This window comes from Symsagittifera roscoffensis, chromosome 10 (assembly GCF_963678635.1).
Source record: "Symsagittifera roscoffensis chromosome 10, txSymRosc1.1, whole genome shotgun sequence".
NCBI classification, from domain to species: domain Eukaryota; kingdom Metazoa; phylum Xenacoelomorpha; order Acoela; family Convolutidae; genus Symsagittifera; species Symsagittifera roscoffensis.
Window position 1 is genome coordinate 11553509 of NC_087071.1, and position 72089 is coordinate 11625597.

Genomic DNA, 72089 nt, shown 5'->3' on the forward strand with positions numbered 1-72089 from the left:
CTCAACCTACAGAACGGCTAAACACAACCGACATGCCGCTCACAATCACAACTCAAAGGATTTAGAGTACGACTTGACTTCGCAGAAAAGGACTTCATTGAACCAGACCAAAGACCACTTCGATGTTCAAGTATTCGGACAGATCCGAGTTACAAGGCATTCCCTCCAAACTCGATCTTCACGCCATTCCCAGACGAGAGTGAAACACAGTCAAATATCCGTCGAAGCCAAACAAACCATATTGAAATCAGATTGATTTCATTGGCGGTCACAGTCATCGCCGAACGATAACTAACAACTTCATGTCGACGATTATAGCTTCATGGAGCTTCCTTCTCAAAGAATGGAATAAGAAATGATGCTCGCCAAATACCAACAATCTTCATCGACCCTTCAATTACAGAAAGAAGATATACGATTTAAAAACTCTGTAAAGCCCGGATGGGTGGAACCAAATCTAAACTATATTTTATTATTGAATATTTTATCACTATAAAATATTTAATTCTAACCAATCATGATCCATCTAACTAACAACCCACTTATTTGTAAGTGCTGAAAATACTTGTAATTTCAGCACCAGAGAGATTTGAATTTAACTTAGAACTTAGTTGCCTCTCCAAGAGACCTACTAACAATAAACCAGTATACTCTAGATCTATTGAGACTAATTGAGAGTAGCAGATATAAGAGTAAGATTAAGATCGGTATTAGACTAAGAAGTTGCACGAATCTATTCGGCCGAAAATAAGATAGCGTGACGAACAGACGGTGTACCCTATCTGAAATTACTCTATGAGTTAAACCCTCGAACATAACTCAAATTGTTCATTTTCAAACGATGCAATGTGGTTTTTTTTGCAGTATTTCAGAAAAATCAATACCTCGGTGAAGTTTGTACTACGCAAAATAATTTAAATTTAACGAGTTAAGGCAAACAGTTTTTTTCTGAAAAAAGTTTGCACTCTCTTAGAGTTACAATAAATCACATTGAACTGTCAATTTAGAAAATCAATAATTAACCTTCCGCTAAACAAAAAATGTGATCGATACTAGACTTTACCCGTAATTAGTTTTATTCTCAGGAATCATCCCCTGACTCATTCATATACTGGCCTTTCTGTTGCAACAGAAATATTTTGAACTTATTAGCATATAAAATATCCGGCCTACGATTTCATAATACTTCTTTTTTTTTCAGTTTTTTTCGTCTTTTTGTGGCTTAATAGGTATCAGCTTATTTTAAATTGACTTAGTGCGTCTTACTGCGTCGTTTAATTACCAAAAAAAATTGCGCGTGTGTTTGTTCTGAGGGAAAGGAAGGATTAAAATGTTTAGCAAGCATTATTAAATTGGAATATAGAAGTTTTTTCGGGTTAAAAACTTGTTGGACAGAACCACTAAATTCACAAGTATCTTGCTTCAGAAAGATTTCAAACTTCTATGCGTTCCAAGTCACTATAGCCTAGAGCTAACGAATATGCTGTGTAGGACAATAGTCCCGCGTTCGAATCTGACCAGGGACTGTTTTGTTTTCCAAACGGGAAATATTCTGTTTCAAATAATATTGTCGGTCAGTTGTTTGTCTGCTTATCTGTTGTCGGCTTAATTGTCTAATCTTGGAATACTTTTTTTGCTGTGCGCATTTTGCCCTTTAGTTGATTTTACTGTTTGAATTACTTCTACAAAATGTAGTTTGAAATAAGTTTTTTGACTCCGTAATTGCTTTGAGTGTGCTAAAAGACGGGTCTACTAATAAAAACTATAACTAGGAGCATTTTTTGGATGTTTTATGAATCCGTCCTGAAAAGTCACTTTCAAATTGTTAGTTTGCTGAAATTTATTCCTTAAAATATTTTCAGTGTTTAGCAAGAATTATTTACCATTGAAATGTAAGCAAACAAGGATTAAACACCTCTTTATAAAAGCATTATTTGATAGATATAAATTTATTTCATTCAAAAGAAAGCTGAAATGACACGCTCTGCGAAAATTGAGCTGTGTTTGGTTAGAGTATAAAAAAGAATTATCAACAAAAATGCACGCTGTGAGAAAAGAGAAGCCAGAGGTGTGTTTTGACAGAATACCTTTCACAATACACACTATTTAATTTATTTGAGCATCAATTGAATGATTTAAATGTAATCTATTTGAGCAAGATTGGATCGGTTTAGCACAAAGTTAAATTTCAGGTGGAATCAAATTAAACTCAATCTTAGAGAAATTCGATGCTTCATCACAATTTTGTAGTCAACTCCTCCAAGAAAAAGTGCCGAAGCCTCGAACTCCCAGAAGATGAGGCAAAGACAGAATTGAAAAAATAAGTATCATATTTTGTCATTTATAAAGTATCAATTTTTCATCAAGTATGGGGAAAAAACTTTTTAAAAATAGTTTGAGTTATGACCAAACATTTTGAGAGGCTTCGAATTGCGGTGATAATGAGACACCTTTTATGAACGGAGAAAATTAATTGCTTTTAATTTTCAACATTTCATAGATTAGTCATCACAAAGTGAGGTGATATTTGATATCAAAAATAGTAGCGCCATAGTCTTAAATTATTTATTTGATGTGTTAAACGAAATAAAGTATTCAACAATTCATTCCGTCCTCAATTCATTTTGAACAGGTAACTAATTGCCAGTTTTCGATATTTAATGGATGAATAAGAGAGGTCGAGTACGAAGTTTATCTTAGATATGTTGATAGGATTCTCTGCGTGGAAAATTTTTTTTTAGATTAACAAAATCCTCCTGTGTTGGCTCGTTGGGAGATTTTTGTGCAAGGTGAGGACTTCTTAGTGCATACTCTATAACTTGCTGGTGTGGAAGTGTCGTGATCACCTGCACCTTTTCGTATTTCTTCTGAACTTGAAATTTATGTCTACGAATCCTCGGGCCTCTTAATCTGTCTCGCAGTTCCAAATTATCTTGGCCCTCTGAGACATGACTCCAAACATTTCGGTCAAACTCAAGCAAAATTGTCTGCAAAATGTTCCAAGAAAAGTATGATGAACTTGTCGAGTTCGAATCTGGTTGCTCAGATTCAACTAAATCATCGCGTTCGTCCAACAAATCTGGGCATATAATAAAAACTCTGCAATAAACTGTAGCTCTGGACACAGCAGTGTACAATTCACGCAGGACCTCAATGAACATTTCATCAGGTAATTTTTGTCGCTCCCAAGGAATAGGCCCTTTATCACGTAACCCAAAAACAATCCGCGCTTTATCACGTAACCCAAAAACAATCGCGACCGAAGAGAACTCAGTTGATGCAATATCCCATGTTGGCGAAAAATTATAACGCTTCAACAAATCGCGAAAGAAAGTATCAGTCAAATTGGCAGATATCCAACGCGTTCTGATACCTTTTATTTTGTTCTTTTCTTCTTCTTGTTCTACTAATTTTTCCAGCCAAGTTGAAAAGGTTATTGGTTTACCTATTGCCTCCAAAATTTGATAGTCAAACTCTTTCTTTTTGTGGAAAGTGATAACATCTATGGTTACACGTGGACCATGAATGAAATGTCCTCTCTCCTGAGGGTCATATTCGTCTTCTGAATATTCTTTCAGAATACCAAGAATTGATTGAAGAGTGTCTGAGACATCTGCTGTGTTGCGAAAATTCCTTTGTAAAGCTCTGCAATTGTCGGAAAATAACCAGCGCTGATTATCATCATCATCAGAATCTATTTGTGTGGCATTAAACACGGCATGCTTTCTGGGCCAGCGCGATTCGGCATAGCCAAATTCTTTGCTTAAAAATTTATAATCCGTGTCCCGTAAATCGTCAAAAAAATATTCGACATTACTTGATGAATAGCTATCAAGAATCTATTTGATTGGATACAGTGAGACAGAGAAGAATTTTTCCTGAACTCTGATTGAAATCTATTCAATTTTTCTTCAAAAATAAATCTTCAAAAATAATCTTAAGGTTAATCTTCGATTTAAAAAAATTGCACATCAACGCACACAAAAAAGCAGGCTCAAAACAAGAAAAACAACAAGCAATTAGAAAAATATTAAATTTAAAAACGTTAAAATAGAAGAATCCAGCAAAAGCAGGTACTTTCTTTTAGACAAAAAAGTATTGAGAAAGTTTTATTGACAAGCACGACTTGTTAACTTATCAGCTTTTAACAGAAAAACCGCTGTTAGAAATAAATTAACCGAAAATTCGGAGAATATCTCAAAATGAAAGTATGGTGTAGCTAGATCATCAGTATCAATGATTCTAGTTCGATTACAGATTTGTTGACGCTAGTTGATCTAATTTTCCTCGGATGCACTATCATATATCGATCATCTCGGATCTAGCATTATAGCGTAGCGCATGGAATTTTCCTGAGACAGTGTCAATGCAAAAATCTATCTGATTAGCAGCTGAAATATTCCACATGCTGCTAATCTATCGGCCATTGTCAGCAGCTGTATTTAGAAAACAAGTTCTCGATGAGGTTTTACAATAAGCGATTTGCTCAACGAAGCAAAGCTGATTTTTTTCAAATTTTAGGGAACTACAAGCTTTAAGGACTCAATTGCTCAGCCCATTGTAATGTGAGTTCTATGACAGTCGAATCTTTAGTCAAGGTAAATTTGAACACGACAGATCTTCAATCAGCTTTTCTCACTATCAAAACCTGATATTTATTTAGACAGAATGGAAAAAATCTAGCTTTTTTAGATATACTAAACAGAAACGTGACTATAACATATCATGGTAAACACAAATAAGATATTTGAAAAATCGCGAAAGATCATTTTTTACGTGGGGGTGGTAACGAAGAAAAATACTTCAGTGCGCATGATATTGATATAAGACGATGCGGCAAATTTTTCCATCATCAAAAAAAACTGTGTCAGGAACAACCTAAATTTATATAAATCAAAGTAAAGAAAAAACAACCAAAGTGTAAATTGGGAATGAAGAAGATCTAAATTGTTTTCTGACCAATAAATGCGATTGTTTTTTTTTGCAAGGATCATCCGATCATCAAAAAACTAAATTGAGATGATATATAAAAAAACGCCTCCGACTAGCGTTAGTGAGAAAAAAGCAGACCAATATCATTCGAAGTTAACGTTTGACTTAGACAACAAGCCAACCCAATTAAAAGAGTACCACTAATCACACTATATTTTAGATAAAAACAAAGCGTAGTCTCTTTTAGAAACCAGAAAGACGAAGATGATGTCGGAATTTTTCGGTAACTGACGAAATAGCAACACGCAAACAACAACACGAACAAGTTTCAAAAGAAAAGTTTGCTAAGCCCCTGCCATCCAAACCTATAGATGTTCTAAAAAAAATAAATTTTCTCAAGTTTGGAACAAACTCAACGGGGAAGCAAAACCAATGGATCTGAGCTCAGAAGTAATCCAGAAGAAACTAAAAACTGAACCAATTTTTTAAAAATTAAAACATATTCTCCAAGAAAAATTGAAACATATTCTCAAAGAAAACAATGAAGATGCGTGCGAGAAAAATTTCACCATAGACAATCTAAAGCCGCATCATCATTTATGGCTGGTTTCAAAACTTTGCAGTGATAGGACAAGATTTATAACTCGGAAAAAAAAGAGAATTAGAAACATTTGTGACAATGTCACCAAGTTTGGTCAAAAAAGATAAATGAAAAACACTACTCATAGCAGGATGTCTTGACTGTCAAAAAGTTTTCAAAAAACGTCACGATCCAGCGAAGCATCAGGACAAAATTCGGCAAACCTTAATCTTTCCCATTCCAATAATACACATTAACCATATTGGACCCATGAATCCATCATCAAACGGAAAGAAACACTACTAAGTAAATGTATAATACTTTACATTGAAATTACAAGTACTTCCAGTAACTTGATACAATAACAACCAACAACACGGCCTTTATTTTTTTGATGTCCTAAACTTTGAAGTTCAAGAAAGTCCGATACTAGCGTTCAATTAACCCACAGAAACTACTTAGTCGAAAACTTCCGTATTGATGACAACGCAATCAAGTAAGATAATGATTATATTTAAGCAATAACCATTAAAAAATTATGAGAAACTTATGCGAACAAAAAAGCGAACATAAGCGGACCGTTAAAACTGACTCGTTCTACAAACATACATTGTTTCCCGAAAAAAAATCTTGATATACATTTTCCAAATAATCTCGTAAATCAAATAATTTCGAAAATATATTGGTAAAAATGGAAGTTCTCACAACGAAAAAACGAAAAATTGTTACTGCTAACTTTTAGCCACCCACAACGACACATCAGGAACGCATTTGTTCTTGTCTGTACTTTATTGTGTCTCCGTATGAATCTCGCTAAAGTTCACCCATTACGACTGTTAAGCAATACAAAAGAACAGAAAACATGCGGTCAATCAAGTAGTACCTTGAAAAGATAGCACAGAAAGCATTTACACATCAGATAGTACCATAGTCGTTTTCCAACAGTCCTAAGGAGCCTATGTGAATGCCTATATGAACATTTTGCTTAATTATTTCCGATTTGTTGCAACTGGGGAATATGCAAACATTCTTTCATCAATCACAATATGGATATGGTTACCAATGAACTTTTTATACCCCCGAGTTTTGGGAAAAAGCTGCAAAACAACAAATTAACGAAGATAGCTACACTCCCGAAATAATTATAGAATTGGATGGACGAACTCTTCATCACAGAATTGAAGGAAGGTCACTATAGCGACAATCCGATTTCATATAAGAATCGGTGACAAATAAACACTACTCCTATGAACCATGTGAGGTGAAATTTTCGTTATTAATTGATCCCGAACACAAGCAAGGAAAAACTTCTATGCTATCTCATACCCATGCATAACACTCTAAGTTGGAGGCGGAACGAACTTATAAAGCACCTATGCTTAGACATCGAGCGTGCCTAAAAAATTGTATCGACTTAATAAACTTTTGAAAAAAATGGAAAATGATCAGTATTGCTAATAAACTGGGCCACCCTCAAAATCATATCGAGTGAGTGCGGTCGGATTGAAGCATACTCGGGTGTCGAATGATTGCTATTGGATGTATTTAGGTGTCGAGTGAGTGCGATTAAGTAGGAATTTATCTGATAAAAAATAAGCTTCAATCACACTGGGACTGGATTGGCGGCCTATATACAAAATCAGAGGCCTTAATACAAGATTGGAGGCTGACATACGGGATCGGAAGCGTGCAAAAAAGTATCCCAGTTTGCAGATAAAAGAGTTTGACACCTAATAATGTATCAAAAGGATGCAAACGGACTGAGGTCTATTCAGATGTCGAGTCAATACGATCGGTCTTAGGCCTAATCAGGTATCGAGTGAATGCGATTCAGTAAGAACTTGTGTGATAAGTTCCAGGTTTCAACTACACTGCATCGGATCGACGGCCTGCTTACAGGATTGAAGGCCTTGATACAGAATCGGGAACGTATATTTGGGATCAGAAGCCTACATACAGGCATCCCGAGTTACATTTCAGAGAACCTGCGAGTAATCCAGGTGTCAAGTGAGTGCAATTTGACTTGCGATTTGACTTATCAGATGCCAAGCCAGTGCAATTGGACTGATGCCTAGTCAAGTTATGAGTAAATGAGATTTAGGTGAGGTCTGTTTAGGTGTCGAGTGAATGTGGTTGGACCGAGGCCGCTTGAATTATTGGGTCAGTGCGACTTTAGAGTGAGTGCGCGTGGAGTGATGCCTATTCAAGTGTCATGTGAACTCGATTTGGCTGAAGTCTCTTCAAGTGCAGCTATTCAGACTGTCAAGCACCAGCCCAACAGCATATGTGCTGTTAGAGTGAGAGAATTAACCGCCGCGAATTTATTCCTATGCGACTCGACTGGCCAATGGACTGACAAACCGAAACCGTCAAATGTTGGTGCAATAAATTCGATGTTGATGTTTTACATTGCCTGACTGCGTTGATCAACATAATTTAGTAAACCTTTGTTTCTTGTGTCTTTTGCTTGAAATTAGAAAATTGTGGTCGTTTTGATCAAATCAAAAAACTCGTCATTAGACAATTTATACTAGATTTGCTCTCAATATTAAAAATGTTGAAGCAAATTTTCAGGGATTAAAAATTTTTCTATTTGAGATCAAGACAACACAGGTTTCAGATAAAAATTCTAAAACAGTGTATGAATCGAACCCACTGGTAGAAAAACTCAAAAACTCTCTGCAAAATTTGCTGTGTTTTTACATCAAGCGCAAGATCAATAGTCTGGTAATTTAACGTCGGTCAAACAAATTGATTTTCCAGAACTTAGTTTTTAACGTAGTTATATCAACACTTAACCTGCTTTTGTCTTTTTAAAAGTAATGCGATCAACTTTGCTCGTAAACTCATCGTGTTAGTTTTCGCCTGTATGTTTAGGGGTCAGGTGCGGTGATATTGCGTAGGATAAGTTGCAGTTTTTGTCGCAGATTTCCTGCCAGTGCTTGTTTTTGAGATTCAACCGATCAACTTGAAATTCAACCCATGTTGCTAAAAGATCACAAAATAAAATCATTAGGCGTTCTGTGTTGATCATAAGGGTCGATTCACTTTAAAACGCGCTTCGCATACGTCCTGCAACATTTCAAAAGCGCGTTAGGTAAATTTGCTTCACAAAAACCGCTTTAACTTAGATTTTCAACGTCAGAGTCTCACAGAAGACCATTCAATAATTTATGTATCAGTTTGACATACAGTTTGGCATGACATCGTAAGAAGTTCAACGAAAAAATTTAACACCAAGAAGAACCGTACGAAAAACTGACCAACTTACTAACTTGTAAATAGGATATTAGAAGAAAATTTGAACAATCGTTTTCACCGGAACGAAATTGAGAACATAGAGGAGCATTTATGTATATTGTATTTTCTTGTGCTTCACATGAATCAAGATTTTAACTCTAAGCGTACGGCGAAGGACCAGGTTCTTACCGAGAACTACATGAAGCATGAACTACATGAGGAGTTCCAGCTCTAAGCTTGGCGCCTCCCCACCTGTAAGAAGGAACTTTTTATCATAGTTGACCATACAAACTATGCTCAGGCCAGTGTTCTTGGGTTAACAGGTTGTTTTCTTTGTTAGTTTGATAGTTGTTGAAATTGAAAAGAAGAGTAGTGAGGATTGAACTACTTCTTCTTAGGTTCTGGTCTGGCTTCTCTTGAGACTTCTTTTAAAAAAAAAAATTTGACCAGCCGAAAAATTAAGTTAATGTTAAACAATGTTTTTGCACAATGAGTTTCGCTTCAATTCCTGAGTTTATGGAAGCCTCAGTCATGTCTTTTCTGGTAGACAAGGAACTTTTAGTGATCCTGGTTTGGATAAAGGTTGTCATTCAGTCTCTCCACATCTTGAACAGCGATCAAAATTGTCCCTGCAGGCTGCTGATCCATATGTTTCTGTACTATCTTGTCTGGATCCTCATGCAAGTGCCAGCTATCAACCACCATTCACTGGTCTTCGCGCTGGTTTCTTTGGCACCAAATGTGATTAACGCAAATGTGCAGGGCCAAATTTTTCGTTCTTCATTGTTTCGCAAGTTTACGGTAATTGTCGCACATCCTTAGCACAGGTCTTCTGGAGTTATCCGGCAATCTATCATTTGGTAACCTTGTAATTTCCTAACTACCGGGTGCTGAATCAATATCTTCCTAACTACCGGCTGCTATAAATGTGCCTATAGGAAAATAATTTACTGATTCAGCATTCGATATGACTTTGCAATCAGACCTACAGAATGCCAATAGACATGCTTTTTTTCACCAACCCTCTTAAACCTGCACTGAGCGAAATTGTGCCGCAAGCCAGTGTCAGTTCCGTATGTTAAGCTCACCAAGCAGATCATCAGCTTTAAAATGCCGCTAACCACTAGTTTTCTAACCCCGGTGTTGGTTCGTCGTATAAGATAGGGTAGAGACACCAATTTCCGATGGAGCTCAGAAAAATATGTTTCTGAGAATATTGTATTCAACAGCAATGCAATTGCTACCCTGCAATAGGAATATGACCAGACTCATACTATCCTTCAGGCTCAATTGACTATGTTAGATATTTTTCCTCATACTCAGCTGCGTAGCTCAGAGAATGTCATCGGTTTCCTGACTAGTTGCAGTCTTTGACTCTTTTAAGCCCAAGCTGTCGGAAAGCGTCCAAGCAATTTACAAGAAGTAGTGTGGTAGAGTGGAGAACAGTAGGTTCCTGATTCGAGTACCCAGCCCCATGAAACACGTAGTGACAAGGATATGTGGTACCATTCGACCGTTTTTCCGTTTTTTTTTCGCGCTAATTTGAATCAGACGTGCTTAAGTCTAACTGCTCTTTGAAGCTTGCTTTGAGTTGGTTTTTCTAAATTTTGAGTGATTGTGAGTTCCAGTGAGAATAAACCACAAAAATGAACAAATTTAGCTTGTTGAAGAAATTTAGCTTGTTCACTGCGAGATTGGAGTGGCCATAGCAAAACAAGCCAGCGCACCCGAGACCGAACAATCAATTTTTGAAGAAAACTACTCAATGAAAAAAAATGGGCCTAAGTCCATTATCTAAGCTATCAATCAATTACGTTGTGTTACGATGTGTATGTTTTTTCTCTACCCTGTAGTCATATATCATCATAACTATTCGAGTGTTCGACCCACTTATGAACTCGTGCATTGAAACGCAGAAGTTAATGCCAGTTAAGTTTGAATTTCGAGCATAGCACTTTCGACTGGTGTATCTTAGTCATCCGAAATCGCTCTTTTCAAATTCTTAAGGACAAAGAAAGAAGTTCAAAAAGATTCCGATACTAGCGTTCATTTAGCCCACAGAAACTACTTAGTCGAAAACTTCTGTATAGATGACAACGCAATCAAGTAAGATAATGATTATATTCAAACAAAAACCATTAAAAAAATTTATGAAAAACTTATGCGAACAAGAAAAACGAACATCAGCGGACAGTTAAAACTGAATCGTTCTAAAATCATTCATTGTTTCCAAAAAAGTGGATAGACATTTCAGAATTATTCTCGTAAATCATATAATTTCGAAATATATTGGTATTATTTGAAAATCTCAAAAAAAATAGTAACTTTTAGCAACCCACAACGACACATCAGGAAAGCATTTGTTTTTGTCTGTAGGTTATTTTCTTTTAGTATGAGTCTCCCTAAAGTTTACCTATTACCACTGTTAAGCAATACAAAAGAACAAAAAACAAACGTCAATCAAGTAGTATCTTGAAAAAGTAGCAGAGAAAGCTTTTACACATCAGATAGTACCAAAGTCGTTTTCCAACAGTCTTTAGGAGCCTATGTGAATGCCTATATGAACATATTGCTTAATTATTTCCGATTTGCTGCAACTGGGGAATATGCAAACATTCTTTCATCAATCACAATATGGATATGGTTACCAATGAACTTTTTATACCCACGAGTTTTGGGAAAAAACTGCAAAAACAACAAATGAATGAAGACAGCTACACTCGCGAATTCATTATAGAAATTGATGGAAGAACTCTACATCACAAAGTTGAAGGAAGTTCACTATAGGAACAATCTGAATTCATATTAGACTCGGTGACAAAATCAACACTACCCCTAACCATAAGAGGAAAAAGTTAATTGAACGCGAAAAAAAAACAAATAAAATTTTCTATGCTATCTCACAGCACTCGACGGTAAAAGCGAAACGAACTTATAAAGCTATGCTTATACATCGAGCGTGCCCGAAAAATGTATTGTCGTAATAAACTTTTGAAAAATGGAAAATGATTAGTATTTCTAATAAACTAACTGGGTCACCCTCAAAATCATATCGAGTGAGTGCGGTCGGATTGAGGCCTACTTGGGTGCCGAATGATTACAATTGGGTGGCGTTGTATTTAAGTGTCGAGTGAGAGCGATTCAGTAGGAATGTATCTGACAAAAGTAAGCTTCAATCACAGTGGGATTTGATTGGCCGCCTAAATACATAATCAGAGGCCTTAATACAAGATTGGAGGCTTACATACGGGATTGGAAGCGTGCAAAAATGTATCCCAGTTTGCAGATAAGAGAGTTTGAGACCTAATCAGGTCTCAAGTGGATGCAAACAGACTGAGGTCTATTCAGATGTCGAGTCAGTACGATCGGTTTTAGGCCTAAATCAGGTTTTGAGTCAGTGCCATCGGACTGAGGTCTAAGCAAGAAGCAAGTGAGTGCGAAACAGTGGGAATTTTTGTGATAATTTCCAGGTTTCCATTACACTGTTATCGGATTGACGGTTTATTTACAGGATCGAAGGCCTTCATACAGAATTGGGCGCGTATAAACTGTATCAGAAGCCTACATACAGGCATCACGAGTTACAGTCAGAGAATCTGTGAGTAATCCAGTTGTCAAATATGTTTCTTTACTACCTTGTCTAGATCCTCAAGCATCCTCTATCTTGTCTAGCAAGCACTAGCTATCAACCACCATCCACTGGTCTTCGCGCTGGTTTCCTTGGCACCAAATGTCATTAACGCAAATGTGCATGGCCAGTTTTTTTTAATTCTTCATTGCTACGCAAGCTTACGTTAATTTTCGCACATCCTTAGCGCAGGTCTTCTTTGACTATGTTAGTTTTTTTCCTCAAATTTAGCTGCATAGTTAAGAGAAGGTCATCGGTTTCTCTCCGGCTGTTTTTTATTTAGTTGCAGTCAATGACTCTTCTAAGTCCAAGCTGTCAGAAAGCATCCAAGCAACTTGCAAAAAGTAGTGTGGTAGAGTGGCTTACAGTAGGTTCCTGATTCGAGTACCGAACACCATTTTACACGTAGTCACAAGGGTATGTGGTACCATTCGACCGTTTTTCCGGTTTTTTTTTCGCGCTAATTTGAATCAGACTTGCTTAACAAAAACTGCTCTCTGAAGCTTGCTTTGAGTTGGTTTTTCTAAATTTTGAGTGGTTGTGAGTTCCAGTGAAAATATACCACAAAAAGAACCAAACTTAAATTGTTGAAGAAATAGTTTTCTGCTCATATTTTTACCGCGAGATTGGAGTGGCCATAGCAAAAAAAAGCCCGCGTACCCAAGACCGAACAATCGATTTTTGAAGAAAAATACTCGATGAAAAAAATATGGGCATAAGTCCATTATTTAAGCTATCAATCTAATACATTGTGTTAGGATGTGTATGTTTTTTCTCTGCCTTGTAGTTCTCGGAGTGATTAAACATCATAAATATTCGAGCCCCTTCTGAGGCCCTTTTGAAATCGTGCAAATTTAGAAATCGAGATTTCGAGCCCCTTTTGAAATGGGGCATAGAAACGTAGACGTTAATGCCAGTTAATTTTTGAAATTTGATCATAGCTATTTCGACTGGTGTAGCGTAGATATCCGAACGATCTCTTCTCAAAGTCTTATGGACATAAAAAGCTTCATTTTTTTTGTCTTTGTCTTCTAGAATGAATCTAAACAGTTTCGCCAAAAGAACAATCGTTTTTCCCGTTCCAGCAGCCCCCTTCAGTGGAAAAAATGTTTGGTTGATGCCGTTATCTTGAAAGGCTTCCAATTGATCGCGGTGCAAGTAATCCAAATGCCATATATCATAAAATATGTTGATTTTGAACTCAGGATCATCTGGTTTCGGAAACTCAAAAATGAAAGCAGGTTCGTTTTTCGTCTCTATTATGTCCTTATTGCTCATGTCTTCTTTCTGTTTTGGGTTGGTTCTCTCAAATGTGATTCGACCCTCTTTCAGTTGCTTGTCAATTTTAGCTATCCAACTGCCCAGTTCAAATTTAGCTCCTCCTGGAAGTTTTCGCTCTAATGGTCCCATGTCCCAAATGGCTATCAAAATTTCGTGGAGCATCTCTATTTCTGTTGTGGTGGGCATTAACATTGCTTTTTTAATTTTTTGTTGTAACCTTCTTGGTAAATATTGTTGAATATTGAACAATAAAGATCGCCTTTTGAATTGTTGCAGTATCCAGCTTGTCTCAGTTAATTCGGGACATGCAGTTTTTGTTTGCCACCATTTTGTGAAATCCAAGTTATCTCCGCATATTAGCGTAACGTGATCGGATTTCAAATGTGCTTGCTTTGCTTCTTGGACTTCATCCAACTTTTCATCCTCATCTGACACGTTTATCAAAGCAAAATGGTTCGATCCTTGTTCAATGAAGTATTCTTTCGTAATTTCAGTTTTCATACTATAAGCGACTGTTCCAACTTTTCGAATAAAAGCGTCAGTTTTGTGGTTTGGGAATGCAACGAAGCGAAAAACGTTAGGAGTGAAATTTGGGTTAATTGTAGTAGCCACATTTTCAATTAGTTTTTTTGCGACTTGAGATTGTTTTACGGCTTTCTTCAAATTATCACCTAAGTTGTCTTCATTTGTAGGAGTTTTAACTTCAATCACTGCTATGAAGGTCTCTCCGAGGATAATGAAGTCGTGTTCTTTCTCGTTTTCTCTTTCATCGTTTAAACTGTATTTAGTATGGAGGTGCTTTTTAAACTCAAATTAATATAACTATCGCTGCTGTGCTTTCTGTTCGAGACAAAAATTATTTTTAATTCATTGGATCCAAGTAAAGGGTGGTTATTTTGTACCAAAATATAGACAACATGCTTAAAGTCTATTATTAGTCAAATTTTTGGGTCTATAGGATTGCTTCGATAATTAGATATTTTGTTCAAACTAATTTTGAAATAAACCAATTTCTGTTCTACAACATAGTTGGTCTTTTTCTTTTAAAACCTATGAATTTCAAAATTGTTCAATGACGATAAATTTTATGAAGTTTTTTTTACCTTAACCCGAATTGACACAAGGTTAACTGGCTCTTTTTCCTTTTCCCCCCCACCTCACTCAAACATGAATTTTATGGTCTAACGAGTGGTTTTACAAGGTTATTTATGAAGACCAAATATGTTTGCCATGGCCTAATTAGTCTGCATGTCAATTTTCATGACAATCGAACAAAGTTGACACTAACTTCAAATATAAAAATTTGCAGGTGGGGGGGAAAAGGAAAAAGAGCCGGTTAACTGAATGCAATGCGAGTTGCCTTCAGTTTTCAACCACAGTTTTCTTTATAAAAATCTGGAAATTAGTTTTTTGACACTAGGGTGTTTTGTTCAGTGTTGAGGATCAAGCACTGAGGGCGAGAGAAGGTTACACATCAGCTTTGCCGAAATTTCTGCAGTTTTTTTTATCTAATTTGAATAAGAAAAATAAAAAGAGACACATTTCTGTTTTTCAAATTTTTTGCACTATTTTATCTTTCTTGCAAGCCCTTTTTTGAAAATGCATTTTAGTAAACAAGTTTTAAACAATTTTGGCAAAACAAATTTTTTCTACTCAAAAAAAGAATTTTGGAAAACAATTAAGAAAATAAAAATCTGGCTCCACTTCGCTGAGACTAAAGAAAAGGTATAAAGTATGTGGAGTATTAAAATATTGAAAAGAATTAAGATAGTCAAGAAATTTCATGTTTTTGGCGAAAAAGAGTTGCTCGTTCTCTAATTGGTAAATGCTTGTTGTATATTACGTGAAGGTTGTAAAAAAAGTAGTATGTTTGTTGGTTTCATGCTAAGACAATGATAAATGTTGTTTTGACATTTGAAGAGCGAAATTTTTTTTCAGGTTTCCCTAAAAGTTTTAATACTGGCGTATTTTTTTACAAACATTATAAAATTCAGTGATTTGAGAATAAGATTTAGTATATGTCAGGTTTAGTATCTGTCATTATTTGTCAGAAAATTTTCTGCATTACTTTTTTAATCTAATTTGAGGTTTTTCTTTCAAAAAATGTCAAATTATTCGGCAACATTGATTGAATTTTTGTTTTTAACCGGAGTTTTGGAAAATTTCCACAAGGATTTAATTGGTAAAGTTTACTCTGGAACTCCCTAGAAGTTTCTTCAGTTAACACAAAAGAAGCAAACCGGGAAGTGTTTTTTTTCTGAAGTTTCAATTCTTTGGCTAAATTTCTGATTCGCTCAATTTTTTCATCATGACCATCATTTTTGTTTTAAAATGGCGCGCGCAACATTGGAAGAATTTCAAGGCAATTTATAAAATTTTAAGTGAAGTTTAATTGAAAACTTGTGAAAATGCACTCTTACTTAACTTTGACCTCCTCCTTTATTTTTGTCTACGAGAGCTGCTGCTTGAGCGTGCGTGAGCAAAAAGTTTACAATATCGGAAATCATTTGAAAAAAATTTTTTATCAATATTTGAGTCAAAGTTACAAATTTCGAATAAATGATGTTGACTGTCTACAGCTAGTCTTAACAAAAACTTTTCAGCCAATGGCAAGGGTTGCTTGAATAAAACAGTTTTTGAACAAGCTAACATTTTCAGAATCCAAAAAACATAAGTTCAAAGCAACAATTTAAACTGAAACTTGATTGACATGAAACTTAGCAGCTTGCTATGAAACAATTTTTGGAGCGATATGCTTATAAATTACATGTTTTTGGATTTGACAGTGGTAGATATTAGTTGAAATCAAGTAACTTCTAATTTCTCAACTGATTCATGATGAAGAGGAGGAAACATTGGTTAACAACTTGCAAAAATTTCTTTCTTTCAAGTTTGGAGACGTGCAAGATCTCGATAACCTATAATTTCTAGAAAGAGCTACAACATTGGATTCTTTTTTCAAGGTCTGAAAAAATTACAAAAAAAGAAGACTCTTTCCCTCTAAATAATTTAAGAGCAAGGCGGCCTTTGTTATCCGCAAAGGGCACGGTATAATTTTTTTCTTGTTGAGAAATTACAACCCCCTAGATAAAACGTATAAGAATATCAGAAACTGCGAACGAACAACATTGATTATCACGAAAGATTGAAAAGGCTTCAAATCAAAATTGTGCCTTCAATTGGTTGGGATGACTACAAGAAGACTTGTAAGCTTGTAAAACAGACAGCTATCATGTTTTATCGCAAAAAAATTGCTACATGTAAAATTTGATATAAGTTTCCGATTCCGGCCTTTATATGTCAGCACAAATCCTTAAATAAGAATTTTTTTTCGCAGACGAAAACGATTTTTGGAAACTTTATGCAAGTTGTATCTGTAGTACTTTCCATTCTATTCAAAAACACTGTGCTTTATGAGAACTTCCTTGAAAACTCCAGAATTATCTACAAAAAAATTGTTGGAAATGATGCTAACCAACTTTACTAGTTCTCAAAGTCGAGATGAGCCAATATGACTGTAATCGATTTGGAGTTTGATACAAATATACTTACGGTCAAAGCAGGACATAATCGACCTCAGAGCTTTGAGATTATGATCTTGTTGATTTAGCAGGAAAAAACAAGAAGTAAATATTGACAGTTTGAGTCAATCTGGAAATCACGCAAAAATTAACTTAGTAATGTGGACAGTTACCTGAAGCTTTGGAATACTGTCACTATTTTTGTCCTTTCAGAGCAGCCCATTTTATGAGAAAAAGAAGATAAGAAAGACGAATGATAACAGACGTGAAATCTTTTGAAAAATAGCTTATAAGCCAAAATCAGAGAGACAACAAGTCAAATAAATTCAACTGTAGCTGCATAGGACTGAATGAAAAGGTCTTATCGATTCTGAAGGAGAACCTTCTATGGCAAAGCATCAAAAATTTTTTGATAAAAAAACCTACCTAACATTAACCAACAGAGGCTTTACCACCGTAATTCATATGCTTGCTTTAAATGAGCAGACTTACAGGCGAGCTCACAAAAAAATGTATTTAGCCCAAAGCGTCAAATTCAAGTTGATACAAGTCCGTAAAAAGTATGTTGAGATTGCAAGAAATTGTCCTAACCAGAAAACAAAGTGATGCATTAATATTTTTTATTATTGTAAAAAATTGCAGTGAATTTTTGCGATGATGTGGCTTAATTTTTTTCTTAAATAAAGCATATCAATTTAATTTCAGCAAAAACCTAAAATTTGAACAGGACGACAAAAAATAATTTTATTGCCATTTTTCTCACCATGGTACACACACCAAACCCTAACTAACTCTACAAATTTCGGACTCTGTACACTATCATATTACAAAGCAAGGTAGAAACGGAAAACTATATTTAATTTAATTACATACGGTCACTAAGCCTCCCCACACCCACATCTACTTCTCCCAATAATGCAAAACCCACAAAAAAATTTTAACATTGATTTGTCAAGTCACCAAAGTGAATCGAACTGTCTAATCATTCTACAAGCCACACGTTTCGTACCATAGAGCCTTGCCATTTAGATAATGCACATCCAATAATTTTAGTAGAAGCGTGAAATTTGGACAGGACGAAAAAAAAACATTATTTCCAATTTTCTCACCATGGTACATACACCAAAACCTAAATAATTCTAAAAATGTCAGACTCTATGTCCTGTCCTATTATAAAAGCAAGGCGGAACCGGAAAACTAAAATTTTTTAACACAAAGGGTCGCCAAGACTCCCCATCCCAATATCTACTTCTCTTAATAGTGCATAAGGCACAAAAAATTTTAAACATTGTTTTGTCAAAAACCAAAAAGCATCAGCTTACCTAATAATTCTACAAGCCACACATTCTACCATAGAAACTTGCCATTTAGACAACGCACATTCAATAATTTTAGCAAAAGCGTGAAACTCGGGCAGGACGAAAAAAAAAGAATTTTGTTGCCAATTTTCCCACCACGATACATACACAAAACGCTAACCAATTCTATAAATGTCAGATTGTATACCCTCTTCCATTACAAGGAAAGGCCAACCCAGAAAACTTTCATTTATTTTAACACACAGGGCGCTGAGCCTCCCCACCCCAACATCTACTGCTCCTAATAATGAATAACCGACAAAAAACTTTAAACATTGTTTTATCAAGTAACCAAAAAGAATCAACTTATCTAATCATTCTACACGACACGCATTATATCATAGAACCTTGCCATTTAGATGAGGCACATCCAATAATTTTAGTAAAATTGTGAAATTTGGACACGACGACAAAAAGAATTTTATTGCAATTTTCTCACCATGGTACACATACCAAACCCTAAACAATTCTATAAAGGTCAGACTCTATGCCCTATCCTATTATAAAGCAAGGCGGACACGGATAACTTTGATTTATTTTAACACACAGGGCGCTAAGCCTCCCCTGCGCAACATTTACTTCTCTTAATAGTGCACAACGCAAAAAAAAAATTAAACATTGTTTTATCAACTAAACAAAAAGCAGCAAACTATCTGATAACTCAACAAATCACATGTTTCGTACCCAAAAAGCTTGCTATTGAGATAACGCAATAATTCCGAAATCCTATAATTTTTGCTCAAATCCAATACTTTTAGCAAAAACGTGAAATTTGGACACGACGACAAAAAAGAGTTATATTGCTATTTTTCTCACCATGGTACATACATCAAACACTAAACAATTCTATGAAGTTCAGACTCTAAGCTCTTTCTTATTACCAAGCAAGGCGGACCCTGAAAATTTTGACTTGTTTTACCACACAGGGCGCTAAGCCTCCCCACCCCAACATCTACTGCTTCTGATAGTGCATAACCCACAAAAAAAAATTTAAACATTGTTTTATCAAGTAACCAAAAAGAATCAACTTATCTAGTTTTCCTACAAGCCATACGTTGTACCATAGAACCTTGCCATTTAGATAAGGCACATTCAATAATTTTAGCAAAAGCGTGAAATTTGGACACGACGACAAAAAAAATTTTATTGCAATTTTCTAACCATGGTACATACACCAAACGCTAAACAATTCTATAAAGTTCAGACTCTATGCTCTTTTTTATTACCAAGCAAGGCGGACCCTGAAAATTTTGATTTGTTTTACCACACAGGGCGCTAAGCCTCCCCACCCCAACATCTACTGCTTCTGATAGTGCATAACCCACAAAAAAAAATTTAAACATTGTTTTATCAAGTAACCAAAAAGAATCAACTTATCTAGTTTTCCTACAAGCCATACGTTGTACCATAGAACCTTGCCATTTAGATAAGGCACATTCAATAATTTTAGCAAAAGCGTGAAATTTGGACACGACGACAAAAAAAATTTTATTGCAATTTTCTAACCATGGTACAGATACCAAACCCTAAGCAAATCTATAAAGGTCAGGCTCTATGCCCTATCCTATTACAAAGCAAGGCGGACCCGGAAAACTTTGATATATTTTAACACACAGGGCGCTAAGCCTCCCCACCTCAACATCTTGTTCTCCTAATAGTGCCCAACGCACAAAAAAAATTAAACATTGTTTTATCAACTAAACAAAAAGCAGCAAACTATCTGATAACTCAACAAATCACATGTTTCGTACCCAAAAAGCTTGCTATTGAGATAACGCAATAATTCCGAAATCCTATAATTTTTGCTCAAATCCAATACTTTTAGCAAAAACGTGAAATTTGGACACGACGACAAAAAAGAGTTTTATTGCTATTTTTCTCACCATGGTACATACACCAAACACTAAACAATTCTATAAAGTTCAGACTCTATGCTCTTTTTTATTACAAAGCAAGGCGGACCCGGAAAACTTTGATATATTTTAACACACAGGGCGCTAAGCCTCCCCACCTCAACATCTTGTTCTCTTAATAGTGCACAACGCACAAAAAAACTAAACATTGTTTTATCAACTGAACAAAAAGCAGCAAACTATCTGATAATTCAACAAGCCACATGTTTTGCACCCAAAAGGCTTGCTATTTAGATAACGCAATAATTCCAATTTCCTATAATTTTTGCTCAAATCCAATACTTTTAGCAAAAATGTGAAATTTGGACACGACGACAAAAAAGAATTTTTTTGCTGTTTTTCTCACCAAGGTACATACACCAAACACTCTTTTACACACTCTTTTACACTTTTAACACACAATTCTATAAAGTTCAGACTCTATGCTCTTTTTTATTACCAAGCAAGGCGGACCCGGAAATTTTTGATCTATTTTACCACACAGGGCGCTAAGCCTCCCCACCCCAACATCTACTCCTTCTGATAGTGCATAACCCACAAAAAAAAATTAAACATTGTTTTATAAAGTAACCAAAAATAATGAACTTATCTAGTCTTCCTACGAGCCACACGTTGTACTATATAACCTTGCCATTTAGATAAGGCACATTCAATAATTTTAGCAAAAGCGTGAAATTTGGACACGACGACAAAAAATTTTTTCCAATTTCCTCACCATGGTACATACACAAAACCTTAACCAATTCTATAAATGTCAGACTCTATGTCCTGTCCTATTACTAATCTCTCATTTGATACATAATGAAGAGGAGGAAAAATTGGTTAACAATTTGCAAAAATTTCTTTCTTTCAAGTTTGGAGACGTGCAAGATCTCGATAACCTAAAACTTCTAGAAAGAGCTACAACATTGGATTTTTTTTTCAAGGTCTGAAAAAGTAACAAAAAAAGAAGACTCTTTCCCTCTAAATAATTTTAGAGCAAGGCGGCCTTTATTATCCACAAACGGCACGGTATAAATTTTTTTCTTGGTTGAGAAATTACAACCCCCTAGATAAAACGTATAAGAATATCAGAAACTGCGAACGAACAACATTGATTATCACGAAAGGTTGAAAAAGCTTCAAATCAAAATTATGCCTTCAATTGGTTGGGATGACTGCAAGAAGACTTGTAAGCTTACAAAACAGACAGCTATCATGTTTTATCGCAAAAGAATTGCTGCACGTAAAATTTGATATAAGCTTCCGATTCTAGCATTTATATGTCTACACAAATCCTTACATAGAAATTTTTTTGCGCAGACGAAAACGATTTTAAAAAATTTTACGCAAGTTATATCTGTAGTACTTTCTATTGTATTCAAAAACACTGTGCTTTATGAGAATTTTTTTGCAAAAAAATGGTTGGAAATGATGCTAACCATTTTTACTAGTTCTCAAAGTTGAGTTGAGCCAAAATGACTGTGGTCGATTTGGAGTTTGATACAAATATACATACGGTCAAAAGAGGACATAATCGACCTCAGAGCTTTGAGATTATGATCTCGTTGATTTAGCAGGAAAAAAACAAGAAGTAAGTATTGACAGCTTGAGCCAATCTGGAAAACATGCAAAATTTAGTTTAGGTAATGTGGAGAGTTACCTGAAGCTTTGGAATACTGTCACCATTTCTGTCCGTACGCAGCAGCCCATTTTATGAGAAAACAGGACGAGAAAGGTGAAAGATAACAGACGTGAAATCTTTTCAAAAATAGCTTATAAACCAAAAACTGGGGGGACAACGAGTCAGATAAATTCAACTGTAGCTGCATAGGACTGAATGAAAAGGTCTTATCGATTCGGAAAAAGAACCTTCTATGGCAAAGCATCAAATATTTTTTGATAAAAAAAACCAACCTAACATCAACCAACAGAGGCTTTATCACCGTAATTCATATGCTTGCTTTAATTGAGCAGACTTACAAACGAGCTCACAAAAAATGTATTTAGCCCAAAGCGTCAAATTCAAGTTGATACAAGTCCGTAACAAAGATGTTGTGATTGCAGGAAATTGTCCTAACCAGAAAACAAAGTGATGCATTAATATTTTTTTAAATGTAAAAACAGCAGTAATTTTTTGCGATGATGTGGCATACTTTTTTTTCTTCTGAAACTGACTTTTTTCAACAAAATTTCAGAACCGTTTGAATAACTACAGCAAAACTTTGAATAGTAGGAACACTGGGAAAACTTCATTTCTCAAAAATTATGCATATATTGCCGTTATTGAGACTTTTGAGAAAAACTGAAGAAAAAGCAGGACTCCTTTGCAAAACCCACAAAAATTTTCAAACCTTGTTTCATCAAATAACCAAAAAACATCGATTGATCTAATCATTCTACAAGCCACACGTTTTGCACCATAGAACCTTGCCATTTAAATAAAGCACATCAAATAATGTTAGCAAAAACGCTTTTTGGACACGACGGCAGAAAATAATTTCATTGCCAATTTTCTCACCATGGTACAAACACCAACATCTACTTCTCCTAATAATGCAAAACCCGCAAACATTTTTTAACATTGTTTTATCAAGTCACCGAAAAGAGAATCGAACTGTCTAATCATTCTACAAGCCACACGTTTTGTACCAGAGAACCTTGCCATTTAGATAAGGCACATTCAATAATTTTAGTAAAAGCGTGAATAGTGGACACAACAACAAAAACATTTTTATTGCAATTTTCTCACCATGGTACACATACCAAACCCTAAACAATTCTATAAAGGTCAGACTCTATGCTTTATCCTATTACAAAGCAAGGCGGACCCGGAAAACCTTGATTTATTTTGACACACAGGGCTCTAATCCTCCCCACCCCAACTTCTTGTTCTCCTAATAGTGCATAACCCATAAAAAAAAACTTGAACATTGTTTTATCAAGTAACCAAAAAGCATCAACTTATTGAATCATTCTACAAGCCTTCCATTGTACCATAGAAACTTGCCGTTTAGATAACGCACATCCAATAATTTTAGCAAAAGCGTGAAATTTGGACAGGACGACAAAAAAGAATTTTATTGCTATTTTTCTCATCATGGTACACACACCAAACCCTAAACAATTCTAAAAATGTCAGACTCTATGTCCTGTCCTATTACAAAGCAAGGCGGACCCGGAAAATCATAACTTTTTAACACAAAAGGTCGCTAAGCCTCCCCATCCCAATATCTACTTCTCTTAATAGTGCATAACGCGCAAAAAAAATTTAAAAATTGTTTTTGTCAAGTAACCAAAAAGCATCAACTTATCTAATCATTCTACAGGCCACACATTGTATTAGAGAAACTTGCCATTTAGGTAACGCACATCCAATAATTTTAGCAAAGGCGTAAAATTTGACACGACGACAAAAAAAAATTATTTCCAATTTTCTCACCATGGTACACACACCAAACCCTAAACAATTCTAAAAACGTCAGACTCTATGTCCTGTCCTATTACAAAGCAAGGCGGACCCGGAAAACTATAATTTTTTTAACACAAAGGGTCGCTAAGCCTCCCCATCCCAATATCAACTTCTCCTAATAGTGCATAACGCACAAAAAAAATTAAACATTTCTTTATCAAGTAACCAAAAGGCATCAAATCATCTAATCATTCTACCAGCCACACGTTGTACCACAGAACCTTGCCATTTAGATAAGGCCTACTCAATAATTTTAGCAAAAGCGTGAATATTGGACACAGTGACAAAAAGAATTTTATTGCATTTTTCTCACCATGGTACACATACCAAACCCTAAACAATTCTATAAAGGTCAGACTCTATGCACTATCCTATTACAAAGCGAGGCGGTCCCGGAAAACCTTGGTTTATTTTGACACACAGGGCGCTAATCCTCCCCACCCCAACATCTTATTCTCCTAATAGTGCATAACCCAGAAAAAAAACTTGAACATTGTTTTATCAACTAACCAAAAAGCATCAACTTATCTAATTATTCTACAAACCTTACATTGTACCATAGAAACTTGCCATTTAGGTAACGCACATCCAATAATTTTAGCAAAAGCGTGAAATTTGGACGGGACGACAAAACAAAATTTATTTCCAATTTTCTCACCATGGTACATACACAAAACCCTAACCAAATCTATAAAAGTCAGAGTCTATGTCCTGTCCTCTTACAAAGCAAGGCGGACCCGGAAAACTTTGATATATTTTAACACACAGGGCGCTAAGCCTCCCCACCTCAACAACTTGTTCTCCTAATAGTGCATAACCGACAAAAACTTAAGCATTGTTTTATCAGGTAACTAAAAAGCATCAACTCATCTAATCATTCTACGAGCCACACATTGTACAAAAGAAACTTGCCATTTAGATAACGCGTATCCAATAATTTTAGCAAAAGCGTGAAATTTGGACACGACAAAAAGAAAAGAATTTTATTGCCAATCTTCTCACCATGATACATACACAAAACCCTAACCAATTCTTTAAATGTCAGACTCTTTGTCCTGTCCTATTACAAGGCAGACCCGGAAAACTAAAGTTTTTTACACAAATGGTCGCTAAGCCTCCCGTCCACAAGCTCTGTTTCTCTTAATAGTCCATAACCCACAAAAAAAACTTAAACATTGTTTTATGAAGTAACCAAAAAGCATCAACTTATCTAATCATTCTACAAGCCACACAATATAAAATAGAGACTTGCCATTTAGATAACGCACATCCAATAATTTTAGTAGAAGCGTGAAGTTTGGACACGACGACAAAAAAGAATTTTATTGCCAATTTTCTCATCATGGTACATACACAAAACCCTAACCAATTCTATAAATGTCACACTCTGTGCACTATCCTATTACAAAGAAAGGCGGACTCGGAAAAATAAGATACATTTTAACACATAGGGTCCCTAAGCCTCATACACACCAAATCCTAACCGATTCTACAACTATCAGACTCTATGCCCTATCATATTACAAAAGAAGGCGGATCCAGAAATCTTTGATTTATTCTAACACACAGGGCGCTAAGCCTCCCCACCACAACATCTACTGCTCCTAATAGTGCAAAACCCACAAAAAAAAACATTGTTTTTTCAAGTAACAAAAAGCATCAACTTATCTAATCATTCTACAAGCCACACGTTGTAGCATAGTACCTTGCCATTTAGATAACTCACATCCAATAATTTTAGCAAAGGCGTGAAATTTGGACACGACGACAAAAAAAGAATTTTATTGCCAATTCTCTCACCATGGTACACACACCAAACCCTAACCAAATCTATAAATTTCAGACTCTATGCCCTTGCCTTTTATAAAGCAAGGCGGACCCAGAAAACTTCGATTTATTCTAACACACAGGGCGCTAAGCCTCCCCACTCCAATATATTCTTCTCCTAATAGTGCATAACCCAGAAGAAAACTTGAACATTGTTTTATCAAGTAACCAAAAAGCATCAAATTATCTAATCATTCTACAAGCCATACGTTGTACCATAGATCCTTGTCATTTAGATAAGGCATATCCAATAAATATAGCAAAAGCGTGAAATTTGGACACGACGACAAAAAGAATTTTATTGCAATTTTCTCACCATGGTACACATACCAAACCCTAAACAGTTCTATAAAGGTCAGACTCTATGCCTTATCCTTTTACAAAGCAAGGCGGACCCGGAAGACTTTGTTTTATTTTGACACACAGGGTGCTAAGCCTCCCACCCCAACATTTTCTTCTACTAATAGTGCATAACCCACAAAAAAAACCTAAACATTGTTTTTTCAAGTAAACAAAAAGCATCAACTTATCTAATCTTTCTACAAGCCACAGATTGTAACATAGAAACATGCCAATTAGATAACGCACATCCCTTGATTTTAGCAAAAGCGTGAAATTTGGACACGACGACAAAAAATAATTTAATTGCCGATTTTCTCACCATGGTACATACACAAAACCCTAACCAATTCCATAAATGTCAGACTCTATGCCCTATTCTAATACAAAAAAAGGCAGAAACGGAAAACTATGATATATTTTAACACATAGGGTACCTAAGCCTCCCACACCAAGCCCTAACTGATTCTATAACTTTCAGACTCTATGCCCTATCATATTACAAAGCAAGGAGGTCACGGAAAATTTTTTAACACAAAGGGTCGCTTAGCCTCACCATCACAACATCTACCTCTCCTAATAAGGTGGAGCCCACAAAAAAAATTTGAACATTATTTTATCAAGTAAACAAAAAGAATCAACTTATCTTATCATTCTACAAGCCACACGTGGTACCAAAGAAACTTGCCATTTAGATACTGCACATCCAATACTTTTAGCAAAAATTAGAAATTTGGACAGGACGACAAAAAAGATTTTTATTGCTATTTTTCTCACCATGGTTTGCAACCAAGCCCTAATCAGTTCTATGAAGGTCAGACTCTATGTCCTATCCTATTACAACGCAAGACACACCCGGAAGACTTTGATTTTTTTTAACACACAGGGCGCTAAGGCTCCTCACCCCAACATCTACTGCTCCTAATAGTACATAACCCACAAAAAAATTTAAACATTGTTTTATCAAGTAACCAAAAAGAATCAACTGATCTAATCAAGCTACAGGCCACACGTTGTACCAGAGAAGCTTACCATTTAGATAACGCACATCCAATAATATTATCAAAAAAGTGAAATTTGGACTAGACGAAAAAAATTTATTGCCAATTTTCTCACCATGGTACACACACAAAACTCTAACCAAATATATAAATGGCAGACTCTACACCCTATCCTATTACAAAGCAAGGCGAACCCGAAAACTTAGCCTACCCTTACCAACATCTACTTCTCCTAATAGTGCATAACCAACAAAAACAACTTAAGCAAGGTTTTATCAAGTAACCAAAAATCACCAACTTATCTAATCATTCTACAAGCCACACGTTGTACTCTAGAACCTTGCCATTTAGACAAGACACATTTAATTTTTTTTAGCAAAAACGTGAAAATTGGACACGACGGCAAAAAAGGTTTTTTATTGTCAATTTTCTCACCATAGTACATCAATCAAACCCCAATCAATTTTATAAATTTCAGACTCTATACTCTGTCCTATTACAAAGCAAGGCCCCCCGGGAAACTATATTTTATTTAACACATAGGATCACTAAGCCTCCCCAGCTCAACATCTACTTCTCCTAATAATTTAAAGCGAGAAACACAAATTCTCATTCATACAAAAATTAAGCCTTCTCTGTAACCTTTTCGCGGATTTTTTTCCTTTTTTTTCATTTTTGTAAGTTCGTTTGAAAGTCTCGGAAATCAGGAAAACAAATCCAGTCAGAAAATAAGTGGTCAGAAAGTAAGAAAAACTATAACTTAACTTGATTTTGTCGGTATTGAGTGATTGCTCAATTATTTGAAAATGAACTAAAACAAAATTGTCTACGTTTTTTATGTACACTCATTTTAGCTGCCAAGAATTTTGAAGTTTGAATTATATCGGGACACGAGAATTCTTTTCTACTGATAACTGCTTCTTTGTTGCATACTAAAAACTATAATTTTTTCAAAAAAATGCACCTCCAAACATTGAACTGATGGGCTTTATATGCGAAAGAGTGTAGACAGATCACTTTTTCCTCTAGCTCTTCAAGTGCTCGGTAAATTATCACTTCGCCTTCGTACTGCTCCCGCTGTATAATTTCATCCCTAATTTTCGTTGGTATTTTAGGATCGGGAGATCGCTCTTTCACTTTTTGATTCGACATTTTCCCTTTACCTTGTGCTTTTGGTCCACTAGGCTTTGAGTTTTCAACTGCCTCCTTTTCTATTTCATCAGGATAGACGTCAATTCGTGTTTGGTTTGGAACCGGAGGGAGCATAATTGACTCAATGGGATAACGGGAAAACTGGCAATATTTTTTGCGTCTTGACTTACCTCTTTCGACGTACTCTTTCTGCTCACCCGTTAACATCAGATGGGTCTCTGTCGTGTTGCCACGATTGTCATCGGCGGATGTTCCTGCTTGTGTACATGTTCCTGCCAGTTCAGAAGTAGTGTCTGCCGGTTCAGAAGATATTGCTGCCGGATCAGAAGATGTTGCTGCCGGATCAGAATATGTTGCTGCCGGATCAGAATATGTTGCTGCCGGATCAGAAGATGTTGCTGCCGGTTCAAAAGATGTTGCTGCTGGTTCAGAAGATGACGCTGCCGGTTCAGAAGATGTTGCTGCCGGTTCAAAAGATGTTGCTGCCGGATCAGAAGATGTTGCTGCCGGTTCAGAAGATGTTGCTGCCGCTTCAAAAGATGTTGCTGCCGATTCAGAAGGTATTGCTGCGGGATCAGAAGATGTTGCTGCTGGATCAGAAGATGTTGCTGCCGGATCAGATGTTGCTGCCAGATCAGAAGATGTTGCTGCCTGTTCAGAAGATGTTGCTGCCGGTTCAGAAGATGTTGCTGCCGGATCAGAAGATGTTGCTGCCGGATCAGAAGACGTTGCTGCCAGATCAGAAGATGTTGCTGCCGGTTCAGAAGATGTTGCTGCCGCTTCAGAAGATGTTGCTGCCGGTTCAAAAGATGTTGCTGCCGATTCAGAAGGTATTGCTGCGGGATCAGAAGATGTTGCTGCCGGATCATAAGATGTTGCTGCCGGCTCAGAAGATGTTGCTGCCGGTTCAAAAGATGTTGCTGCCGAATCAGAAGATGTTGCTGCCGGATCAGAAGATGTGGCTGCCGGATCAGAAGATGTTGCTGCCGGTTCAGAAGATGTTTCTGCCGGTTCAGAAGATATTGCTGCCGGTTCAAAAAATGTTCCAGCTGGATCCGAAGATGTTCCTGCTTCTTTGGAAGATGTTATTGGCCTTGCTTTGGTATCCATTGGCCAATAAATCTGGGGGAAACGAAATGGCTGACAAAAAAGAGACTAGGGCACTGGAATATTTCTGTTTGGTAATTCAATTTTAGAAATTTGTGAGAAAAGTATCAATTGAGGTGAACAGAAACAAAAGTTTAAACGTTTTGCACGCTCATTTTTCAAGGCGGTGATAAAACAAAAACTATGTATTTTAGTTTACAGCATATATTTGGTTCTACAGCATTGAGTTTTGTACCATCACAAACCAGACAAAGTAAGCTCAACAAAAAAGCCTCTCAAGAAAAGTCCAGTTTTGGCTCGCACTCTATTGAAAACCGAGATAAACATGTTTTATGACTGGTCCTCATAACCATAGCAGAGCATGACGTCGAATAATATTAGTGACTCAGCTAACTTCACTGCACATTGTGAGGCATGCTTTTTATTCTGAGTCAACTTCGAAACAACGATTTATTTTTGTAGAAAAATTGATAAAAAAGCGTTTTGATGCAAGTTAACTCTCGGTTATTTCTGTTGTGGCAACGAAAAAAATTGCTAGCCTTCTTTTCATAGTAAATTTTTCTTCTGTATTCCTCAATGCTTTGATTTAGCTGCCTCTAAATTTGAAGAACAACCGTTAGTTTTTGAAATGAAGCAACTAATTTATGACAGGGTAGTTTTTGTTGCAATATTTGTAAAATTTGTCTATTAGTAGAGTTCTGTAATTACTCCGAGACCTTTTTTGATTTAATGCGGCCCAATTATTTTTAGTTAAATGAAACTTTTCGATAAGCTAATTTCGATCAATTGCAATTTCAACACTTTGTTTGTTTTGGTTTCTCAAAATACATTTTTTTAAATCAACCATAGTTATAGAAGAGTGTCAAAAATTCCTACTTGCTTCACGTTTTATGCAAAAAACCGCAAGCAAAACTGACAGACTGCTTTAAAAAAAATCCCATGGGTCTGGGGGTGGACGCAGTGCCTGCGCATCGTTTCATCGCCACGAGACCGCCTGGTGTTTTCATAAACAGCTCACTTCTCGGTTTTTAGATTCCAATTTCAAGTTGGGTTGATTCCAATTTCAATTGCATCTAGATATTTGAATACGTCAGAAAAGAAATATTCCAAGAAAGAGTTGAAAACGCTCGCAGTCGTATGCTCAAATGATCGATTCAAACAATACCTATTGGGTGAAGAACTTATAACAGCAATTGATCATACGGCACTAATATCGGCTTCAGAAGCAAATGTTATTGAGAACATTTTGAATATTTTTTAGCGAAAAATTTTCTCGATTAGTGAGCAAACTTTCTCCGTATAACAAAGAAGTATCAAAAACAGTAACATATTTTAAAAAATCGGATCAGCAATCAGCCTGTTTTGTTTCAAAACAAAACAGTGAGCATTAAGATCGTTTTATCTGAGAGTATCCTGACAGCCATCCACAACAAAGACCTTGACAGCACCCAAATAGAGAATTTCAAGTTCTTTTAATTTTTCTAAATTAAGTTTTTTTATATAAAAAAAAACCTAAAAAAAAATTATGAAAAAATCCCCATATCTCGGATATCAAAAAGATTTGAGCAGTCATCATTGGAGGGCAGACTTTCAACCCGTGAGAATATTCTGAGAGCACATCACTTTAGCATGCATACTTTCAAGTTCTTCTAGTTTGTTTTTAAACTAAGTTTTTAGAGCAAAAAGTCGGCAATTCTCAGAAATTAAAATGATTTGTGGAGTCAGTTTTGGACACAAGTCCTGAAACACCTGAAAGTATTCTGGAACCCCTCGAATCCTGCAATCCCTCAAATTTCCTTCTAGTTTAAAACAGGATTGCAAAAATCAATTTTTGTTAACTTGAAATCTGTTTTTTGAAAAATTTTGAAAAAACCAGTATATCTCGCAAGCTTAAAAAATTTCGGCATTCATATTTTGAGGCCAAATTTGCAACAACTGAGAGAAACTTGGCAGCACCCCGTCATAGAGTTGTTGAATTCAAATTGGGTGAATTAAAAGCCGAAACAAAAAAATGCCCTCATACAATGTATAGATGGATGAATATCACCTTTAAACTGCCCTATACTGCACTACCTTTCTCCTCCCCTCCAATGCTGGCACCATATACACAGACTTAAATTGTGCCTTTCAAATAGCCTAGCACTCATAAAGAGGAACACCGAAAAATTTCCTAAGTATTGCGATATACGATATAGCTCAAAAGTACAAACTTTCGTTCGTTTCAGAAAACTTAAACGTCAAACATATGGTATGGCTGGAACATGGGGGGAGATAGTGCCAGAATCATTCCATTACATAATAGATGATACACATTTGCACATTTTGCTTCATTGAAGGATATATTCCGCTCTATGTCTTGATGAAACAATTCTTCTCGTCTTAACTTGATGACTACTCCGCTAAACCTTGCAATAGATATTAAATTTGTATATATTAACAAATATAGCTGGTTACTGTGCAATTAGCACAGAACGTTCTGACCATAGTCTTTTAGAAAACTACAAGATAGAGCTTTTTTCAAATTAATTTTTCTATGTTGGGAGATAAAAAGAGTCTGATGTAAAACTATATTTTAGGCATATTTTCCAATTTTTTTGAAGTTTTTGGTTCCGAGATTGGAGCTACAAAACTCCAACAATTAATTTTACTTTCTTCAAGTTAAATTTTTAGGTCTTAAAATTTAAATTTCTCCTAATTAAGCTATTGTAAGCCTGCTCGCTTGCTTTGAAAAATTTCAAACCGGAATGACGACTAATAGGGGCTTTAATATGATAGATCACTCAACCCAGTCCAACGATTGTGGTAGCTGGTTTTGCGGTGAAAAAAAAAACGAAAAAACTAAACTACACCCGAATACAAAGTCATCCCCATTTTCAATGGTCGGAACAACATTGCCGTTTCTCACATAAATAACAATACCTCCATTGCTTTGGTATTTAAGCATTTCTCTCTATCTCTCTCTCTCTCTCTCTCTCTCTCTCTCTCTCTCTCTTTGATGGAACTATTATGCCAACGTGAATCTTTGTTTCCGCATTCTTTGATTAGTGCTGAGTCAATCATTAAATATTTCATTTCTGGCGCAACTGATCTGGCAGTAAACAGAGGCGAAGTTGCACTTCGCATACACAAGCAAAAATATGACCGACAACGCTACTGGGAAAAACTGAATGATTAAATTTTTGAGTCTACATAATTTCTTAAGTGACGCACGCCAATTATGAGTCCACATAATTGCTAAGTGACGCAAGCCAATTATGACACATTAGCAGTACCAGTCAATTTGAAAATTACCAACTAACATGCCTCAATTTATAGAGCGGACGCATTTAAACTAGTATACGAAAAAACTCATTAAAAACATGCTACCCTGCTTGTGTTTGAACTCCCTTATTTTGCCGCATGTCTCCTTCCCTACCTCTACGCTACAGAACCATAACACCTTGAAGCTGAAGTGCTATTTGTAATACAATAGAGTGTGTTAATATCCTTAGCATTTGCTGTACTTAATTGCTGGTTATTGATCTTATGCATATACTGCAATAAAAGAGCACTTTCAAAAAGAGCACTAATATTTGCAACTTAGGATGGAAAGAAGGTGAGCTCGTAATATTACACAAGCTTTGCTTGAGTAAAAACGTTGAGCATATTAAACCAAAAAAAAATGAAAATGTTTTGCACACAGCAGTGAAAATGTTTTGCACACAAGAAATGTTCTATGTTATCAAAGACCAAATCTTCATGTAAGTTTTGAAAAAATTAATTACAAACGGATGTTCTGCTTCATTAGAAACATAACGTAAGTAACCCAGTTCAGTTTGGATTTCAACCAAAAAATCATGAGTGGATGAGCTTTTTAAATTAAACGACATTCAGCTGAAAACAAACACTATGACTTATCTATATCGTTGAGTTAAAAAAACTTTCGAAACAGTGAATCATAAGCGACAGTTGGAAAAGCTGATGATTTTTTTGAAATTCTAAAATCTTACTCGAAAATCGTGAACTGTTTGATCATGCGAATGAACAATCAGTCATCGAAAATTGAACATAAGTTACAAAAAGTTCATTGCTATTGGAACCTGATCTAAACTATATTTTATGATTGGATAAATTAAATGTTTTACCAATGTAAGGTATTTAATATTAACCAATCATGATCCATCTAACTAACAACCCACTTATTTGTAAGTGCTGAAGTTACTTGTAATTTCAGCACCAGAGAGATTTGAATTTAACTTAGAAATTAGTTGGACTCTCCCGAGCACTTCAGCAGCCGCAATAAACCAGTATACCCTAGATCTATTGAGCCTAGCAGAGACTAGTTAAACAACCTGAGACTAGATAGTATAAGAGTAAGATTAGGATCGGTATTAGACTAAGAAGTTGCACGAATCTATCCGGCCGAAAATAAGATAGCGTGACGAGCAGACGGTGTACCCTATCCGAAATTACTCTATGAGTTATACACCCCAGTCCTAACTCATCTGGTGCGACCATAAGTCTCGAACAAGACCTTACTAGATTAGAATTAACCAAAATAGATTAGAAATTAGACAAAAACATTTACAAAATGTTATACGACAATAATTTAATTGAAATGTCTCTCCGACTCAATAGATCAGAGCCAATATTCCGAACCATAACAGAACTACCCGGAATTGGAAGAAGACCTCGAACCAAAGACGACATACGACAAAGTAGAAACTTGCCGTATAGTTATATGATAGTTCGGCAAAAGCCAGAACAAACTTTTATATTTCGAATATTACTTGCAATGAATTTAGATTTCCATTTGCAAACATAAAACCTTGAAGTTACTCTTCAAAATCATTTCAGGCGCTAAACAAAATTATTAATATACAATAACGATTGATAAAAAGATCTAAGATCGTTTTCCTAAAACTCTGCAGTATTATACAAAACATGTTTGAAAAATATTTATTGGAAAATAAAAATAAAAATTAGTAGCATGACAATAAATGGTTAGTAATCATAAATCATCCTGTTGTTCCAGCTCCATCACCTAAAACATAACAGCAATCATCAACTCACTAATATCATCAAAACACTAAATCTTTCCTTTACACAAATTTAAAACTTTATTAAAACTTAAAGACACTTAATTTAAAATCAGATCATCAAGGCTTATCCTTGGATCTTAAATCATTTTCTACTTAATTAAATTTCAAACTTGATCATCAAGGCTTATCCTTGGATCAAACAGAACAACTTTGTTCTCCCCCACCCACTTAATTAGTGTCTAACGACCTCAAACGTCGATTCACTATCCAACCCTTTCTAAAAACCCAGGACTAATAGAAATTTTTAAACAAAACTTATCATTCAAATTAGGATAAACAGTGAAGAACTTCGGTTATTCATCCTTCACTTGACCCCCCCTCTTACCAGACCCAGGATAAATCTTAGACTTAGTAAGTTTAAAATAGTATCTAACGAACTACTCGCGTTCTAATTATACCTGAACCTTGTGGATCGATTTACTATTCTCCAACCCTTGAACACAATCACTACCCCTAAGTAAGATTAAGTAAGTTAACACCTTAGCTTATACTAGTCACGAGAAAGTAAAAATCATTCTTCGGAATCGATATACTTTTCTCTCCAACCCTGATCAAATAGACCCAGGTTAAGCTAACCAAAAAATCGTAAGGACTAACAGTTTAAGTAATTAGAATTCACTTAACAACTTTTTGCATCCGTCATCCTAAACCTTATGTCATTTAAAAACCTAGGAAATAAACAAACAATCGTTTTACACAATTGTGAAATAGATAACAAAAAATACGACCTTGTAATCACACCTCATACACAAACAGTTGGATATATTCGCACAAAACGACAAACACTAAAGAGGAAAATAATAACTAAACAAAGACAAATAACACGAAAAAGATTTTCAAAAAATCGAAACGCATTTTCAGAATCAGAAACCAACAGTTTAGACGAACTTTACAAACTAAAAGAATCAATAGATAAAAATTGCCCACTTCACGATCAATTATATTTTTCTGACTCAGAAACAACTTCAAATTCATCACAAAGAGGAAAAAGAAGAATAAAAAAGCAGTATAAACACAAACCAGTACATTTATACAATTGGAATCAACCAATTCGACACATTAATAATTACATATTAACAGTCATCGAACGGAAAAATGAGTTCAACGCACACCCCAGGTGACGAAACTCCAGATGATGATGAAATCTTTCCCTTTATAGTAGATGCAGATACTGATAGAGGACAACACATATTTTGTCAAAATTTACTCGTAAATTTATTTGAACCCGGAATCAGTCCATGTAAAACAGAGTTCCCCGATGTAAAAATCAAAAGACAAATCATAGATCACTATCTAAAAGATATATGCAACATAACACAACAGTATGGAATCTACTCTATAGAATTCACTTCCCCAAACCATAATAATAGAACATATACTATTCAAACAGACGATCTTGACTTAGAATTTTCAAAAGTTTTTTCAGAATATATAAAAAGCATCCAATACCATAACTCACAAAGAGCAAACTCCATTTTCACCAATGAAGTTTTCGCAATAATATATAGTTATATTTCGATATTAGAAAATGAACTCCCATTAACAAATGTCTCACCGACAGAAACATCTAAACATTTAAGAGTACGACATGAAATCACACTACTCTCTAGTTATTTAAACATCATTAAAGAAAATTTCACGAAAGACGACGTTTCACAACATACCAAACACGATTTACAAAAAATTTTGGCATGGTTCATAATAGATTATTTCACACACAATATTGATTTAATTGCACAAGCAAGAAAAAATTTTAGACCCCAAAATTCGAACGATGATACCGCTATCACAGAACAATCAGATTATGTTTGGGACCCCGAATGGTCTCATCCCGCATTTATAAACTTTCCACAATCAATCTCAAGTCAAGCAATAGGTACAATATCTTACATAAGAGATTATGTAAGAGTAATACCATTAACAATTGATGCAACACCATTAAATTATAACACATTTTTACCCGATACACAAAATAATAGTTTAAACTCTACAGTCATACACAACGAAAACCTCAATGGAACTAGGAATCTTACTCAACAAGATATACAGACACCATCACACTTCATAAGAGAAGAAATTGTACACACAACAACTACACAACAAAGTATTTCACCAATACGCCCGAATTTAACAACACCAAGAAATACAAATCCTTCACAAACACAAGTAACCTTACAATCAACCGTTAAACCTTCGGTTGCTCCAAAATATTCACATATGGATTACCAAACATACAGACCCATAACAATACCATCAAAAACACGCAAAACATTCACTAGAAACAACTTTGCAGACCATAATTATAATTATACACATCCGTCAAAAACAAATTATCAACCACAAAGAAATTTTAATCAATATACAAAACCTCGAAACTGGGATAACCCAACGGCCCAATATAATTCCAAAAATTTTCAACCAAATCCTCCACAGGATCGCAGTGAAAATTACCCATTTTTTCAACAAAATAAAAATAAAAAACAAACATCTTATCAAATGGATTATTTATCCTCAGATGATGATTTCTTACAACCAGATATATTTGCACCAAATACTCAAGAATATCGTAGACAAGGAATACAGAAAACACGTACAAATCATAGGAATTTTTCTCCACAACCGATAGATGCACAACATCAACAACCAATTCAACAACAAAATCCAATTAATACACAATCTTTTCAACCAATTCAACAACAAAATCCAATGACTGCACACTCGTATCAAGCATCACAAATGCAAAATGAAATACCACTCCCATATTATCTTCAACAACATGAAACAACAAGAAACCAACTTTCAAATTTTTCTCAAATGCCAAATGCAGCAGAATCGTTACAAATGACAATGAATCCATACCTAATGGGTGGATCATCAATAACATCAAACAAACCTTTAATGGTTTTCACAGGAACAGACCCTGAATACTCTGTAGAAGATTATTTAAATGCAGTAACAGCAAACCTGATTTTAAACATTGGACCTGAACCAATTAATACGCCACTACATCAAAACTGGATACATCGACGCACAGCGTTAATACAAACAACCTTAGATGGCGCAGCCCAAAAATGGTTTTCAGTACTACCTCTAGAAATAAAATCAAACTGGAAAAGATTTACACAAGAATTTTCAAAAATGTTTGACTCAGAAAGAAACAAACAACAACAAAGAGTTTTATGTAATGAAATTCGCAGATTACCAAACGAAACCATCAAACAGTTAGCAGTAAGAATCGAAACACTAGTTCGAAAAGCATATTCACTAAATACACACGACTATAAAAACACAAAGATGACAGAAATCTTAATGATGACCTTAACACCACAATTAAGGAAAATAGCAATAAAAAAGAGAGCATCCCATCCTTCTTCAATTCGAGAACCCGATTTAGATTTTAGAAAACTAGTAGACAAACTAGAACAAGCAGAAATCACGATGAAACTAGAAGAAACGGAAAATCTGAAATTACAATACGTTAACAGAATTGAAACGACTTCCACTAATATAAACAATATACAGGAATCAGATACAGACCTCGTCGAAAAAATCACTGAAATACTTAATATCTACGAAAAGAACCCAAACTTTAAAGGCAAACCATCTTTCAAAAAATGGTGTAATTATTGCCGACGATACGGACATAGTATTTCCGAATGTAGACAAAAACAGCAAGATAGTCAAAATAAACCTCAAAAATACAAAGAACCAAATAAATCATTCTATCAATACATGAAAAAAGATCAAAATCTACCAAACAAAAATGTATACAGCAACAACAGTTCAGGAAAGCCACTTCCGAACAATACAAGTTATACAAGAAATCAATCTCCATATAACTCAAGTTATAGAGGAAGATCACCAGAACGAAGAAACACGCAAAATTCATCACAAAATCACTACAATAGACCAAATAGTAGAAATAACTACTCCAGATCAAATTCAAATACACAACGATTTGTTTCTAGATCTAATTCCCAATCAAGAAATAATTACTATCCAAACAACCAATCACGAAATTCATCATACAATAGGAATAGAAACTACTCCTATAATCGAAATAGAAGTTATTCAAACAACCGAAACCAGAATTACCCGAACAATCGATCAAGGAATAATTCATATAATAGATCGAACTATAACAGACCAAACAGCAATTATCAAAATAGATCGCGAAATAATTCACAAAACCGACATTCAAGTTATAGTAACCGTTATAGAAATTATTCCCAATCACCACACCGGAATAATAATCACTATAATAACTCTAATAATCGTCATAGAAGCAGTACACCTAAACATCAAAGACAAATCAATCAAGTACAAGCTAACCCAGAAACAACATCAGACCCCCCAGGTATTGATGACACAGTAACTGATACGTTACAACTCAATCAAATAAATTGTACATCATCAGATTCAGAAAGTGATACAGAAAACACTCTTTCTATCAATATGATAAAAGTCGAAAATGACTATGAATCTGTCATTTATGAACAACCATTTTCATCACACATATATGAAAATCAATCAGAATTTCTTCAAAATTATTACATTACACCCATAAATTCCACACCAACAACGCAAGAAACAAATGCAAAAAATACTACAGAACAACCCAATCAAAATGTCAAAACAAAATGCTTGAATACAAACCACATCTATCAAAATATACAAAAAGAACAACCCAAAGAAAAAATCTGGACAATACCATTTCTCTTAGAAAGCCCAAGAAACAAAGAATTTCAACCACCAGACCTTGAAATCGATTTTTTAATTGATTCAGGAGCAGAATCAAACATAATAAACATTCCCACATGGAATGAAATAAAAACTTTACACCCAAAGCTAATGCCTCTTGAAACCTCTAGTAAGCTAGCAACAGCACAAGGATCAACATTGATAAACTACGGAAAAATTCAATTATTTCTCCTCCCCACCAGAACAATGGAACAAAGCAAAATTTTAAACAAGCCATTTAAACAAATATTCCATATCACTGATATTAAATATAATATCATTGGAATACCATTTATTTCGAAGTATATACCAACAATTAACATCCTAAATAGTAAAATATTAATCAAAGATAAATATACAAAAACAAAAGAAACATCCTTAACATTTTTTCAAAGATTAAATAAACAACCACCATTCTTTTCAAAATTCTACCCGATATTTAACCAACAAAGAAAACACCTAAAACCACTATCAGGAAATATCTATAATTTTTCAATCAAACAAGTTCACCAATATGATAAAGCAACGCTACAATATCACCAATACACGAAAAAGCCTACCGCGTAAATAATATACTCCAATTACTAGATATTTGCCAATCTACAATTCTTAATGAAGAATTATCTATAAATAATATAATAAGTAACGAAAACAGAAATACGGATTATTTCACAAAAACTCCATATTTCAAACCTACATTCAACATAAGTAACTACACAGAGGACCAACAGAAATTTTTAACAATGTTTAATTTCCAACATTCACAAATAACACAAGACGAATTCGAAAAGTTAGCCAAACAGCTAATTAAATATTCATCAGTCTATGCAACATCAAAATTCGATGTTGGCAAAATCAGTTCATCACTACATCTCCCATTAAAACCAGACGCAGTTTTCAAAAAACAGAGAGCAAGTAAAGTACCAATTCACTTACATGATAAAGTAAACAGATTACTCGATATTTTAGAACAGTACAATATTATATCACCAGTTAATAAAGAAGAACAACCAAAAGGCAACACATTCATCAACCCCGTTATCATTCTAGCTAAAGGAGAATCATTAAAAATCGTTCTCGACGCTAGATACCTCAATTCACTCATAGATGAATCAAAATGTAATTGGCCCATCGAACCAATACAAGTTATTTTAACAAAAATAAATGGCAAATACTTCACAACCGCCGACATGAATAGTGCATACAATCAAATGCCACTAGATGAACAATCACGACGTTTAACACAATTTGTTATCGGAAACCAACAATATGAATTTAACCGCTTATTCTATGGAATATCCATAGGACCAGCAGCATTTTCAGCTTTTATGAGCAAAATTTTTAGACCACTAATACTCAAGAAAAACGCAATCACCTATCTAGACGATGTTTTTATGCAATCACAAACAAAAGACGAAATGTTCAATGTTTTAGAAAAATATCACCAAATACTTCAGAACGAAAATCTGAAGGCAGCACCCGATAAATCACACTTCTTTTTGACAAGAGTTAAATTCTTAGGACATAACATAGAAAGAAAAACAATCACTCCACTGAAATCACGCATTGACGCTATTCAAAGACTTCAACCACCAACAAATAAAAAGAAAATCCAAGAATTCCTTGGAATGTTAAACTTTTTAAGTAAATATGTTTATAAAATGCAATTATATCTACGACCATTTTACAACATCCTTAGACAACAAAATAATTTTGAATGGAATACAGAACATCAAGCACGATTCGAAGAAATAAAGAAACTTTTAACTGAACAAATTTCAAACACAATTCCAGACCCTGATCAACCATTTTATGCAATGTGCGATGCTTCGAACTTTGGCATCGGCGCAGCACTATTGCAATCACATAATGGTACAAATAAAATGAACCTGATATCAGCAAATTCTCGATTATTCACTCAAGCAGAGCTACGACTCTCAACTCTAATGAGAGAATGTACAGCCATAATATATACACTGACAGAATATGAATTTCTGATACTTGGATCAAAACATCCCACAGTTCTATTCACAGGTCACAAACCAATCATTTTTCTTTTTACACAAAAGTCTAATCCAAACCACCGAGTTTACAGATTTCAATTAATTCTAATGAAATTTCCAAACTTACATATAGTTTGGACTGCAGGAAAAAATCTTGCATTACCAGACACCTTAAGTCGAAATACACCACCTGAATTACTTACACGAAAAACAACAGTTGAAATACCCAAAAACATAAAATTCTACCTTGCAGAAAACGAAACATCACCCCGATTAGAATGCAAATATGCAGTGAAAACTGATATTGAACAATCACAAATAAATAATTTACAACATTTCCCACTTTATTTAGATTGTCAAAATAATCATTATGAAGTTGACCTACTTGGAACATCAACTTTTAAACCAATCCCATATTCCCAATGGATAAAAAATAACACCCAACAAAAACGAACAAAACAACACCAAACTAAAAAAGACCATTTTCCACTAATAGAAAAAGAAAATTTAACTGATAAAATAAATTTATCAGGACCACAAACAAATGATTCAAAATACACAATAAATCAAGTTTTTGACCTTCATGACCCATTAGATACAATATCCTTATCTAAATTCGAAATTGAAAACATTTTTCTCCCTCCAACAGAAACAATTACAATTTCAACACTAAAACAATACCAAAATCTTGACCCAATAATTCGACAACTAAAATCATGGCACAAATATAAAACTAAACCTGTCAAAGCAGATTCAACCATTCTAGGAAACAAAACACTCCTCCGATACTTTCGTAAATTTAACAACACAACAATTAATGAAACTACAGACCTTTTAGAATACAACTTAAACGAATCCATAGTCCCCTGTCTTCCTTTAAGTATGATTCTCATCGCTTTTAATATTTCACATACACAAAATATTAAAGGACACTCTGGATCAGAAAAAACATATTCAAATTTTATACAAAATTTTTACTTCCCAAATGCACCAATCTGGATAAAAGTACTATGCAATGATTGTATAGTATGTCAACTAAATAAACCTTACCCAAATCAAAAACAAATAGCACAAAAACAAGATTTTAAAGGACAAAGTCTGTACTTTAATCACCGTATCTCATTTGATACTAAAGGCCCAATTTCACCCTCATCAGAAGGAAACTCCTACATTATGGTAATTGTTGACGCATTCACACACTATGTAGCACTTAACCCAGTACCACATTGTAATGCTTATTACGCATATACAACACTTTATGAACACTGGATAGCAAAATTTGGACTACCAGAAATTTTAGTCACAGACAACGGTACAGAATTCATAAATAATGAAATAATAACACTATGTCATTTATACAACATTAAACACAAACCACGTACATCTCATGCACCTTGGACAAACGGCTTAGTCGAAGGTATGAACCGTTCACTACAAGAATATCTTAGATGTATCATCAACGGAAATGATACAAAATATACCGAATGGTCAGCAGATGTAAAATTATTTCCCTTAGCATATAACTCACAAATTACGACAACACTAGGAATGTCACCATACGAAATGGTTTTTAACCAAAAGCCACGCAAACCAATAATGTTTACAGCAAATTCCCATAAAAACGCACAAGGTTATTGTCAACCAAATAAAGATTCAATTTGTTATAACCTACCTTTACATACACACGATGAAGATCATTTTCATCACCCACAAATTCTTAAATTAGCCTCCGGTACACACACCGAATGGATTTTAAATAGAGATAAGAAACACAATGAAATTTACCAAAAAATAACAAAAAAGTTATTACAAAGACAAAACATAAATGAACAAATCAATTCACGTTTTACACCAGCTTCCGATTTAAAAATTGGAACATTTGTTCTCATACCTAATTTTAATACTCAAAAAGGAATTTCTAAAAAATTACAACCCCTCCGAAAAGGACCCTACCAAATAATTGCAAGACCCACTGATGTCACATATAAACTTACCGACCCCAATAAAAAAGAAATCGTTCAGCACCGAAACAACCTATTACCTTACTACCCAAAAGAATACGCACTCCGCGAATTAACCCAATTATATTCCTTCACAGGATTAAAAATAGTTCAAAACGAACCACATCTGAAAAATACAGAACAAAATGATACCCCCACCGAAAATCAAAACACAAAACCAACAGCTACCAAAAACACTATAAAAAATCTAGACCATAAAGAATCCCAAAAGCACAGAAAAAATAGAAAAATGACAGAACAAATAATACCCCAAGAAGAAATAGACAAATCAGAACATAGAAAAACAACAAGACTCCGAAATCAACCACGTAAAAACTACAAAATGTTCATCCCCCAATCTAAAATATTAAAGAAAGTAGAATTTAAAAAATAATTTTAAGACTTTATACTTCACAATCTTGAAACCTCCGTAACATTTTTCATTTCCATTTTTCAAAATAAACATGCTCACAAGTACGCAATAATTCTAGTTCAAAATAGACCAATAGGATTCATCCAATCCGCCACTTTCTCTAACTCAAACTAAGATCAATTAGACGAATAATCTAGAACTCCAGGCACATCTCTAACTATAACTTTACAACCTCCAGGTCAAAAATAAGCAAACCACTCTAACTTGACAACTAAAATAAATATCACCATAATACCGTACCCCTCCCTTATCTAATAACCCAAAGATCAACAATATTTCCCCAACTCAGACCACGAATACCCCCAAAACAAATTTGATAACTTAGCCTAAAGTAACAAAATGAAGATTTTAATTAGCCTAAAGCATAAAAATCTCACCATACCCCGGATCATTTGACAAACAAAAATAAAGAAAAAGACGACCTCCCGATCACCATGAAAATTGCCCCCAACAATTTTTTACAAAACTCAACCCACTTGTCAAAAAACTAATAAATAATCCGACCACACTAGAAAATCGCCTCAAACAGCAAAAAATATTCGACCAAGAGATCATTTCTTAAATGCTCTTCTCTCAAACAGTTACTCAAATACTTATAAATTTTAAACATTTTTTTTCAATACTTGAAGCCTTTATAATATTTCTTTTTGATATACTTGAATCTTTTCTAATAATCCTAATCATTTTTTGTAACATTTTTTAAATTTTCTACACTACTCTTGAACTATTCCTCCAACTTTCCAAAACCCTTGAATATATCCACAGGTACGATTTCAACAACTTGTCTAAATGATACGAACAATTTTCAGTAGAACTGATATTTTTTTATTGTTTGTAATTTTCATAACATTTTTATCATCCCTCATTTTGACCATATGTAAATGTATAAAGAAAGCAATCATCACATTTGCCCTAGCAACAATTTTCCTAATTATTTTTTCGGAAGAATATTATAATAAACACAAATTTTCTCACTAAAGTAATAATTCAAAAAACTATCAAAAATTGCTACCCAACAGTCACAAAGTCAGTCTTCACCGACATCATCCCAAGATAACCCAACACCACCTTCAACTACTCAAAATCCTCAAACATCTACACGAATTTCTTTTCAAGATAATCCATACACTTTTGAAGAACGGCACGCTCGTTTATCTGAACCACTAGAACCAGTTCAACGACAAGCATCTCTAAGTGAACCAACATATAATCTTTACCCAACACTACCACAAGAACTAAGTAGAATACGAAACCTTAGTCAAAACCAAAACACAACAGAAATAAATAGACAAATTATACATCCTCGACGAAATAGAAATTTACAAACTCCCCGAGTCCATTTCGAAATACCTCAATCACCATCACAAACCACTCCAGAAAACACCACTGGTACCACACCAGAAACTCCTACACTTTTTTCACAACGAAGCACTTCAAGTCTACCCTCAGATTACTTAGGTTCAACACCAACATCTGAACAAGCACGAGAAAATCCTTTTAACCCCCCAAACCTAACATCACGACTGCCATATTGGACTACACATTCATTCACACAAGGTGAACCAAATTTAGTCAATGACCCCATAGACATCTCTACAGATACAACATCTTCATCACTACCCGAAACATTATCACTCCCATCAACACCATCAATTAGTCAAATCTCACCGCCACCTTTTAACTTAACTTTTCCAAACAACCTCGACGCAAGATACCGAGAACAATCATTAACAAATATTCCTTTAAGATTAGATTGGAATACATTCACAGCACCTCCACCATTATTTGGACAACATCAAGAAAGTAACCGCCTTCATAACTGGGCACTTAATAGATTACAATATCGCCAAGATATTCACAACGATATCCGTGATCACAATATTCAAATACTCCAACAAAACAGTTTACAATTAAAGTTTGAAATCACAGTTAAATTAAACAATATTACACAACATCCCTACCCATTAAACCCACCCAACATAACAGCTCAATCACTACCACCACCGTTTATAACTACTGAAGTAATATATAAATACGACAGATATACCAAAAACACAATTGGTTACATTACATTTTATAACCCATATTCAGGATTATCATACACATGTATATTCTAAAATTATTAAATTTTTTCCAACTCCTTTTTCTAGTAACCTCAAATCAAAACATAAACCCTTCCCCCCGTACAGGACCACAAGATTTATTAGTAACACATTACGATTGCGAAGAAAATGAACAAAAAACTACACAAATATGCAATAAATCAAGTATCACAATGTGAAACAGAACCACAAGCTATAGAAACTACAAATGTAATAGCAACACTCTATTCAAAAGCCCGAGCAACAACAGTTACAGGTTATAAATTCACAGCGACATTTTCCGAAAAGAAAGTACATTGTTCCCAAGTCTCCAACGGCAACAAAAACCGACTTGACCATGAATCATTCTATCAAAGTAATATAGAACGTCTTTTACATCTCAATCCCGACGATTGTAAAAATGAATCACTTAGACTAAACATCACACAAAATAAAAACTCCGCAAGAAAGTTAGTTAACTTTCAAGTTTTTTCAGACTCCGTACATCAATCACAACTTGAAAGACACCAAGGACATATAAAACTAGACGACAAATACCCGTATAACGGCGCACACGGACGATTAACCTATGACCTACATGATAAACATTGGATACCACACATTGGTATAAATAACCCATCAAACTGCAAAGCAGACACGAAAAATAAAGGATACCAAGAAATAATGTTTTTCGATTGGAAAATACAACTCGAAAAAATACAACTCACACGAGATTTATCTGATAATACAATGATCTATCAAGGAATCCGACTACCTTGTAAAAATGATCAAGGATATTGCGACCCTACAACAAGAACACAAGCAACAATTGTTTGGTTCCCCGAAGATACATGTACAACATTTCAAGTAGCAAAAATACACGCTCGTATGATAAAATTTCACGAAAAATATTTCATACAATCAATTCCTTATGAACAAGTCCATCCATCACGAAAACGAAGTTCTAATTTTAGAAACATTGACAATATAGAAAATAAATTGACACGTTTTCAAATATATCAAGAAACAGAACTTGCATGTAAATACAGGAATCCACTTCACAGAACACAATACTCTGAAATATTAGTTGAATACGAAAAAGGATTCGACATGACCACTGGCAAAGTAAAAATCGACCCATATGCCACAGGTCATCCTCCAAACGAAGGAACATCCTATATACCAGTTAATTTTGAAAAAAGCAACGGACAACCTGGTGGACATCTAAAACCTTATGACACCAGAAGCACACGCTTACAAGAATTATCACTAATGAATACTACATATTTCGGTAATATCCACTATGATATTCATTTGGATATGAAACTAGACTATACAATTAGCCGCATTTTTCAAGAAATGTCACTCTCCGAATTAGAAACACTACACCAACTATGCGAATTAGAAAGAACACAAATATTACAATCACTTGCACTAGCAGTATTAAAAATACCCTACGCAGGATACTTATTATCAGGAAATAGATCAAATTTTTTAGACTACGAAGGAAACATCTTATGGTTTTATACTTGTACCAAAAAAGTATCACCACTATACGTTTTTGAAGATAAACGTTGTTATAAAAGAATCCCTATCTTTTATAAGAATAAAGTACATTTCGTGGATACACTTTCACGAAGAACCTATTTCTGGGATACCGCAGTCCCATGTGGATCAGAAAATAGCCACAATGTAGTACAACTAAACCCTGATGAAAATAAATATTATCTTCTCACTCCATATCCCACATTAATGCAATCACTCAAAAAATTTTTCACCAGAAAGCATTCGCGCTATTGCTCGAAACCCAAATATAGACTTACAATCAATAGGAATATATTCAAAATCAGATATTCAACATCACATTAGAACACAACAATTCCAAGAATTATTAACACAAATGGACACTATACAAAGACAATCAATTGACCAAAATCTACGCAAACTTGCAGAAACCGCAGGTTTTGCCGATATCTACACACAAGACTATAGCGGATATTTTAAAGACATTAAAGATTATATATACCTAAACGGCGAAAAATACCGTCCCCAAGATATATCACCAATTAATATTTTTAGCTTTGTTACACTCAAGAATGAGATCCTCGATTTTCTAGGATGGCCCTACTACATCTTAGAAAAATTGACTATTTTATACGCAATGTTTAACTTTATTGGATTTCTTTTCTCACTTTTGAAAGGAATCTACAACACATGTGCTATACACACACAAGTAAACAGACAAGCAAGTGTAGCACGCATACTCTTTGCAGGATTTTTTGGAATTTTTTCCACATCTATAAACAAAATTCTTTTAGACGCACAAATAAAAGAATATAACACAAAAATAGCAACACGACAAAATACATACGACGAAGAACATAACAATGTCGACACACAGCCAACGGCACCACAATTACCACCCCTACCACATAACCATCCACTATCCCTAGTCCCACGAAATTTTCGAAATTTAGCCATCACACATAACCCAAATTTTCGACTCAATACATCGCAAAGTCCCATCCAACATTTAATGACACATCAATCACAAGATGATAATACTTATGAACAAATTATTGAACAGCCCCATACCACCGCTTTTCAATCTCAAAATAATAATTTTTTTAGCCCACGATGAGCCGCCAACTTGGATCACTACACCGATCAAATTCCCATCCAACCAACCTTACCTCCCCAATCCCAATCATACCACTTTTTGCTTTTCCGCCACCCGATTTTCCATCTAGCAATGTAACATCAGGCATGAATTCCGACACTAACTCACATATTTCAGTTTTATACTCCATCTCACAGCTAAATAACCCGAATATTGAAACCCCCGATGAATTTGCCGACTCAGAACCATCCCCATCCAATAATTTTCATAACCCTTCTAATTTTTCTCAACCTCCTTTTCAACCCATATTGTCAAATAACCCTGACCCAATCACTCCCACACCCTCTTATGCTTCCCAAGTTACCCCAACCTACTCCTCATACCATTCTGACAATCATCTCATTCTCCAGACACACCCCGAATCTCCCCAGAGCTAGATAATTTTATTACCCTCCAACAACAATCCTACCACCTTAACACCCCGACCATAAACCAAATCTCCTCCACTACAAATTCATCCAATCCCCCTACACCCTCTTCAAATTATACTGAATCATTAACACCATCATCCACATCCACTATATCTTCACTAAACACTAATAGAGCTTACCGCACTTTTAAAAGAAAATTCCCCAACCATCCTTTCCCAACAAAACCAGGAACAGCCCGTGAATACATCAACCACCCCCAGCATACTAACACTAAAGAATTTTTAGCTATCACTTTACCCTCATTTCCACAATACACCTTAAACACCCCCCACGACACTAACGAAACACGCAACTTTGTAGATGAATACGTTTTAATGACCACTCTCTCTTGGACCTCATACTATCATTTCACTAACCCTCTTTGCTTACCTTTATCCAGCACTTCCATCGATATAGAACGAAACAAAGACATGCTATATCGACTAACTACACCACTAACCGCTAGACAGTTTACTTACGTTGGATATAAAAAATCACTAAAAATACACACTGCACCAAGAGCTAATGAATATACACTAGAATACTACGACCACAACATCATCAGAGCTAACCAAGATCAATTCTTAGACGACGATCGCTTCGCTAATCCACAAATCACCGAGAAATTTTTCATCAAGACACCATATGTATTTACACTAAACATCTTCGACCGAAAGTTTGATCACATTATTTCAGAAGCACTAACACACACACAAGCATACGAAAGTTTTAAAGAACGCTTCCAAATCTTTTCACTAACCTTTCATTTCCTTGCACCACACGAAAGAGATTTGCACTGCTCACATGATATTATGTTGCGCACTAAACAAACACATACATACACTTACTATCGTTTCATCCAAAATCACTTTGACCTTCACACACCCTCTAGACAACCACACCATCGTTTTCAATTCATCAATTCAAAATACACTTCACCGTATTTCCTAAATTTCACATATTGTATTAAAGACACTAACCTCCATGGTATTCTTCGTAACTATGACCCCATAACCCAAATGTACATTTTCTGCCCCATCACCAAGACCTTCAACGCCGAAGAATCCCGACCCTTCCTTATCCCGCACGAGTTTGTACAGCCTATAGAAATCCCAATTTTAGAATTCATCCACAACACTAAATTTAATCACAAATTATATAACTTAATCCAAAACACACCTTATGAGTTTGCAGTAGGCACTGAAGAACTAACCACTATTAAGGCACTTCAATTGCTTTGGCCACTGCTTCAGACTAAAAATATCATCCGCATTCTAGCTAAACTACTAACAACTTCAGAACTAATTCACGACATCTTCCCCCACGGTTTTTTCCCCGACGACTAACAGGTAAGTATGAATTAAGTAAATATTACTAACTAATTACAGTATTAAAAACTCACCATTTTTTATTCATGTTTTCCTTAGATTTTTAGCTTTCATCCGACAATCATCTACAAAAACCACAAAAGAAACAATAAAAATCACAATTTTCATCAAACAATTTTAAAATTCTATTAATCTCTTACACTTATAAATTTATAAATTTAATATCAATGCAGTAAATTCATCTATAATATTTTCCCCCAAAGCAGTAAATCTAATTATGATGAAAATTTGTATCTTAATATTCCCCCATGACAAGCAGTAAATTTCTAAATTCTATGTAGTAAATTAAATAAATGCAAATGCAGTACTAACCTTTTGATATTTTCATTCATTCGCACAGAAATTCTATCCACACTCGCACAGCTCGCCCACGAAGAATTGTTTAAAATAATGAATTTCAGTTTCAAGTTTTCACACTTAACAACTCTAACATAAAATAACATGTTTCAAATTTTCCTTTAACCCGGTTGGAAAGGAATCATATACTAAACAAAACTAACCAACGCAGCTCACTAAATACCACAAATCATAGAATAACAGCATGACTTAGAAAAGGAAACCAACGGTACCCAAACCGGATTAACCCAGTTTAAAACTGGATAATTTATTCTTTTGAAGACTATTACAAAGTCTTAGAAAGCAATAATAAAACACAAAAAAGTCGAAAGACAAACCCATACCACAAACAATTTGCTTTTTGGAAAAAGTACATAACCAACAAGACATAAGTAAGACCACAACAAACCCAACATAAAACGTTGTCACATAACAGGACCCCTCACAAAAACCGCATGAAATCATACTCCCACTCCTGGCCTAACCCACCAGGAAGGACGTCCTGAGCATGCTCTATAGCCGGCCTAACCCACCGCGCTACATCCACGCTTTGTGACCACACCTTTATTTTTAATAAGAGCTACTCAAGGGTGAGTAACTCTTCAAAATAACCGAACTAAAACAAAAAGCTTTTGTGAAAACAAATAACTAAAATCATTATTAAAAAATATTAAACTAATAAAAGTTTTATAAAATGTAAAATCACATGATGCAATATATAGATCAGAATACAACACCAAGGACGAACATCAAAAGACAAGACGACCCCACTACACTCGAGAGAGAATGACCAACTACAATCGATATGCCGCTCACAACCACAACTCAAAGGATTTAGAGTACGACTTGACTTCGCAGAAAAGGACTTCATTGAACTAGACCAATGACCACCTCGATGTTCAAGTATACGTACAGATCCGAGTAACCAGGCATCCCCTCCACGCACAATCTCCACGCCATTCCCAAGCTAGATCAGACACAAAAGAAGTTCTCCACGAAGAACAGAAAAACCTGACATAGCCAACCATTTTGAAATCCGATTTGAGTTTGTTGCGAAGACTTAGTCGTTGTCACAAGAAGAACACAACGTCTTATGTCTCTAACTCCAGCTTCCTGGAACTTCCTTAACAAAAAGGAAACAGAAAAAATATGATGTTCGCCAAATACCAACGTCCATCATCCATCCTTCGAATTGCAGAAGAACTATTCTAAAAAACTCTGTAAAACCCGGATGGGTGGAACCTGATCTAAACTATATTTTATGATTGGATAAATTAAATGTTTTACCAATGTAAGGTATTTAATATTAACCAATCATGATCCATCTAACTAACAACCCACTTATTTGTAAGTGCTGAAGTTACTTGTAATTTCAGCACCAGAGAGATTTGAATTTAACTTAGAAATTAGTTGGACTCTCCCGAGCACTTCAGCAGCCGCAATAAACCAGTATACCCTAGATCTATTGAGCCTAGCAGAGACTAGTTAAACAACCTGAGACTAGATAGTATAAGAGTAAGATTAGGATCGGTATTAGACTAAGAAGTTGCACGAATCTATCCGGCCGAAAATAAGATAGCGTGACGAGCAGACGGTGTACCCTATCCGAAATTACTCTATGAGTTATACACCCCAGTCCTAACTCACTATGCCCCCTTTTTTTCTTATGCACGCAAACGTCTTCCTGAAAGTTGTAACAGAAGCGAAGATGTGCTATTTGCCGGAGTCAAAACAGCCTTTTTTCGGGTAAAAAGGAAAACAGTGAATTTGTAACTGTTATTACAAAAACTCCCAAATATACGGGCGAAAAAATTACAGTAAACTCGGATAAATACTTGTTTATCAATTTCGATTGAAAAAAATTCAACTACAAGAATGTGAATTCGAACCCTAACTTCTTGAGCATAAGCCATGTCGCCTTGCCTCCATCTTCTTTCATGCAAAAATTTATTCTGGACCATCAGGCAGCAAACACTGTGTTTTAATGAAAAAATAACTAGACATGGTTATGTAGTAAACACATTTTGCACTAATGTGTGATTTTGTTGAAAAAAGTGGACTGGTTTAATAACATTACTCTCGCCAACTAGCTTAGTTTTTAAAAATATTGACCTCATCAGAAGCAAAGTTGACCTTCACAGGCGACCTCCATTACAATACTAATGGAAATAATTCAAGGTAACTGAATGATAAGAACTTATGCGAGATAAAAAAAAACAGAAATAGACAGGAAAATATAACTTTATTATTTTGAAACGATTAACATATTGCACTATACTTAAATTTCCGCCAATTACATCAATTGCCTCGGGAAACATGAATTTTTACTAGGTACTAAAATTTTCAAGATATAGTTAGCTTTTTTTATTTGATTTTTGATGTGTTTATAAATTTGAGCATGTTTCAGATTTAAAAACTGATGATGAGTTTTACTCGAAAACGTTTCATGCAATAAACATTGATTCCGATTCTGTTTTCCAGTTAAGATAAGCCTGGTTTTCTCTACAATTTACAAACGCATCCCATATTATTCTGAGGTTTTGATAATAGTAAGATCATCCAACCATAAAATTCCAAAATTAGGTAAAGAAGCAACTCGCTTACGAGCTTCTTTCAATTTTCAAGCGACAGTCTGCTTCCAAAACAGAACATGGTAATTTGAAATACAGGATACATAAAAAAGCACTTCATATCTACAGATGTAACGTTCATCCCTTTGCTATTATGTAGATAAATGATTACTAATTTTTAATCGATTTACACTTTTTCCGCAGAAATATCGCTAGCACATCAATCCACCAGTTACTAAAATTCAAACAAGACTGCTTATTTCAGGGCGAAGCCCTGAATGAAGCGACGGCCTTTTAAGGTCTATGGAGCAGTAATAACATGAAAAAATTGATTATTATAAAAAAGGAAGAACTTTTTTTTATTTGATATTTTTGTGAAAATCATCCCCCCACATGCCATAGAAGTACAAAAAGATAGATTTCGCTCTTAAAATCAACCATTTATGTCAATTAAGCGTTCTTCAACCAAGTTAGAACGATTTCTAAAACGGATTAAATTTCGACCTACGCGTTAATAGCGCGAAATATATCGCGCGTTAGTCATCCCAAATTGGCAATCTTTAAACACTCATAACTTTACGAAAAACGACCACCGGTGAAGCATCTTTTCAAATCGAAGCTCAGAACAACAATACCTTTCGAATGATATTAAATGGCTAACTAAAAAATCGAAATTTGTCTGAAGAAAGAAAAATCACCCGAGCACAAATATTCCGTTACTTTCGTTACGAAAGTCAGAACAATTACATTCGTTACATAAGTCGGAACAATAACAGCACTGCTAAAAATTCTGCCAGGGCGATACTTTTTCAACGCTATTCAAGAAGTTCAGATACACGAAGACACCTTATGAGGAAAAAGATGATATTCGCATGAGGATCAAAAAGTGCTGATTTAAATTATCCGGACAAAACAAACATAACTTGGAATTTCCAACGAGTTTTCCGTAATTTTGGTTAGATTATAGAAAAATGAAGAGAACAAAAGTTTCTTAGAAATTCACCAGAATTAATATGGTGCAATTTTCTCTCGGAAATTCTCAATCAAAACTTTACCCAATAATGGATCATTTTGGGTTTTTATAATTAATCAAGAATTACGCAGAAATTATTTTGTTAATAGATGAGCAAATAACATTGCAAGAAGCCTCTTACACATCACAACAAAGTTCTAGAAGGGTTAAATCTCCAAAAACCTGTATTTTTACTTTATAAAGCCCAAAATTTTTGCTTCAAAACAAATTTCAAACAATTCGCGCGAGTGTTTGGAAATTCAACCCTTCAAGAAATTTGTTGGGATGTGTAAGAGGTTTCTTATGATATAGTTTTCTCATCTATTAACAAAGTAATTTCAGCGTAATTCTTGATTAAAAAAGGCAAAATGATTCATTTTTGGTGTAATTTTTTTTTTAATTTGAAAAAACTGCACAATATTAATCTGGTGAAATTCTAAGCAACTTTTACTCTCTTCACTTTTTGTCTAATCTTGATTTGAGAAAAACGCGTTTGAAACTTCAAAATTTGTTTGTTTTGTCCGGTAAATTAAAATCAGCTCTGTATTCGGTTCACACTTGGAAAAAGCCAGCTTACTCATAAAGTTAGCAGAACACTTTTATGTTGCTGTTTCAGTTGGTCTCAAAATTAAACTTGTATTGCTTTCAATTTTGCGGGCTGATATTTTCAACCAAATTTCCGCTTTTTCCAATTCGCAAATGCAACAGGTTCAATCTCAAAGTTGGCAATTCCGAACATTCATAAGTTAAGTTAATTTTGTCCCAAATTTAAAGCTCTCTTAAAGATGGCATGTTTTTAATATTTAAAACCAATTCTTTAACCGAATCAGAGGGTTATTCGTGTACTTATGTTTTCAATTTTATCTATCTTACAACTTACAGTTTTCATCAAACGCATTTGCTTGATTGAAAAAAAAATAAAGATTATCATCAAAATAATGGCTGTCTCGTTTAATTATCAACAATCTCGTTTAATAATCAACATATCAACTAAACAAAACCAGTTTAAGTTACATCAAATATTTGATCTCTAGATCTAGTAGCAAATGCACTTTCTTGTAATGATTTTTCAAAGTCTCCTTGTTTTTGAAACTTCCGTCGCATTTCAAACATTTGAAAACCACACTTTGAGGCAAATGCTTCTGTTCAATGTGTCGTTTCATATTTCCGATTTGAATTCCCGAATTGTACGAGCAAAACGAGCACTGGAAAGTTTTCTTGTTTGTAACTGGGTTAAAAACTGTGCAAATCAGCGAGGTAACATCTTTTTTCTGATGTAATACTTCTATTGGTTGGGTTGCAATCACAGTTGAAGCAGTATTAATTACTTGATTCGATAAATTTGGACGTTTTTTAACAGCTGCCGAACTATGCAAAAGATTTTCTGTTTTTCGTCTCTTTGATTCTTTAATCAGGTTTCTATTTCCACAAGACATTTGCTTTGCTTTGTAAATTGAACCACTTTCGGTTTCTTGAAAAATCAGATTACCAAAATGGATGAAACTTCCAAAAGACTGCTGTACGATTAGAGATTTTAATGGTAATATCCCATTGAATAATGTCTCAAAGCTTTCGACAAACTCGAAAGTTATTTCTAGGTTATCAGGTAACATCTGAAAGCTCAATAAACTTTAGTTGATGACACAAACGAATACTGAGATTTTTACAATAATTGAAGCATATTACAACATCTAATGAAGATTCAACTTTAAGGGCTCGGATAGAAGCTTTGAGAACCCTGAAAGATATTCATTTGATACACTTGCGATACAACAAATAAATAGCATGACTAACTAGACGACAGAAAGCCAAGATGAAAGCCGTAGAAAAACAATTTTCGGAAAATGAAAAAAGATCGAATAATTGATAATCTTTAAACTTTGTCTCGACTTTGTAATGAATAAAAACTGCTTCAAGGAAAATATACCAAGAATTAAGACAAATGAATGCTAAATAAGCATCTAAACAAAACTTACACAGCTATAACAAAGCCGACCATTTATGAGCAGACACGTTGCGCCGCTGTTTTTTGTTTAAAAAAACTTGAAAACTGAAAAATGTATTATTGCCCCCTCAAACTATTGAGATCAAACGTTTTTGCTCCTCAAACGACTCAAAAAGAAGCCGCTAAGCCGTCATTCTCTGAGCTAAAACCTTTCAAGTCGAAAAAAGAAAAAACTTTAACAAACTGAAAAACTAAAACAAAGTTACCGATTGAACAAAGTATCTGAGTTCATATTTGGTTGACACTGTCAGCAGTAATATTTAGTGAAATGAGTCTTGTAATCCAATACCTTTCTTGATTTCGGGATTGAGTTTGCTTTTCGCAAACTGAATGACTTCTTGGACTTGTTCACAGGATACAGTCGCCATCCATTTCCTACGGTGTTAAAGAGGCTATACGCATATAACAGTTAGTAGAACCAGTAACTGCTGAATCAACAGGTTCAAGAAATTCAAATAAACTGGTTGCTGAGGCCTGCAACAAGTGAGTTTTTGGGGCATAATTGGTTCTTATGTTGAATGTGTAAGCTAAATGGACTTAAATTCAGGAGCTTGGCGTTTACCCGCGGGCTTATGAAATGCCATACATACAAAATAACAGAGACAAATTTACAATGACGCCAGATGCACAGAAAAACGATACCAGATTTGCATAGAACAGAAAAAAAAACACTCATAAGCAGTACCGGGACAGGCGGAGGGTGGAGTTCCCTTTTTGCAGGACAACTGACAGCTGTGGAGTTCCTTTTTTACAGATAGCAAACAGCTTTACCCGGGGTCGGCACAGGCAGAGCGCGCTGCTGAATTTGTGTCATTTGTGCTTTGGGGGCCATTAAAAGAATATCAGCGTTGTCACTGAGAAACTCGAGGGAGGACGAACAATTCAACACGGTGGAGGGCACCGTGGTGTTTTAAAAGATCCGGTCAGAGATAATTGGTATCAATGTAGTACCCGAGGAAGCCCACTGGGGCGATCGAAGAAGAAATTGGACGGTCAATATAAATGAACGGCATTGTCAAACTGATCTAGACAGGTGCTAATGGAGAAGGGATCACAAGTCCGCATGCTGAATGTGATTTTGGGAAGAGCTGCGTAGCTTCTCAAAAGATGTAATTCCAACTGAGGATCTTCTAAGAGACGGATGGATTCCATAAGGTTTTCGCACTTTTCTACTCTTTTCAGGAACAGGGCTTAAATTAAGTCGTCGTTAGTCGAAATGGCAGCGCCCAGGTTCTTCAAACCACTACTACGAACGGTAATGGCATTAGGAAGAGCACTAAAATCCAGGTTGGGGTTGGGAGACCAGGCTTCACACTTCTCAACGCTGATCTCCAAGCCGACTTTAGCCATAGACGAAACCAAATGCGGAAAAACCTGAGCAAGGATATTAACATCGCCGACAAGGGAACCATTTTCAAGGTACCAGATGTTACACGCGAGATCAGGAAATTGGTTCTTAAGAGCTACAATGATGGGATGAATAGTAATGGCAAACAAGAGAGGAGCCAGTGGGTCACCTTGCTGGACGCCACACGCGGATAGCACAAGGGAATTACCGAATTTCAGCCAGGATGGTTGGCTGTAGCAGAACTCGACCCAACGGAGAAGCTCTGGAAACTGGTCGGCAACCTGCCGAAGAAAAGAGGACCGGTCGAGGGTGTTAAAGGCGTTTTTCAGCTCGACCTGGAGAATATCCAAAGAAGTAGTGTCACCCACGGAAGCAACGAGCCCGTTCAGCGCGTGAGAAACGGCTTCACAGCCACGAGGAACGCCCACTCCGACCTGAAGAGGAACGAGCAAAGAGGCGGCTTTCTGGCTAGAAAGACGACAAAGGCCCTTGGCAAAAAGTCTGCGCAAGATCTCGCCAACTGCTATTGGTCTTATGCCACCATCTTTTTTCTTCAGCGCAAGAAGACTGTCTCCGCATAAGTAGGGAGCAATGGATGTAGGAGCCTCACCACGAGCAAGAAGATTGACGTCGAGAATGGTAGAGATGGCCTGATCGCCGTAAGCGGGTGAAGGGCAAAGAAAAGCATTAGACAAGTGTGTGGCATAAAACTTGGAGACACCTGCAGCAGAGTCTTTTGGAAAACTCTTAACACAGTTGATCAATATGTCAAGGGAAATGCTGCAAGAGATAAGATCTGGAGGAGGCACGGGAGACAGCACGGCAGTAACTGCAGGAGGATATTTTTCTTGCAGGACCGATAAAGCCGCGTCATCAAAGCACAAACTCTCTGGGCAGAGCGCGGCAATGGCTTTACGATAACTTCTTTCATGGCCCAGTTGCCTAGCGCGTTTAACATCGACTTACCCGGATGGGAGGGGCTTAATGACGAGAGGCTTGACGGAAGAAGTGGCTTCAAACCATAACTGGGTAGCTTCGCCGTTAAGCCACCTGTTCAACCTGGACTGAACATTGTTTTCTTCGTATCGCAGATGCTTAGACCCGCCGCGGGGAGGAGAACGCAAAACACACTGGCTGAGGATAAACAACTCAATCCAATTGTCGGCAACCGAAGGATTGTTCTTCACTTTTGCGTAAGTCGAAGAGACTACTCTGGCCCACAGGTTGCGACAGCTGACAGGAACGTGCTTTCTAGTTGGGATCGAAAACTTCTCTATGTCTGCCAAGGAAGGAAGGGGCAGCTTGATGGCACGATTCCGGGGTCTGTGACTGGAGCCATCGCATTTCGAACCCTGATGCTTGTGGGACTTGACCAACCCCGAAGCACGAACTCCTACCTGCAACAGAGAGAAGGGGCACCCCATGCCGGGTTCGATAGCAGAAGGAGAAGCACCGTTAAACCAACAGAGGGAGAAGCACCGTTAAATTCAACATTAGAAACAACATTAGAAAGATTAGCATTGACAGAAATCGAAATTGAAAGCAAACCGTAGCTTGGCTGTGAGTCTTTATTGAGAGCGTCCATGTTCTTGGTGAAGCTAGTGTGCAGGATGGCTGCTTGAACGTCTATCGTGAAGTCCTCCATGCCTTGGATAACGCTGCTATGAGACTGAACTGGAGCTCGCTCCTCTAGCAAACCCGTTGTTCGCTGATTGTTCCGCCAGAACACGCGCCCATCGTCTTGCACGCGAACGTGGCGAGGGGAAGACCATTGTTGGTTGCCAGGCTTCCACTCGACCAGGATCTGCGGGTCGTTTGCGTCCAGTACCCGGGTCGCTGTTCGATCCTGTAAATCAGGTGAAATTTTCTTCCACGGGTCGTTTGAGCCAGACACCTAGAGACACCAAAACTGACTCAAAATACCGTGGAGTTGGATGGGAGTGTCGACCAATGGTTATCACAATGTTTGGAGAGTGCAAACTGAATCAATCAGTGAGTTGTCGATTAATTTTCACCAACCATACCTCGCGGGCTCATCCCTATTTAATAAGTTTATCACAACAATTAGGCTAAATTGTTTCAAATTTAAGCTAAATTGAATCAAATTATAATACAATCGATCAAATGAACATTCCAAGGGACTACAAGCCTTATCAGGGTTTCATTGTATCTAACCTTATTGTCAGGGATATTTGATTGTCTTCGTATGTTAGTTCTGATAAATTTGAAATGAATTTTTTGTCTTTCTATTTGTTTTAATTTTTCATGCTAATTTTTGTTATTGTAGATGTCTTTTGAACATATTCGGGCTACAGGGCAGTCATCTGAAACCCAAATGGGTTCGTAGGCTGCCCTCTCAGAGTTTTGAAGTGTGTATATCTTTACTACTCGCGCTCGATTTAAATAAAGATATGAGCACAATTTCTACCAGGAAAACTTAAAGGGAAGTGAAAAGATTTCGTATAAATACACGTAAATTATTATAGCGATTTAGAAAAAGTACAATAACAATATAAAGGCTTTGAGGTTGGAAAAATCTATCTAATCGCTAAACTATCTCAAAAGACCAAGAGACATTCAACTTTACACAAGTGATCTTGCAACGCAGCAGTTTCTGATATGCTAAGCTTCAAAACATTTCAGATACATTTTAATTATTTTCATGCTGAAATGTTTGCTATTCTGTTTTCGATAATTCTGTATAAGAAGAAAAATATTAAGGAACTTACGATTTTTTCTAAATACCAATTAAAACATATACCACAAAACTGAAACCGATTTGCAAGAGCAGTGCATCGATTAAAATGGGGTTATTCACAACGGATTGTCGACAGGTTTGTTTTAAGAACAAGTTAAGCAACTTAAAATATAATAAAAACGATAAAAATCGACAGAACAAAGAAATGTGATGGACTTGATAAAGCAAAACCGAACAAAGCAGCGTAAAAGCTTCTGATTTGTGATGTATGAGAATTGATTAGCAGAGTTTAAATTCCAAATGATTTGATTCTATTTCTATAACTTGATTCAAAACTTCATTTTCATTACGCATGCCCCAACTGAGACGCTCCGAATTTTCGATCGTAATTTAATAGTGGGCAATAGTAATTTAATAGCGTTAAAACTACTGTAATTTAATAGTGCTAATAATTAATTAAGCCTTCTCTTGGTTGCTAATTTTAATGTCCATTAGGCGCAATTTATCTGAAATCTTCAAATAGTCTAGGAAAGACCATGTTGTCTCATACATCACACTTATTTTAAAGTTCAAGTTTCGCTGTAAGGAGGCGGAGGTGAGCTCTGGGCAGGATTCGATTCTGCCCTGGAATTGCTGCGGCTTCCACTTTGATTCTCATTATCTTGTGATTCTTCGTAAGGTGGCGCATCTATCTCTGATTCATCTGGAACTGAAGGCATTCTGGTACTTCGCCGATGATAGCTCGGATCCAGAACAGTTTCTAAGTAGCTGGGTGGAGCAATCGGTGTCGTAGGAGCACTACTACATCCAGCACGTGATGGTTGCACGATTCGCATGCAGCTATTGTGCACGTTGTAATTGACAAAAAATCGTGAAGATGATTGCTGCAAGGAGTTATTAAAAGCACGATCGACGGCTATGTTATTCCCATTATTATTGGCAATGCAGCAATGGGAATGAGACCTACTTTCTCGGTTTACACCAACCGGATACCCTGACATTAATGACGACGCTGATCCAAAATTGCTTCGATGGGTGGGGTAATTATTTGGTCCACCGCTTGTATGACCGATTGCTACAGTTGTACCAACAGGTCGATATATCAATGGTGCAAAATTCACACCTCGAAAAGCGGAATCACAACGAAGCTTCCGAAAACGATGCACAAAAAAAGCAACCAAAATCAGAATTATCATGACAGTACATAATGTTGCCATTAATGCGTAGTACGTAACAGCTCCTTGGATGTTTGAGGCGTCGTTTAAAATTGGTTCAGGAAATTTTGGTCCGCAATTTGTTTCACTTTCATCGTCTCCATTTGGACAGTCGCGAATCCCGTTGCACATATGTTCAATCGGTACGCATCTGATAGATACTGTTTGCTGGTTTTCAATCGGTAGGCAGGTATAGACTTGATCACTGTTTGTATGTGTATTGCACGAGTACTCATTGCTCTTATACGTAATACTCATTTTCATTGAGCTGGATCCACTGTGAAATACTGCAGCGTGTCGTTGCGTAAATGACTGATTGAAATGAACGACGAAAAATAACAAATACGGTAGTCGGAAGCTCAAAAACATTTCTATCACATTTTAAAATCTAATCTGAAACAAAAATTGTTAAGAGAATGCGTTAAAATTGTAAATTCAAACAAACGTTTTTGCACATTTTTGTGCATCTTCAGGTTTTAGAAATCTAAAATATTAGTACCAAATGATCAAAGATCATAAGAAGTGCCATACAAATCATTATTTCAAAATTTAAAAAATGTGACATTCGACCAGAATGTACGAAAGTGCAAAGTCGAATTCGAAATTTTATTTTGACATGTGGCATTCGACAGGAATGTACGAAAATGCCATTTCGTATTCGAATTTTCATCGACCAGAAAAGAACATCTGACCTGGAAGAATAAATGTTTTTAACAGATTATCAACGTTATTTGAACCCGTTACAGCTTGGGTACAGGACTTTATCCTCCACGGTAATTATCCTCCAGGCGATATCCTCCAGGCGATCAGTCGCTCCTGCAGCTCAACCAAGGGTCGCGCAAGCTCATCTAAGGTGGTTCTAAGACCTATTTTTCACGAGGAAGCGAATGGGCCTATCCCGGAAGCTCTACGAGCAAGCTTTGTTAATTTTCAAGCCAACTGAAGCAACTTCGTCAGTTTTGGACCTCATTTTGAGCTTGTTTACGGCTCGGGTCATAACTTTTGAACCACTGGTCGCACAGCTCCCATCTTTTTCATGCAGCTGACCATGAACATCCAAATTCATAAAATTGGGGGATAAAAATGGAGGAAAAAGTCCCTGTTTGAGAAATGGAGGATAATGGTGGAGGATATCACCTGGAGGATAATTACCGTGGAGGATAAAGTCCGTTTCCCTTACAGCTTAAAGGCCACTACCAAAAAACCCCCCACTCTAGAAAATAAGAACGTCCCCATACTTAGGTCTCAAAATACCCAAAAAACGCGAACGCCGTTAAAAACAGGGTCGGAACAATCCGTACAGTTACTTTTTATTAGACAGTGGAACTTTGATCCATTTCAGATGGATCAACCTAAAACTCTCCGTACCTCAACATAACAATCATAAAACACACTCAAGAAAATTAAATTGGGTACTCACTTACCAGCACACTCGAGAATTAGAGGTGACTAAATTAGTAAGTTTGGTTCAATAAGTTCTAATCGAACAAATTTTATCTCGAGAATGGAGTTTTGGTTCTGGACCATTGGGACGCCTCGGTTGTCCACATTTCCACGTAAGGTTCACTCTGGTCCAACTGGATTTCGATGTTTTTTGCTTTCTGTATCAAGATAGGACAGCTCTACTCTCGTATCATTTAGATGTCGGAAATTGCGAAAAGCAATTTCCCGCTGCTTAAATTGACCACTTTCCCGCGATTGTAAATCGGTTGTTCTGATCTTGTATTTCTGAGATTTTAAGTTTTCGCGAGAAAGTTGAGCATGACAGGCTCATTGTAACATTCGTCTACTGCAGTCACACATGAGGCTTATGTAACATTCGCCCGGAAGATACATATCGACGGATAACAAAACTAAGTCTTAAGACGACTGGCTAGCGCCTAAACAGAGCTTTGTATGCTTTTCACCGTCTCTACCAGGCCAGTACTTTTCGGTGGTCCTTCTAACATCGGGTCGACAAAAACGTTACTGTTCTCCGGCTTCGACCAGAACGCTCAAATTAACTTAATTACATGCAAATAGTGAGCTCATGGCTGGGTCTCAGTATCCCCAGACCACGAGGTCACTCCTAAAAACAGGGTTACTACTTATTATATTACTATTGTTTTTGTTCAGTAGATAAAAATCATCATCTCCATCGAAGATGGATCAACCCTTTCCCCCAACTCCTAGCACCTCATCCTTGTCAAAATTAATCCGAATATCAATTAAATTCAAGTCAGAACATGACAGGATGCTAAAAATTCATATAATAGGCTAAAACTTTCAGTCCCGAAACCCTTCCGGATTTGTGAATCCACTGAATCAAGCTCCATAAGTTCGATTTCACAATAACACGGAAGGCTGTCTCTTTACCCTTCACCGTTGCTCGCAACGGCCTTGCAACTATTGTAGCAGCACAATAGTTGCAACTCGGAACGTCCTCTGCTATTCGTTGTCGTTTTCTTCAATTTCGATTTCTTCAATTTCGATAAAGTTGTTCTCGTCAGCGCAACTAATGTTGTTGTGTTTCTTCTCTCGTTTTTTGTTAAAATGGCCGTTTCAGCATTTCTCAGAAATGTGACGTCATCATTCGAATTTTTGAAAATTTAAAATACTAGAATATTCCAGCCCTCACCGTTTGGCTAAACGTTCCAATAACGCCCTTAGTTCTTAAAAACCACCAATCCGGAAGGCTTACTGCTAAAATTCCGAATTCTGCAGAGATTGCATTTTGGCCATTCTGGTCGAATGTCACATACTCCCCGGACAGTCCGGTCAATGTCCTCATTGAATCGCGCAATGTTCGTAAAGTGGTGACAGTGTCATCGAACAGAATTTACAAAATGCACGAAATTACTTTTATCCACGTCACATCGACTCACTGCAGAATATAAATGGCAGCATACTACATCACTATAGCCTCCAAATTCTTTCAATAATCTTCACATTAAGGATATGACTTAAGATAAAACATAGTTTCTGACTTCCATTGTCAATGTCCAGATTAAAACTTTTTCTCTTAGATTTAAAAGGTGTTGGCTTGCAGGACAGTCCTGCCAACCAACAAGCTAAAATTATCCTACTATGCTCCTTCCCTTCGGAAATCTTGCTTGTTTATTGTCCTGAATATTAAAACTAAGAAACTTTGTGGTTAGAAAGAACAATGCAACAACCTCCCTCCTCAAGAAGTTACTCAAGTTTTTCATGTCACCACAAAGTGATCAGTCTTCCTAAGTGATTAAAAACAATCATGCAGGCTGGAATATTTAAATATACTCTTCCCTTAAGCCTTTCTAAATAAATAATAAGTGTCTCTAAAGCCACTTCTGCTAAAATCAAAATGCAAATTTATAAATGCAACAATTTCAAAACTCAACAAAATGTTTCAGTTTTCTATTACAACTTGGTTGCTTGGTTTCTCACTTGAGTTTTTCACACACGTAAAACAATTCTGAGTTTTAAGTTTTCTTCATCACTCCTTTGTTCTCTTCTTTTTTCGTCGTTTAGAAGTTCTAAAACTTCTAAATTCTTCTAATTCTCTTTCTTGTTGCCTCTTGTTTTCTCGACCATTCATCAATGTTCCATTTCTTCCTCCTGTGATACTGACTCCGCACTTTCGGTTTCCGTGTCTTGTAGCACATCCTTGGCTATCCTGACGCTGTTGGAAGCCGTCCTCCAACACTTCTGCTCTTCTACCCTCTGTTTAGAGCAAGGTAGGGGATCCACGTTGGATTCTCTGTTTCTGCAGAAACTGTTGTGGAGACACAACGTCACGTTTCTCTCCAAATCTTCTTTCAGCATCTCTGCCTTCTCATTTCCACTACGCTCACTCGTTCTGGAAATTCTTTTCACGGCGGTGGTCACTGCATTCCGATGAGTCACGAGAGCTCGCTTGAAAGCTCCTGCCCCAATGTCCAGCTGATATTCACTGTACACCCTGCCGTGCTTCGACATATGCTTTTTCGCATGATCGTACAACCATGCAGTCATGTTGGCTCTGAACCATGGCATCAATCGTTTTCTCGCCCATATCTTCTTCATTTCCATCGGAATGTTTAGAACTTTGCACATTGTCTCAAAAAGATCTAAATCTTTTAGACAATCTAATTTCCGCAATTGTTCTCTCGTCGGCGCCTCCTGTCTATTATTTTCTCTCACATGAGCTTCCAGCCATCGTATCGCCATCATAACTCCCACTATCACTATTGTTACGGGCTGTGATGAATCTGGTAAACCCATGGAGAGCAGCTCTCCAGAGTCCCAGATCAACATCAGATTACTACGCTTGGGATACCACCAGGTCTGCAGCAAGCAGTGGCAAGGAAACTCGTCATGCGTCAACATGATGCTCCTCCAATTACGTTTTCCCGAAGCTTCCAGCAATGGTTCCACTTCCATCATCACTCGGTGGATTTCATCATTCTCATCTACTGCCTTGTAATCTGTGACAGTTGATCCTCTCTGTTTCTGTTTCTCAAAGTCACTGAAGTTCCCGCTCACATATCCCATGAACTTCTTTCCTAGTATTGACTCCAACTCTTCTTTGGTTCTCTCTGGAATTGCTGAGAACATCTTACATAGTAACTCGTAAGACTTTTCAGACATTCTCGCCAATCTCACACACTTCGGCACTGAGAAGGCTTGATCCACGATCGTTCTTGTACTTTTCACGTCCACAGCCACAAAATGCACAGTATATCTGCTCTTGCACATTGGAGCCAACGTTGAACCCACCAAATATCGTGCTCCTGATGGTCTACAGTAAGTTTCGCTGTGTCTGATGTTCATCTCCGTTTCGATTGCTTCCCTCCATTTTCCTAGATATTTCTGCTCAGTCTGCAGAACTCCTGGGAATACTTCTACGCTGATGGCTGTGACCATCTCATGTTTCTGTTCTAGATTCAATAGTGACTCTAAAGAACCAAACATGCTGTAGAATCCTAGTGCTGTCACTAGATTCACATCGGTTCCTCCATGGCAATCTGCTATCAGTTCCGTTTCCGTTCTTGCTTTCATCACTACATTTCCAAACAATACTGTCAATTGCTTGTGTTGTTTCTCCAGGGTTTTCACACAGTCTAGACTTCCACAAACGTGACCCTCTAGTCCACAGACTTCCGCCAGACAGCTACCAGGCTTGACCCAGTCTTCTGGTCCCCAGCCAGGCAACTCTACTTTATCTTCTCCGTTGCTCTTAGAGGCCGTTATCATCACATTATATATGATGTTGAGGTCACGCAGGTTACAGTCTGCATTCAGTTCCCTCTGTACGTCTTGTGTCGCCCGTAATATTGAGTCAGCGTTGGGACTAGGACACCATGATGGCCTCATCAATTCCCACACTGCCATCAAGCTCGTTCTCAGTAATTCATCTGAGAATCCCAACCCAAACTCCACTCTTTTGTCGGATTTTGGTACTGAAGGTGCAGTCACCTCTTCTTCCAAGACCAATCCCAATTTGGCCTGTGGAATGTTAACGCTCTTAATCGTTACAATTCTGGACGTCCAGAATCTTAGTAACACCGCCTACTCATAATCAAAGAAGCAATCGCGTATGTCTTCACTCAGGAAAGGATTGTACGCTTTTCCTATAATCCCGGATACGTAGCTATATGACTTCTTCTTGATCGGTCCACAGTATTCACTGGATTTCGGCAATGCTCCCATAGATTCTTTAGTGAGTCTCAACTCCTTGTTTGAGAATCTCCTGATCTCGTCTATCTTTTTCATGGGTTCCAATTCTTCAGGTTCTTTCATGTTCACCCTCATCGGTTTACTTTGCTGCATCTCCAGCATTGCTAGTAAGAACAAGGCTTTCGCTTGCTCATCGCCTTCCCTCAACATTTTAACACAAGTGTTTAATGCAGGTACTGAAATCTGCTCTATCAGGAATCGAATGAAACAGAGAGCGTCTCTCCGCTTCGCACACGCTACTGCTGCTCCCTCCTGGACTATCAGATCCCTCAGATTCGTCATAAGGAAAACCTTTTCTTCTTTTGATCTCTTTCTTTCTTCTGAATCATATTCTTCGCGAGTCAGTCCCATCATGCACCAGGCGAACCTGAGTTGTAACTCTGTCCTTACGTAAGGTACTGCCACGAGAGCATGTATTCTTGGCGTAGTCCTCATTTCTTCCTCGAAATACCTCAACACTACTGCTTTCCATGGAAGGCTCACTAACTGCTCGATCGTTTCCGCCTCTACGTCAGACGACGCCAAAGTTCCATACGCCTTCTGCTTGAGGGTGGTGCCTTGCAACATCATTTCCAGATAACCCTCCATGGCTTTTTCGTCTTCCAGGGCCATTACATACCCTCTAGCCGAGTTTCGGTATTCCAACATCTCCATGTATCCACCGGTGGGTTCATCTATCGACACTGTCTCCGACACGGTTAGTCGGTTGTATTCCACTGGTGTTAGTTGTCCTGCAACACTTCCCTTTCCATGATTCATGGGAGACGGCTTGAAGTCCCTCATTTTGCTCTCTCCACATTGGCTGAGTATTTCCATTTCTAACGTTGCTCCAGTCAGAGTGCGGTCACTCCTTTTGGATTTATAACCGGTTGACTTTATCCCCGCCATGAGAATGGGTGGCACCATCGCTATATCGGTTAATATTCTATCTGTGCCAGACAATTGATAATCACCTTGCCCCAAATCCATGACTTCTTCGACTCGCTTCCTTTTCGCTGAGTTACCAGCTTTCATCGATATTTCTGAATCCACTTTCGTCTTCCCAACTCTCCTCGGCATCACTCTGCTGCCTAACTTCATTTTCATCGCATTGATTTTATCAATCACCATTTTCGATCGCATCGTCCCTCTCCTGGTTCTTGACAGATACACCACCTCTCCTTCATCGTCCTGCGGTGTCATCTTGATGGGAGAATTCGCTTCACTCTCATCAGTAGCTGAGTCGATCAACAACTCACTCAGTCTCCCTTCACACTCATCAAGCTTGTCAAGTATTTCTCTCATCAAGGGTTGATTGAGACCTGTTTTGAGAATGGACTGGGTCCCATAGCTCTGAATCACGGTCCAGACTTCTTCCATAAACGCCACTCTGTCCAGCTTACATCCCGTCCTACTCTCGTGGTCTCGGTGATGTACTTCCCATTCTTCTTCGGGCAGCGTTCCCAAGAAAGGTACTCTGGCTGAGGCCTCTATTCTTCTCCTCCTAGGTGATTCCATGAGGATTCTCTGGTCGTTATTTCTTGAATTGCCAGGAGAGCTGCTCTCCGGCAAATTCCGTTCCATTTCCATAAAGGCTGACGGAGGCTCCAGTGTCGAGATGCCTTCATCCGCTGGCTCAGTCGTTTCCAACGTTTCTGCATTGTTCTCAAGATCACTGAAGATATTGAAATCCAGGCTGGATGTTCCTCCTGTCGATGCCCTGTCGTCTTCCCCACCAGCTTGATCTTGTTGCATGGGTTCTTCCGTCTGACGGCTTCCACCCTGTCCGTCATCTCCTTCTGACTTATCCTTGTTCGAGCTCGATGGTCCTTGTTCGTCATTGTCGGCTTCTTCCTGGAATCTCGGTATGAGCAATGTACCGGCTGATTTGTCTTCCTCTTCTCCATGGACCACTTTGATTTCTTCACAGCCGAATGGTGCTAGGAAGGTTCTCGTCTGCAATATTCCTCCCACTTCCATCTCCTTTTTCACACTGGTCAGGATTAATGAGGCTTCAGGCAATTCTGTCCTGCCTCTCATTCTCATCGGAGTTAAGCCTAGTTCCTTCCATTCCTCATCAAATCTTCCAGGCTTGGGAGTAGCGGCGTTGCTTATTCGCCTTCTCGTCGCTTGATCCGTGTATGCAAATCGCGTGTACTGCAACACGGCGGCATTTCTCCCCACGAAGTATGGATCCATCGTCACCGAGAAATTCCCTACTCTCCTTTCATTGGTTTCGAATGCTCTCAATCTAGGAGTTTGTACTACGGAGACTGCTCCGAGCAGCATCCTTCTTATCAGAGGGAATTCAGGGATTGCTTCCGGTAGCTTCTTGTAATCGCCCCAGTCCTTCGTCTCTTCTCTCACTTTGTGATAGGCTGCTGTGAGACGAGGCACTCTGCTCATCTCACCATTCGTTTTGTCATAGGGCCTCAGATTCCAAAGCTTTGGAAACACCTCGATGTGTCCTCTTTCTACTTCTCCCATGCGGTCACAGAAGTGATCGTCAAAATTGATGACTGTCATCTCCGGCTCCGATATTTTCGCAAACAACAGATCTTCAAACATGAGCTCCCGCAGTGTGTGCTGCTCACACCAGTTCAGTGTACTACCGTCCACTGCCGATATGAGGTTCAGGTGCAGCACCGACCTCCTATATGCTTCCACTTTAACGTCAGGGAACGCAAAGGTGACTGCTGGTCCATAGATCACTGTCACGAACTCCGTGACTCCTCTGATCAGCGCCAAGGGATCGGTCCTCATAGCCAAGCTCAGATCTGTTAATAGCGGCATGCCTCCAACATGTCGTCTAACATCCTCCTCTCTATCAATTGTTTCGTCTTCTCCGGTTCCAAAGCGATTTGCTGCAAGAGATATTGGATCAGAGTGTGTCTCAGGTCTCTTATTTTGTTCCACGAGTCCGTGGACTTCTTCATATCCAGGCTCCTCACTCTCTCTTTCATCTGCTCTGGACAACGTGCTAGTTTCATTAGTCCTCCCAAGTTTCCGTGAGTTATTGCGATCAATGTCAGAAGTCCATCTAGTCGCAGGTTCTGTATTCCATCCGTAAGCAGTATCGCCGGTCCTTTCACGAAAATCTCCGCTCCGAATGTCACGAACAAGGCTATTAATTCCACTATCGATACTTTCACTACTGCTTGGAGGAATTCCTTTATCAAATAGTGCGAGACTTTCGGGTAAACTTTTGCCAAGAAGGACGCGGTCCATCCGGCTCCCAACCCTTCTAGCATGCTGTCTGTCCTTTCAAATCCCTCCTGTCCCTTCACTTCCTGGGTCCAGAAGGTTTCCAGAGTAATCTGACACATTCTGTTCACGAACTCAGCTGTCTTTTCTCCGGCATTTTCCGCCAGGTTCACCTCCTTCAACAAGTAGGCGTGTATCTTAGTGATCATTACTGGGCCTTGCTGAAAAGCATCTGCACCCAATGCCGCTACTCTAGGATTCAGGTGTAGCCACTGGTTTGCTTCCGGCTTGGTTCTCAGCACCATCGCTTCCAGATGAGCTCTCGTCTCCAGTGAATTCTTTCTTCTCGTGTCTTCACTCGCCACTTCCATTGCTCGGAACCACAAGTCGTTGGACATTGCCGTGATCACTCGATGGTCATCATCTATTCCTGGTTTCAGTTTGAGTTGCCGACTGAAGTTGGACAGTTCCAACCCCAGCACTTCGTCCAACACTAACATGTGTAGCGCGTGGTCCTTGAATCCTCTCATCGCGTTTGAGATATCTGACCATACTGCAGGCAGTTCAGCCTTAAGTGGCCTCAGGTTCTCCATTTCTATCATGCGATTCGGGGCTGATATGATCACATCATATTTTCCTTCCGAAAGTAAGGCTACCATTGCATACACAAATTTCAGTCCATCCGGGAGATGTGCATATCCCGGAGACAACGCAAATACTACTCTCAACGTCACTTTATTGAATGATCCCTCCTTCGTCGCATCCACCACTTCACCCATCGACTCCAGGATGTCTTTTATCGCTGGCCATACTGCGTTTTCTGCTGTTGCAGGATCTCTGAGCCTGCTCAGAAAACCTCTACTGTGTAGATGGTCATTGATGCCAGCAAACACAATCGTTATCGGGTTCATTTCTGTCTGCCTTTGTACCCCTATAGCCAATGACACTGATTGCAATAGGTCTAGGTCAACTGCGGCCAGCATTATGACGTCCGGCCAAAACAAAGACTTAGAGGTGTACACGAACTCTGAATTCGCTACTACCATGATTTTGGCCTTTCTCATCTCTGCTTTGTCGTAGGCGGCGAAGATGGTCTCATCTTTCTTTATCGCTGTCAATCCGCCATATCTCTGGGCATCACCATCTTGGTTCACTAGTTTTGGGTACACTCTCTCCTTCACATGACCAGGTGGTGTCGTCAGTTGCCTAAATATCTTCACGTGTTGTCCAATCGGCGCTCTCGCCATCAGGAATCTTCCTGGTCTTTCTTCACGATTCCTCTCATCATGGTTCAATCTCACATCTTGCAACGGTCTTGCATTCACAGGTCCCATTGTGTTGTTGGAGGGCAGTCCCTCCAAATCGGCAAATCTCAAGGCCGTCGTGGAACTGAAATTTATGCTAGCGGGTATCAACCAGTCTACGCCGGTTATCGAGTATAATCTGCTGACGGATAGCGTCGCTCCATTCAGCATCCTCCTTGCATCTTCAATGAAGCTTACTCTCTGTAGGTCCAGCTTCATCAGTTCGTCTTTGTATATATGCCAGGGAGACGGTATGGATCGAGACCACAACAATGAGCCTCTGCTCGGTCTCTCCTCTCGGCTGGTACTCGTCGTCTCCGATCTAGTGTCCGACCTAGATGTGCCTGCTACTTCTTCGATTGGTTGGTTGACAGGTCCTATACTTCTCCTAGGATGAATTGTCCTCCTCATCGGTGCTTCTCCCAACCGATCCTGCACGTCTGTTCTTCGACCTGGTTCACTGGAGCTTTGTTGCCGGTAATTCGTAACGGCTGGGACCGTACCCAGGCGTGTTTCCAGGCTAGGAGGCACAAAGGTGGTAATTACCGCATCACTCACCGTTCCCCCTTCCTTCAGCACTCCTGTGTCAAAGAGTTC

The 72089-nt window shown here is 36.9% G+C and overlaps 1 protein-coding gene across 2 annotated transcripts; it reads right to left on the reverse strand.

The window, feature by feature from the left end:
* Window positions 1–4126: 4126 nt before the first annotated feature.
* On the reverse strand, window positions 4127–29574 carry LOC134854951 (uncharacterized). 2 transcript variants are annotated; one of them, XM_063871332.1, is made up of 2 exons: window positions 28036–29574; window positions 4127–14439 (listed from the first exon to the last, which is right to left on the reverse strand). In XM_063871332.1, exons 1-2 carry the CDS (start codon window positions 29331–29333, stop codon window positions 13122–13124), a joined length of 2616 nt encoding a protein of 871 aa, XP_063727402.1. In that variant the 5' UTR covers window positions 29334–29574; the 3' UTR covers window positions 4127–13121. The 2 variants fall into 2 exon arrangements, with proteins under 2 accessions (XP_063727402.1, XP_063727403.1); XM_063871333.1 differs by having other exon boundaries at window positions 14313–14439; window positions 28044–29574.
* Between the last annotated feature and the right edge of the window lie 42515 nt (window positions 29575–72089).

What these genes read in the sequence shown, in the direction of transcription:
- LOC134854951 (XM_063871332.1), bottom strand. Translation starts at nt 29,333, where the DNA reads ATGGATACCAAAGCAAGGCCAATAACATCTTCCAAAGAAGCAGGAACA. An exon ending in CATCAGTTCAATGTTTGGAG is followed by an intron (nt 14,440 to 28,035) that starts GTGCATTTTTTT and finishes TACTAAATACAG; the next exon opens with TTTAAACGATGAAAGAGAAA.